Below are 72089 nucleotides of genomic sequence, written 5' to 3' on the forward strand. Positions count from 1 at the left end.
AACAAATATTACAGGTCTCAAGTTTAAAATAAGAAACATTTATTGAACAGTAAAACATACTAAAACAAGATGGAAAGTTGAGGTAGAACAGGTAGAATATTATTATTATTATTATACATTCAAATAAAAAAAAGAGTTCAGTGCTCTTAAATCTTCCAGTAATGTCTTTATAAAATAAACAAATATTTAAGCTGAAGCATAAATAAAACAACAACTACTGTACACAGTAGGATTCAACAGCTTTGTTCAACTTAACCACATACTTTCAAATGAAAAAAAGTGCCAGGGAAAAATAAATCCGCAAACCCACGCGCGTATCGGCCAATGCCGATACAAGTAAAAAACCTCAAATATCGGCCCGATATATCAGCCGGCCGATGTATCGGTCTATCCTTAGTGTAGTGTTGAGCCAATAAAACCTTAAAACTTGTGCATCTAGTAACTGAAATATACAATCCGTTCAGAGGAGACGATTAGAAACAACTCTGGTCCAAGCAAATATGTTAAAAGTCCTTTAAAACTTACATACATGGCGACATAACCGGGCGTTGAAATGTTTAGCTGCAGGAATCGAAGGGAAACGAAGACAGGTGAATTCAGAAGGTGTTAAGGATAGGAGTTTAGCAATTCAGTTAATAAGTTAGTAAGGAGGCAAGGGTGTGGCCGACTAGAAGGTGCTTGTGATTGGGAAATGCAAGTAGATTTAGGGGGAAAGCTTGTTGTTCCCCAGGAAATAGTTTATACCAGGCAGAGGCCTGACTTAGTGTTGTGGTCAGTGAGTCAAGGGATAGTTTATTTCATTGAGCTGACAGTTCCTTGGGAAGACTCAGTGGAATAAGCCTATGAAAGAAAAAAGCTTAGATATGCAGACTTAGGAGCAGAAGCTGAGCAGTGAGGATGGAAGACTAGGATTTGTCCAGTGGAAGTGGGGTGTAGGGGATTCATAGCAAGATCAGCTGTCTCACTCCTGGGGGAACTCGGAGTGCGGGGACAGAGTTTGAGGAAGACAGTGAAGGAAATGTCAGATGAAGCAATTAAATGCAGCCAGTTTATCTATTACAGAAGAAATAATGTCAGCTGGGGGCAGCAGGGGGAACTACTAAGCAGGGCACATAACTCCTTGAGATCAGGTGGAGAGATCCACTTCCTCTCAGGAGGAAATCCAGGAAGAGGAAGGTTATTTAAGTGTGGGAGTGGCCTATTTGAATCCATTTTGTTTGAGACCATGCTGCAAGGTGAGTGTGTTTGCTGATCCTGTAAGTTTATTTAGCTCCTTTAACTTTAGCTTATATTGTAGTTATGCTATGTAGCGTGTGAAATAGAGTATGGTGAATGTGCTAGGAAAGGTAGTATCAGCCCTGCTTCTACCTAGAGCTCGCATGTACGGAGCCTGGGTTTGTTGAAGGTGGCAGTGCTGTTTGGGCTGAGAAAGCCATGTGTAAGTAAGGTATAGGAGGTTATTGGGTTGGTGCGGGGAGCAGTGAGACCTGGCATTAGGGGAGTGTCTCTGGGACGCCAGAGATCACTGTCTAGCCTCCTGGAGGTGTCGTGGGACCAACTAGACGAAACACTGGTGAAAGGAGGTTCCCACCCGATGACCCCAAAGACATGTTAGTTATCACTGCTCACTGGTCTGTATAGTTAAGCCTTGCCATAACGGGTCCATGTCATTGGTTCGACAGCCCATTGGTTCGACATCCCATTAGTCTGACTGTCCGCGGTGCTGAACGGCTCACAGCGGGCGTATGGTGCGCCGCGACCGGCTTGAGGCGGAGCAGGCTCACGGCTTATGTGTTTTCACTTTCTTTTTCATTTTAACCCACACCATGATCTTTTCCTGACCCTAACCAAGTGGTTTTTGTGCCTAAACCTAACCAGATCTTAACCACAGGGCATCATGATGATTTCGGAACGGACTTCAGAACAATGAGTTTAATATGGTCGGAACAATGGGCTGTCGAACCAATGTGCAGTTCCCTGCCATAACAGCTTATCATAGGGCTTAGGAGGTTATTTACTGAGTGCTGATCCTTTTCTAGAGCACACACTTCTTGTGTTTATTTGAATGAAAAGCCAACACACACACGTGGTTATTTTTAGCCAACACACACACGTGGTAGGGTTTAGGAAAAAAGAACAGGGTTTGGTTTTACAATCTTACAGGAAGTGAACACAGGCCTCCTTGGTGAAAGTCGGTGGTTGTTGGAGCCATCCCCCACCCCTTCCACGCTGGGTGCCGTTGCACAATAATGTTGACCAGCTGCGTATCATGCAGACGTGAAAGGACAGCTTCTTTTCACCACTGTCTGACAGCGTGAGTTTCTGAACAAGTGCTGCTATTTCACGACTTCTGAGTGAAACAGGGTTGACTCAGCCAATGTAACTTCACTTTGCTAAACCAAAGCTACATAACATTACAAGTATGTTCTGTGTGTTCATGTTCAATAACAGCCGTCTAAAAAAATCTGTCAGTGACACATTTGGTTCCTGTTCTCAGTGATCGATTTATTAAATCTTCATCATAAAGACATAAATTCATGTGTTCACTAACATCAAATAAAGAAATGTAAAACTCAAAAACAGAAACTATATTTCTCTGACAGGAAGCAGACTGATCACACTTAGTACTACACTGACGCAGGACATTTAACAGGACAGCTACACACTTCTTATTACCTTCACACACAGGTGTCACTACAGTAGCTTCAACACAACTAATAAACACAAACTAATAAACATCATCATCTCATATCAGTAAACATGTTTTAGATTTAAAGACTCTACACACATCATTATTATTATTACTATCATCAATATTATTGTTATGATCAATAAATGAGATTAACAATCATGTTTATAACAAATCTACATTCATCATTTATCTGTGTCCAGTCTGAACAGTTACACAGTTTGTCCTACAGGGGACGCTACAGGAGACATCATGGACACATTGAATTATTTTGTCCTCAGTCCAGTCTGTGACGGCCATCTTTGTAGGTCACGCCTCAGTGGGAGACTCGTCGTCGTCTCCGTAAACGACGCCCTTCAGGTAGGCTCGTTTAAACTCCTCAAACACCATGTCTTCTGGTTCGCTGGACACCCGGAGACACAGAGACATGAAGACACAGAGACATGGAGACTTGAAGACACAAAGACATGGAGACATGGAGACAAGAGACACATCTGACCTGAGATCAGCTGTGTCTCTGAACTGAGATCAACTATGACTCTGACCTGAGATCAGCTGTGACTCTGATCAGATATCAGCTGTGTGTCTCTGACCTGATATCAGCTGTGACTCTGATCAGAGATCAGCTGTGACTCTGACCTGAGATCAGCTGTGTGTCTGACCTGAGATCAGCTGTGACTCTGAGCAGAGATCAGCTGTGACTCTGACCTGAGATCAGCTGTGTGTCTCTGACCTGATATCAGCTGTGACTCTGATCAGAGATCAGCTATGTGTCTGACCTGAGATCAGCTGTGACTCTGATCAGAGATCAGCTGTGACCGTGACCAGAGATCATCTGTGACTCTGACCTGAGATCAGCTGTGTGTCTGACCAGAGATCAGCTGTGACTCTGACCTGAGATCAGCTGTGACGCTGACCTGAGATCAGCTGTGTGTCTGACCTGAGATCAGCTGTGACCGTGACCTGAGATCAGCTGTGACTCTGACCTGAGATCAGCTGTGTGTCTGACCTGAGATCAGCTGTGAAGCTGACCAGAGATCAGCTGTGACTCTGACCTGAAATTAGCTGTGTGTCTGACCTGAGATCAGCTGTGTGTCTGACCTGAGATCAGCTGTGTGCTGACCTGAGATCATCTGTGACGCTGACCTGAGATCAGCTGTGACGCTGACCTGAGATCAGCTGTGTGTCTGACCTGAGATCAGCTGTGTGTCTGACCTGAGATCAGCTGTGTGTCTGACCTGAGATCAGCTGTGACCGTGACCAGGGATCAGCTGTGACTCTGACCTGAGATCAGCTGTGTGTCTGACCTGAGATCAGCTGTGTGCTGACCTGAGATCATCTGTGACGCTGACCTGAGATCAGCTGTGACGCTGACCTGAGATCAGCTGTGTGTCTGACCTGAGATCAGCTGTGTGTCTGACCTGAGATCAGCTGTGTGTCTGACCTGAGATCAGCTGTGACCGTGACCAGGGATCAGCTGTGACTCTGACCTGAGATCAGTTGTGTGTTTGACCTGAGATCAGCTGTGAAGCTGACCAGAGATCAACTGTGACTCTGACCTGAGATCAGCTGTGTGTCTGACCTGAGATTAGCTGTGTGTCTGACCTGAGATCAGCTGTGTGCTGACCTGAGATCATCTGTGACGCTGACCTGAGATCAGCTGTGTGTCTGACCTGAGATCAGCTGTGACCGTGACCAGAGATCAGCTGTGACCGTGACCAGAGATCAGCTGTGTGTCTGACCTGAGATCAGCTGTGACTCTGATCTGACCTGGGATCAGTCTGAGTTTCTCCAGGTGAGACACAGACAGGAAGTCAAAATAAGAGATGAATGATCTCACCTCTCTTTGGCTGCCATCACAGTTCAGACAGGAAACAAAAAAAAGAAAAAGTTATTATTTTCCTGAAAAAATAAATTAAAGATGGAGAAAATAATTTAAAGTTTGAAGTTTGAAAGTTGGAATTTAAAGTCTGTTTGTGTTGATCTGAAAAATCTGACTGTTGACGGTGTATTATTTATTAAATCTCCTCCTTAAGGACTTATACATGCTAACACACAAGCTAACATGCTAACATACCACTCATACTAAGATACATTCTGAAATACTGTACATGCTAACATACATGCTAAGAACCATGCTAACATACATGTAAAGATATGGGCTAAAATACACTAATATATTACACATGCTAACAAACATGCTAAGATACGGGCTAAAATACACTTCAATATACTACACATACTAAGATACGGACTAAATTACATGCTAATATACTGTACATGCTAAGATATAAGCGAATATACAGATTAAGATACATGCTAATATAAAGTACATTCTAACATCCATGCTAATATACGGCTAGACTACCTGCTAATATACTGTACATGCTAACATACATGCTAAGGTATGGGCTAAAATACATCCGAATATACTGTACATGCAAACATACAAGCTAATATATGGACTAAGATACATGCTAATATACTGTACATGCTTACATACATGCCAAGATATGGGCTAAAATACATGCTAATATACTGTACATGCTTACATACATGCAAGATATGGGATAAAATACATTCTAAAATATTATAAATGCTTACATACATGCTAAGATACAGGCTAACATTCATCCTGAGATACGGGCTAAAACACACTCTAACATACTGTACATGCTAACATACATGCTAATATATGGGCTTAGACACATTCTAATATACTCTACATGCTGCCATACATGCTAACATACGGTACATGTTAACATACATGCTAATATACTGTACATGCTAACATACATGCTAAGAACCATGCTAACTTACATGCTTATATACTGTATATGCTAACATAGATGCTAAGGTACAAATAAAATACATGCTAATATACTGTTCATGCTAACATACATGCTAATATACTGTACATGCTAACATACATGATAATATACTGTACATGCTAACATACATGCTAATATATGGGCTAAGACGGATTCTAATATACTGTACATGTTAACATACATGCTAAGAACCATGCTAACTTACATGCTTATATACTGTATATGCTAACATAGATGCTAAGGTACAAATAAAATACATGCTAATATACTGTGCATGCTAACATACATGCTAATATACAGTACATGCTAACATACATGCTAATATACTGTAAATGCTAACATACATCCTAATATATGGGCTAAGACGGATTCTAATATACTGTACATGCTAACATACATGCTAATATACTGTACATGCTAACATACATCCTAATATATGGGCTAAGACGGATTCTAAAATACTGTACATGCTAACATACATCCTAATATATGGGCTAAGACGGATTCTAATATACTGTACATGCTAACATACATGCTAAGAACCATGCTAATATCCATGCTAATATACTGCATATGCTAACTTACATGCTAAGGTACGAAATAAAATACATGCTGATATACTCTACATGCTAACGTACATGCTAAGAACCATTTTAACATACATGCAAAGGTAGGAATACAATACATGCTAATATACTGTATATGCTAACATACATGCTTATATATCATACTTGCTAACATACACGCTAAGATGCGGGCTAAGACACATTCTAATATACTGTACATGCTAACATATATGCTAATATACTGTACAAGCTAACATACATGCAAAGAACCATGCTAACATTCATGCTAAGATGTGGGCTAAGATGCATTCTACTATACTGTATATGCTAACATACATGCTTAGGTATGAATAAAATACATGCTAACACAGAGAGAAGACACAAAGAGCAGTCACGTAAAGTCGGTTTAACAACTGACCTGCCGCTCATTAACATATTCAATCTAATTATATATGGTACTGATCTGTACACCCATGCGGGGCGGGGTCAGGCAAGATGGGTGGAGTCAGTGTAAGGGGGCGGGGTCATATGATGATTATAGATCACATACGTGTGTGTGTGTGTGTGTGTGTGTTAATCTGTATCAATCAGCAGGACGTTAATCTGACAAACAGATCGCTGCTGTCAGCAATACTACAAACTGCTTATCACACACACAGGAGGAGGAGGAGGAGGAAGAGGAGGAGGACCAGGAGGATGAAGAGGATCAGGGGCGTACCTGGTTCAGGTTTGGGGTTCATCAGTTTAAATGGCAGCTCCAGAGACACTTCACTTGATCCCACCGTCCTGTCAACACAAACACACGATGCCTTCAGGAACAATCCGATTTTACACTCATTAAAATGTCACAGTGAACAGTGGCGTGTGTGTTTTGGTCATGTGATAAACAGGAAGTTTAACTGAGGCTTCCTGAAGGACAGGTGAGCCGTGTTCCCAGCATGCCAAGTGGCTCAGACTCACCCTGAGGCGATCATCCTCAGCACCACCTTATAGGACACCAACATTCCCTGGACCTCCTTCAGCACCTCCTGCTTCACTCTGAGACAGAGACACACAGTGACAGTCAGTCCTCTAGTTGGTGTCAGAGACACGTGGACATCATGTGGACATCGTGTGGGTGTCTCTCAGTGTCCTACATGCTGGAAGAAGCCAGGTTGGTGTCCTCATGTTTGAGGCGTCCGTCCAAAGCGAGTCCTCTGCGATCTTTGTTGTGAGCCAGCAGAGGATACAGAGTGTACTCCTTCTTCAGGGTGGTACCTGAGGGGGCGGAGTCACTGCACACGCACGCACGCACGCACACACACACACACACACACGCACACACACACACACACACACACACACACACACAGATACACACACACACACACATTAAAGTGACATTGTGCATTGTGTAACATTTTTAGTTGTTTATTGGCAAAAATTGATGTCTGCATTCATAAATATGTCATCACTGGTGTTTCATTACCTCCACCAATAATCTGACGTATTCTCGTAAAAGGAGAATTTCAGATTTGTTTGTACATTGTATGGGTAAATCGTCTTCCATAACATTTGGCCATCTTGAGAATACCTACGCCAGCGAGGGACATACAGCCCAGCCTTAGGCATTTTCATTGAGAGCCAGGCCAGCACTGCGTGACTGAGGAGCCGAAGGAGAGGAGCAAGAGGCGCTTCACTACGACCCCGGCACTACTGCAGCATAACACAGTCCCACTCTTTGAGCATAATGCAGGATCATGCACATGCAGCATCACAGGAAACGGAATCCTCTTCGTCAAGAAAGCGCAAAGGGAATCAAAAAGGCAACGTGAGCGGCGAATTCAAAAAACGAGGGTGAACAGAGAAAGGTGAGGAGAGATGAGGTGTGTGAGGTTGAGCCACTTGTCAGTTGTCAAAAGACAAGACGTGATTGGTTTGTTTGGATTTACACCCGTCCCAACAGTCCTATGCTGTAAACACAGCCAGCATGGTGAGGAGGGGGTTTGTCACCTGGCGTCATGTGTGTCTGTGTAGCAGCCTGAATGAATACTCCATGAAGTATTGGACAACATGGTTGCATCAATGTTATCATAGCTTTTTGGTACACAGAGGCTACCGTAGTTGCAATACGCATTTGAAACAGTGAGGCGCTAGAGCGCGCTATGTGTGTGAATGCAATATATGATTTCAACGTTAGATGGGAGACATTCCTGCACACTGAGGTTTTAAACCTTCTTCAGACAGGATGTCAAAATAAAAGCCTGACAGGAAGCACCTGTGTGTGTTGGACTCACCTGGTCTCTTCTTTGGCCACTGATTTGACGTACTTGTCGTTGGAATAAAGAACAACGTTGGTCACCTGTTCGACTAAACAGGAAATGACACATTATTAATCTGATCATCTCTACCTGAACAGAGGAAGAAGAAAGTTACTTTCATAAATCAACAGGTGTGTTGACTCAAGCGGCGCTGTGATTGGCTGGAACATAAAACGACCAGAGAGAAAAGACATAATCTGCCCCGCCCCCAGAGTGACACGTCCACGACCCCAAATCCAGGAGACTGTGGACTCAGGTATGTTAGAGATGACAGATATGTTAGAGACGACAGGTGTGTTAGAGATGACAGGTGCGTTAGAGACAACAGGTGTGTTAGAGACAACAGATGTGTTAGAGACAACAGGTGCGTTAGAGACAACAGGTGTGTTAGAAGCAACAGGTATGAGGTCACCTGATGGACACAGGTGTGTTAGAGATGACACTTGTGTTAGAGACAACAGGTATGAGGTCACCTGATGGACACAGGTGTGTTAGAGACACAGGTGTGTTAGAAACAACAGGTATGAGGTCACCCAATGGACACAGGTGTGTTAGAGACGACAGGTCTGTTAGAGACGACAGGTATGAGGTCACCCGATGGACACAGGTGTGTTAGAGACACAGGTGTGTTAGAGACAACAGGTATGAGGTCACCTGATGGACACAGGTGTGTTAGAGACGACAGGTCTGTTAGAGACGACAGGTATGAGGTCACCCGATGGACACAGGTGTGTTAGAGACACAGGTGTGTTAGAGACAACAGGTATGAGGTCACCTGATGGACACAGGTGTGTTAGAGACACAGGTGTGTTAGAGACAACAGGTATGAGGTCACCTGACACGCTGATGTCTTTGATGTTCCTGCTGGACGAGTTGTTGATTTCTGCGTTGACTCTGACGGGTTCACCATGGTAGAACGTCTGTGGACAGACAGGTGGAGGGACAGGTCAGAGAAATACAGACAGGTGGAGGGACAGGTCAGAGACAGATGGACAGATATAGAGGCAGGTGACGGACGGACGGACGGACGGACAGAAGGATGGACAGACAGACAGACAGACAGACAGACCTCTTTGGGCATGCTCAGTTTGACATGCAGCGGTTTCTCAGACATCAGGAACTCAAAGGTTGTCTCTGCTGTGGGGATGACTTTGCTGTCCTCTGGACTGTACTGGATCTTACGGATGGTGAGATGAACTGAACTCCTGTAAACACAATGTCAGGTCATCTCACTGATGATGATGATGATGAGGATGATGATCATCATCCACATCATTTTTACGTACTAAAGTTTGTTTTGGAGTTCCACAGGGTTCTGAGCTTGGACCGGCTCTGTTCACTTTATATCTGCTTCCCTAACGCCTGGTTCACACTACACATCAGTTGACTATGGAGTCACAAAACCGTGCCGTGACTTGGCTGACAGAAATGACAGACTCCATATTGGTCCACACCAATCATCACCGGTCGTCTTTCACGATGTGTGTGATGTCATCAGATTATTCACGTCCTATTATTATTATTATTATCTCAGTCACTGTGTCTGTTCATGTTCCAGCTGAACTGTTACTGTGGTAATATAAAAACTGTCACCAGATGGGCGGAGCTACATCTGAAGTACCAAATGAAAACTATGACAGTCACTGAATCCTCCACAGGAAGTTCCTGCAAATGTTTCACAATAAAAGCCTTTTTAGAAAATGGCTGAAATGATAAGGGGCTTTTAATTTGAAACAGAAACAGGAAGTGTTGAGTGTGAGAATGATAAATGGTGTGGTGTGTTTGAGATGCAGCTGGTAGCCTCTGCAGCTGTGCTGAGTAGAGGCCCAGACACTATCTGTGAGTTTGATTCCTTTATATCCTCCATTATGAAGAAAGAACTTTCTTTGCTAGCTTGATGCTAATGGCAGTACTCAGCGGGTTGATAAAGTGCCTCTGCTGTTTCCTTTTTACTCTGTGTGCTAACGTCCCTACAGGAAATATCTAAAAGGCTGGGCTGTTGTTGTCCTACAGATCCTATTGGTCAAAGTGACGGCTGTGACTGGAGAAGTCGTGGAAGACAAAAAGGAAATCAAACATGCTAGACTTTCTGTCAGAACGTTGTGAGGGGTCCCAGACATGGCGTCGGTTGTCGTCTACTATGACACACTACACCAGATGAAACCATGGATTATCGCACACTACACTCACGATCTCACGATCACGATTCACGATCCGAGCAGCACCGTACCATGCTGCGTCGGGTTGTAACCAGGCTGATATCATGTAGTGTGAACCAGGCATTAGTTAACATCATTAGAAACCACTCTGTAAGCTTCCACTGTTACAAAGATGATACATATTTATATCTATTGATCAGAAGGAACCGATCAATAACTAAACTTCACATGTCTCAGGCTGCGTTCACACCTATCCTGTTTGGTTTGGTTCAGTCAAACTCAGGTTGGATTGTGCAGGTGTGAACACACCAGAATGAGACTCGGTCCAGAGGACTGGATCATAACCAGTCTCTAAAGACACGATCCACAGGACTGGATCCTGGATCCAGGACTCTGTGGATCGTGTTCTAACAGGAACATGAAGAACGTTCTGCGACTCACTGTTTGTTGATCTTCTCGTCCTGGGTCTCACCACAGAAAGCTTTCACCTCAAACTCCACTGCACATTTCTGTCAGAGACACAGAGACACCGTCAAACATCCGCCCTCTGATGTCCTTGTGGTATTTTAAAGACATGAAGGTGACGTGATGACATCATTACCTTTCCCACGTCAGATGGTCCGGGCTGCAGAGCGACGGAACACGGCAAGTTGTCTGGAAACTAAACAAAGACACTGAATCATCAGGACAGGACAGGAGGACAGACCCACCTGGAGACAATCACTACATCATAAATAAAGTTTCAACTGGCAGCCATCTTGTTTTTACATGGATTAGTGTGTTGTGGTCTGACTACCACTAAATGGGACAGAAAGTGTCCACGAGGGAGGACAACAGGTCTGAGTGAAGCAGGGTGAAGTATAAGGAGTGGCAGACACAAAATGTGACGTCCTCATCCGAGGACACAGGGACTCAGGATGTCCTCCTGAACACCTTGCCTTGAAGGTTTCCTGTCCAACCAGCTCTAAGACACCACTGCAGACCCATGATGTGTCTTGATGTCTCAGTGTCTCACCTCGAAGAAGAAGGGGAAGGCGTTGTCCCCCAGCTTCCGCAGCAGCTTCTGCTGGATCTTGGTGTGAGTCAGCTTGTCTTTGTCCTGCAGCTCGGGGTAAACCTGCCGCGTTACCACGAACAGGTCCCTCCTGAAGGCCACGCCCATCACATCCATGTCCTGACGGCCGTAACGAAACGTACAGGACAGCATCACGAACACTAAGGACACAAACAGATGTCACATTAACAGTAAAGACATTTTACAGGGATACGTCTTCATGTTCAGCTTTAGTTTATTCAGAGATGAAAAAGTTATTTGAGTCCGATCAGAAACACAACGATGTAAAAATGTTCTGGTACCAGAAGATCTAAACTGTGAAGACGTGGGAATAACCTGCTGGATCCAGAAAATCTGAGACTGTGTGTATGTCTTTCCCTAAAATCACACTTTAGACAGTTCTTTAATGACGTTGTTGGGACTCTGTGAACCACAGATGATTCGTCATGTGTTGAGATCTAGACTGGACATGGGGAGGTTTGTCTGGGTCTTTCCGTCTGAAATGGTGGCTGACGCCGCATCTTCTCTGTTCCTCAAACAAATGACAGAGTTCGGCCCCTGTCCCAGTTTTCAAACTTGATTGGGCACTACTGTCACAGTGACATGTGACCCTGTGATGTCATGAACCTGGAACCAATGCTCCTTCCAGCCTTCCTCTGCCTGCTAACAAAAGCAGCACACCAAAAAGAGACTCTTCCTTTCATCCATTGAAGGATTGGTAATGTAACAACTGGGCATAGCTTTATCACAGCTGTGCAGGCTGAGCAAGACCTCAACTCTGTCGATTGTGATTTAATGCTGTTATTGAGCCATTGTTGTGATTATTGCAGTTAGGTCATGGGTTTGTTGTGATTTGATTTGATTTGATTTGAAAATCTTTAATGTCCCCAAAGGACAATTTGGTTTGCAACAGAAGTTAAAACATGCATATCTCACATGACAACAACACCATAAATCTTACATAACAATATAAAACAATACAGATAAACACCCAGTCATCACAGTTTCACAGCTATATAGTTCCCAACAAGCTGGCCTACAGCTTACTTACAAAGCTACTGGCAGATGGAACAAAGGATGTAAGGCACCTGCTTGATTTGGCCCTACAGGAGAAAGTAGACCTTCTCTTAGATGGACGAAGCTGAAACTCTGCATGAAGAGGATGGAGAGGGCTCACCAGAATGACCTTTGCCCTCTGAGTGGCTCTAGCTCGATACACACATTCAAGATCATTCAGGCTAATGTTAGGTTGCTAATGCCGTTCTCAGACAGAGTCTTGCATGTAACTAAACTTCCACTGCACTAATCCAGACTCTTTACAAGACATACCACATACTTCCTCCTGTCCTCACAGGTCTAACTGTTACCAACATATTCATCATTTTCCTGTCCAATAAAAACTGCTCTGTGTCGTAACAGGAAGTGAAGCTACAGTTTTATTTGATGACCTCCTCCCATTTTTACTTCCTCTTTTGGCTGTGGACTTTTTCCCAGGACAGGAAGCCATGTTGAGGACAGTCTCTGGATTTTGTCTTCTCTGTCATCAGTCTGAGTTCATGTTGTGTTTTCAGCTGACTGACTTCATTCATTAGACATTTTCACATATGGATATGTTTCTGTCCATCAGGGACAGAGACACTGTCTCACTGAGCATGTTCATGATACAGACCTCTGACTGGGTCTGATTCTGGTTGGAGAACTCTGAGTGTTTGAATGCAGAGTATCAATCTGACAGTCACCTGTCGCTGGTTTGACCTTTACCTACCTTTCTTTCCTTTGAGCTGCACCGGGTCGATCACAATAACTCCATCTGAAACACACAGGGGGAAGCTGTTAGCCTAGCTTAGCATAAATGCTGAAATCGGGGGAAACTCTTAGCCTAGCTTAGCACAAAGACTGAGATCAGGGGGAAATTGTTAGCCTAACTTAGCATAAAGACTGGAGGCAGGGAGAAACTGTTAGCTTAGCTTAGCACAAAGACTGGAGGCAGGGGGAAACTGTTAGCTTAGCTTAGCACAAAGACTGGAGGCAGGGGGAAACTGTCTTCCGGGCCGCTGCTCTGCTGGCGACCTGGGCCGTAGTGCTGCGGCTGCATATTGCGCTTTTTGCATTTATTTATGTTTCTACGTTATTTCTGTTTTACACCACGCTGGGAGACAATGTGGCCGTTGCCTAGCAGCTGGATCTTCAACCAGACAGCTGGGCAGCTTGTCACCACAGCGACTGATGGTGGGTGAACTTTTGGGGGTGATCTTGTCCCCATCATCCCCACAGGTGGAATGTCACCTTGTGTACTCTAGGGAGGCGGTGCTTGCTCTGTGGGACAAAAGCAAAGCACCCCCGGACCACCTGCCAGAGTACATTAAAGCGAAGCCAGCGGCGAAATCACAGCAGAGAAAGAGGGTCAGGAGAGGGGGCGTCAAACAGCGGCTCCGCAGATGCGGTAACAGACCACCGCTGCCCTCAATTATATTAAGCAACGTAAGGTCGCTGCGCTGTAAAATGGACAAGCACCGGGTAAACAGAAGATTTTGCCATCAACAAACAGAATCAAGCGTTATCACACTGACAGAGACATGGCTCCAGAGCTGGAGGGCTTCTTCTGCGTCTGTACGGACAGAAATGATTCATCAGGGAAATCAAGAGGTGGGGGGTTAATTGTCTATGTAAGTAATAACTGGTGCAAGCAATATACAGTAAAGCACTATTCGGACGGGATTAGTTTTACATAGGCACGTGGGGTAATGTCACTTTACCACAGGACGTCAGTAATATTAATGGCCGATTTGCACGGGATAAGAAATATCAGTAAAACTACTACAAGTGGGAGGGGTAAATCCATTCACGCTCCGCTGTGCCCTCCTGCCGTCATGTGCGTATGATAGGACCGTCAAAAGCACCAGGAAATTGAGTTCGAATATTTTCGAATTAATTTAGTAGCGTTCGAATAATATTAGAATTTGTTATTATTATTATTGATTTATTTATTTTACAAAAAAACCCACAAAAAATAAGATGCTTATTGCTGGCGCAGTATGAACGTGACGTTCGGATGAAAACACCCGTTCTGACCTCACTGAAGTGCCAGGTATGATCAACTTCTGTCTCGCTATCTGAGCAATGTTTGGATACTTCAGTGCGTAGTTTTCCACCACACGAGTGGATCCTGGCCGGCTCGTAGTGGTGTCTCATTCTGGTAACGTTTCATCTCTTCTTCAAAAAGTGTAGGCAGGGAGGCAGCAGGTGCAACACTCTCCCTGTATGTCTCCCCGAACAGGTCACACATCGCGGACAGCGCAGTGGGTGGTGTTGGTGCAGTGGGCTCCTCCGTCGGCGCCTCTCCCTCCGTCGCTGCGTCCCTCTCTGGCCCGGCTCGTGCGCGAGCCATCTCCGCCCGAATGGGATTCGCGGTGATATACAACATTATTGATAGTATTAATTGATTATTAATGATATTCGAATTATCAAATTTAGGTTCGAACTTATAAAAAAATAAATAGCCTATATTCGAATATATTTCTAACTTCAATTTTTTTTTTTTTTGACAGCCCTAACACACGTTTACTGCTGGTCTATTCGCACGGGATTAGTATTGCTTGAGGTAATTGTCCGGGACCCTTTTACAGAAGGTAAAAGTCGCGGTAATGATTACTGACATCGTGCGGTAATGATTACTGACATGGCACATTCGGACGGGACTAAAATCTCTGGTAATTATTACTTTGCCCCTCGTCCCTATGTAAAACTAATCCCGTCCGAATAGGGCTTAAGACAGAGTCTGTGCAGTCCTGATCTGGAGCTTCTATGTGTATCTATGCGTCCCTTTTACCTCCCTAGAGCTGCTAATCTTATATCCGAATGTGTTCACTCCCAACTCCAGCGTTCTCTGGGGGCCCGGTTTTTGTACTCGGGGATATGAACCATTGTAAACTGGAGCCAGCGCTACCGGGGTTTCAACAATATGTAAAGGGTGTCAGCAGAAACTCAAAAACACTGGATAAATGCTTTGGTCACATAGTTGATGCCTTCAGGTCATTTACCCTTCCTCCCATCGCTAACTCAGATCACTCAAGGATGCATCTTATGCCCACTTATAAATCAGTGCTGAAGTCAACTAAGCCCTGACGTGATGCTGACGTGGACTGAGGACAGCATTGGAACACTGAGGAGCTGCCTCCTCAGCACTGACTGGAGCATGTTTCATAGTTTAGAGCTTGATGAGCTTCATTGCTCTGACACTGAACAAAGCTTTAGAGCCATGGATAACAGGAGGTTATGGGACTGCATGAACATAACTAATATGACCCCATGTAAGAAACAGCGAGCAACCTTAGATGATTCAGGCAGGGCAAATGAACTAAATGACTTCTTCCTCAGGTTTGAGGATCAGGACTTCTCCTTGAAGGGGAGGGAGATTTCAGACACTATGAATCCTACGGGGAAATGTGACCTCTTAATTTCACCTCAGCAGGTGCAGAATGTCTTTAGCAAAGCTTGCAAAAGAAAATCAACAGGTCCCGACAGCCTGCCTGCCTTTTTGTTAAAAAGTTGTGCTGTGGAATTATCTGTTGCCTGATGTCCCATTTTACAACGGTCACTCAACAGTCACACACAACCTGTGGCTGCCGGATGTCTTAAATTACTCACTGTTGTTTGTTGTTGTTATCATTGTTTATGCTTTGTATTGACTGGCACTTTTTTCTTGATCGCTACTTGAGAGTGAGTGTGTGTTTTTGTGCCTCTATGCTGCTGCAACCTAATTTGCCCTTTGGGACATTAATAATAAAACTGAACTGAACTGAACTGAACAGTGCCAGGTCTGTGGAGAAAATCTGTCATTGTTCCCGTCCCCAAGGCTTCATGTCCAGCTGTGAATAATGACTACAGACCTGTCTCATTAACATCTGTTGTGATGAAATGTTTTGAAAGGATCATTGTCAGTATTGTCAGTAAATCTGAGGTTGATGGTTGTGTAGATCCTCTACAGTTTGCCTACACACAGGGTCGTAGCACTGAGGATGCAGCTATTTCTGTCACTCACTTAATTAATAAGCATCAAGAGGATCCCAAAACATATGCTAGAGTGTTATTTGCAGATTTTAGTTCAGCTTTTAACACAGTCCAACCTACCTGATCATTCATAAGTTAATCAGCATGAAGGTGAATTCTTTTATTATTAATCAAATGGTTTTATTCTTTCTTAACGAATACGACCCAACGAGCCAGAGTGAACAGCTCCCTCTCAGCAGTGACACAGTGGAGCACAGGTGTGCCTCAGGGCTGTGTCACTTCTCCTGTACTCTTTACACTGTACACCAATGAATGTAGGAGTTCACATCCCAACAATCATGTCATCAGATTTTCAGATGACATCATCATCTTGAGCCTGTTAGATGTGAATGCTTGCCCCTCTGTGTATTTAAGACGAAACAAAGTAAAGAGATGATCTTCCGTCGATCATGTTAACATTCTACAATGCCGGATATGGTGTGACAGTGTGGTTCGGCTCCCTTACGGTCCAGTGTGAGGCCAGACTTCAAGAAATGGTGACAACTGCCATGAAGTTAATGGGGAAACATGACCAACTCCAGTCTCTCCAGTCACTTTATGAGGGTCCCCTCTCCCTACTAGGGTAGTGGGGGGGCTACTGCTGTGGATCCACTACCCCAGACCTCTCCTGGGACAGTAAAGTCAATGTCTCTGGGTTGTGGACAAAACAAGACATTCATGTTCATGACATTCATGTTGAACTTTGGGAGGCACTGATGATTAATGGAGACAATGATGGAAGGATAAATGCAGACAATGATGGATGGATTAATGGAGACAATGATGGATGGATTAATGGAGACAATGATGGATGGATTAATGGAGACAATGATGGATGGATTAATGGAGACAATGATGGATGGATTAATGGAGAAAATGATGGATGGATTAATGGAGACAATGATGGAAGGATAAATGCAGACAATGATGGATGGATTAATGGAGACAATGATGGATGGATTAATGCAGACAATGATGGATGGATTAATGGAGACAATGATGGATGGATTAATGGAGACAATGATGGATGGATTAATGGAGACAATGATGGATGGATTAATGGAGACAATGATGGACGGATTAATGTAGACATTGATGGATGGATTAATGGAGAAAATGATGGATGGATTAATGGAGACAATGATGGAAGGATAAATGCAGACAATGATGGATGGATTAATGGAGACAATGATGGATGGATTAATGGAGACAATGATGGATGGATTAATGCAGACAATGATGGATGGATTAATGGAGACAATGATGGACGGATTAATGTAGACATTGATGGATGGATTAATGGAGAAAATGATGGATGGATTAATGGAGACAATGATGGAAGGATAAATGCAGACAATGATGGATGGATTAATGGAGACAATGATGGATGGATTAATGCAGACAATGATGGATGGATTAATGGAGACAATGATGGATGGATTAATGGAGACAATGATGGATGGATTAATGCAGACAATGATGGATGGATTAATGGAGACAATGATGGATGGATTAATGGAGACAATGATGGACGGATTAATGTAGACATTGATGGATGGATTAATGGAGAAAATGATGGATGGATTAATGGAGACAATGATGGAAGGATAAATGCAGACAATGATGGATGGATTAATGGAGACAATGATGGATGGATTAATGCAGACAATGATGGATGGATTAATGGAGACAATGATGGATGGATTAATGGAGACAATGATGGACGGATTAATGTAGACAATGATGGATGGATTAATGGAGACAATGATGGACGGATTAATGGAGACAATGATGGAAGGATTAATGGAGACAATGATGGATGGATTAATGGAGACAATGATGGACGGATTAATGGAGACAATGATGGATGGATTAATGGAGACAATGATGGATGGATTAATGGAGACAATGATGGACGGATTAATGGAGACAATGATGGACGGATTAATGCAGACAATGATGGATGGATTAATGGAGACAATGATGGATGGATTAATGGAGACAATGATGGATGGATTAATGGAGACAATGATGGACGGATTAATGTAGACATTGATGGATGGATTAATGGAGAAAATGATGGATGGATTAATGGAGACAATGATGGAAGGATAAATGCAGACAATGATGGATGGATTAATGGAGACAATGATGGATGGATTAATGGAGACAATGATGGATGGATTAATGCAGACAATGATGGATGGATTAATGGAGACAATGATGGACGGATTAATGTAGACATTGATGGATGGATTAATGGAGAAAATGATGGATGGATTAATGGAGACAATGATGGAAGGATAAATGCAGACAATGATGGATGGATTAATGGAGACAATGATGGATGGATTAATGCAGACAATGATGGATGGATTAATGGAGACAATGATGGATGGATTAATGGAGACAATGATGGATGGATTAATGCAGACAATGATGGATGGATTAATGGAGACAATGATGGATGGATTAATGGAGACAATGATGGACGGATTAATGTAGACATTGATGGATGGATTAATGGAGAAAATGATGGATGGATTAATGGAGACAATGATGGAAGGATAAATGCAGACAATGATGGATGGATTAATGGAGACAATGATGGATGGATTAATGCAGACAATGATGGATGGATTAATGGAGACAATGATGGATGGATTAATGGAGACAATGATGGACGGATTAATGTAGACAATGATGGATGGATTAATGGAGACAATGATGGACGGATTAATGGAGACAATGATGGAAGGATTAATGGAGACAATGATGGATGGATTAATGGAGACAATGATGGACGGATTAATGGAGACAATGATGGATGGATTAATGGAGACAATGATGGATGGATTAATGGAGACAATGTTGGACGGATTAATGGAGACAATGATGGACGGATTAATGGAGACAATGATGGACGGATTAATGCAGACAATGATGGACGGATTAATGCAGACAATGATGGACGGATTAATGGAGACAATGATGGATGGATTAATGGAGACAATGATGGAAGGATTAATGGAGACAATGATGGACGGATTAATGGAGACAATGATGGACGGATTAATGGAGACAATGATGGATGGATTAATGGAGACAATGATGGACGGATTAATGGAGACGATGTTGGACGGATTAATGGAGACAATGATGGATGGATTAATGGAGACAATGATGGATGGATTAATGGAGACAATGTTGGACGGATTAATGGAGACAATGATGGACGGATTAATGCAGACAATGATGGATGGATTAATGGAGACAATGATGGATGGATTAATGGAGACAATGATGGATGGATTAATGGAGACAATGATGGATGGATTAATGGAGACAATGATGGACGGATTAATGTAGACATTGATGGATGGATTAATGGAGAAAATGATGGATGGATTAATGGAGACAATGATGGAAGGATAAATGCAGACAATGATGGATGGATTAATGGAGACAATGATGGATGGATTAATGGAGACAATGATGGATGGATTAATGCAGACAATGATGGATGGATTAATGGAGACAATGATGGACGGATTAATGTAGACATTGATGGATGGATTAATGGAGAAAATGATGGATGGATTAATGGAGACAATGATGGAAGGATAAATGCAGACAATGATGGATGGATTAATGGAGACAATGATGGATGGATTAATGCAGACAATGATGGATGGATTAATGGAGACAATGATGGATGGATTAATGCAGACAATGATGGATGGATTAATGGAGACAATGATGGATGGATTAATGGAGACAATGATGGACGGATTAATGTAGACATTGATGGATGGATTAATGGAGAAAATGATGGATGGATTAATGGAGACAATGATGGAAGGATAAATGCAGACAATGATGGATGGATTAATGGAGACAATGATGGATGGATTAATGCAGACAATGATGGATGGATTAATGGAGACAATGATGGATGGATTAATGGAGACAATGATGGACGGATTAATGTAGACAATGATGGATGGATTAATGGAGACAATGATGGACGGATTAATGGAGACAATGATGGAAGGATTAATGGAGACAATGATGGATGGATTAATGGAGACAATGATGGACGGATTAATGGAGACAATGATGGATGGATTAATGGAGACAATGATGGATGGATTAATGGAGACAATGATGGACGGATTAATGGAGACAATGATGGACGGATTAATGGAGACAATGATGGACGGATTAATGCAGACAATGATGGACGGATTAATGCAGACAATGATGGACGGATTAATGGAGACAATGATGGATGGATTAATGGAGACAATGATGGAAGGATTAATGGAGACAATGATGGACGGATTAATGGAGACAATGATGGACGGATTAATGGAGACAATGATGGATGGATTAATGGAGACAATGATGGACGGATTAATGGAGACGATGTTGGACGGATTAATGGAGACAATGATGGATGGATTAATGGAGACAATGATGGACGGATTAATGGAGACAATGATGGACGGATTAATGGAGACAATGATGGACGGATTAATGGAGACAATGATGGACGGATTAATGGAGACAATGATGGACGGATTAATGGAGACAATGATGGATGGATTAATGAAGACAATGATGGACGGATTAATGGACACAATGATGGATGGATGAATGTAGACAATGATGGACGGATTAATGGAGACAATGATGGACGGATTAATGTAGACAATGATGGATGGATTAATGGAGACAATGATGGATGGATTAATGGAGACAATGATGGACGGATTAATGAAGACAATGATGGACGGATTAATGGAGACAATGATTGGCGGATTAATGGAGAAAATGATTGACGGATTAATGTAGACAATGATGGACGGATTAATGCAGACAATGATGGATGGATTAATATAGACAATGATGGATGGATTAATGGAGACAATGATGGACGGATTAATGCAGACAATGATGGACGGATTAATGGAGACAATGATAGATGGATTAATGGAGACAATGATGGACGGATTAATGCAGACAATGATGGATGGATTAATATAGACAATGATGGATGGATTAATGGAGACAATGATGGACGGATTAATGGAGACAATGATGGACGGATTAATGGAGACAATGATAGATGGATTAATGTAGACAATGATGGACGGATTAATGTAGACAATGATGGATGGATTAATGTAGACAATTATGGATGGATTAATATAGACAATGATGGACGGATTAATGTAGACAATGATGGACGGATTAATGCAGACAATGATGGATGGATTAATATAGACAATGATGGATGGATTAATGGAGACAATGATGGACGGATTAATGGAATGAAATGAATGAATGAAATGAAATTTATTTTTGAACATGAGAATCAACAAGGAAGCATTTTTCACATGACATTTCTCACAGAAAATAAATAAATTAAAGGTCTCTACATGTTCAAAAAAGGAGAAGGAAGAAGCTAACTTATGTTTACCTTCCCCTTTTATACATCTTAATTTTCTAACACAGCTACTGTTTATTTTATCAAAGTACCGCCATTTGTCCAAATGAGAAACTCTTGATTCATCTGAGGTAGTTAGTTCTGGAAATAAAAAACAATATATACTGAAAATATAATACAAGAGAATATTTGAAAAAAAGGAAAAAAATGCAGACTTTATGGCTAAACAATTCAGTACAACCTCTTAAAGTGGAAATGAAACATTTGGCCCACCTTCACCTCAATTGTTATAGTTTTCTAATGTGAGAATTTTAAACTGTCTTTTGAATTGAGCAATGTGTTTACTTTCTTTGATCGTTACAGGTAAATTATTCCACAACCTCACCCCATTGACAGATATGCACATGCTTTTGAGTGTGGTACGCACCTTGGATTGTAAGAGATTCCCTCTCCTTCTTAAATTATAACCACTTTCTCTTTCTTTAAACCATTTTTGTATGTTATTAGGGAGTAAGTTGTTTTTGGCTTTGTAAATAATTTGTGTGGTCTTGAAATCCACTATATCCATAAATTTTAATGTTTGTAATTTTAAAAATAAATCATTTGTTTGTGCATTATAGCCAACATTGCTAACTATTCTTATTGCCTTTTTCTGCATGGTGTATATTGTCTTTAGGGTGGATTTGTAGGTATTACCCCACACCTCAGCACAATAGGACAAATAAGGAAGAAAAAGTGAGCAGTATAGAATGTACATTGTTTTCTGATTCAGTTTGTGTTTGACTTTACAAAGTATACCATTAGTCTTTGCCAATTTAGAGCAAATGTGTTTGACTTGCGGTTTCCAGCTGAGATTGTGATCAATTATTACTCCCAGGAAGGAATTTTCATAAACTCTTTCTAATCTGGTGTTATCACACAGTACTTCAATGGTTAAGTCTTCTGGAATTTTGCGTTTCCCAAAAATCATATATTTGGTTTTCTTTGTATTGAGAGATAATTTATTTGTATCAAACCACAGTTTTAGCTTGGCTAGCTCTTCAGAGATGATCTTTAACAGCTGTTGGAGGTTCTCTCCTTTACAAAAGATATTTGTGTCATCTGCAAAAATCACAAATTTCAAAATATTAGAAGTATTAATAATATCATTTATGTATAATATAAATAATTTTGGTCCCATTATTGATCCTTGTGGTACACCGCAAGTTATATTTAGGAGCATTGACTTTTCCTCTCCCATCTGCACAAACTGTTGTCTATGTTCTAAATAACTTTTTATCCAACTGAGCCCTACACCCCTAATCCCATATCTTTCCAGTTTTTGAAGCAAAATATGATGATTAATTGTGTCAAAGGCCTTTTTAAGGTCAAGAAATACCCCTATGGCGAACTTCTTGTCATCAGTGCTGGTAGTTAGTTCTTCCACAAGGTCAATTAGAGCCAAAGATGTAGATCGATTTGGTCTAAAACCATATTGACTATCAGTTAAGATCTCATGCTTATCAATAAAACTGTCCAATCTGGTGGCAAATATCTTCTCCAAGATTTTAGAAAATTGGGGAAGCAATGAAATTGGCCTGTAGTTAGTATAAAGATTCTGCTCACCAGCTTTAAAGATGGGAATGACTTTAGCTATTTTCATCTTAATGGGAAAGGTGCCCAGTTTCAGTGAGAGATTGCAGATATGTGCAATGGGATCTGCTATAGCTACAATTACTTGTTTAATTAAGAATAGATCAATATCATCACAATCCCTTGATGTCTTGTTCTTAAAATTATTAACAATGTCAATTATTTCGGTTTTATCTGTATCTCTCAGAAAAATAGTAGCTGAGTTTGTTTCTTCAAAAATTTGTGAGACACCTCGCCCTTGTGGAGGGATTATCTCATCGGCCAGCTTGGTCCCGACATTTACAAAGAATCTGTTGAAGCCTGCCACCACTTCATCACTGTTTTTAATTATCTTACCATTATCAAGAAATTCATTTGGAAATCCAACACTTGTTTTTTTTCTTCTAATAATTGAATTTAAAATATTCCAGGTGCCCTTTATGTTATTTTTATTGGTTTCCAACAATTTACTATAATAATCTTTCTTACATTTTCTTAGGATATCCGACAATGATGGACGGATTAATGGAGACAATGATGGACGGATTAATGCAGACAATGATGGACGGATTAATGTAGACAATGATGGATGGATTAATGGAGACAATGATGGACGGATTAATGTAGACAATGATGGATGGATTAATATAGACAATTATGGATGGATTAATATAGACAATGATGGATGGATTAATGTAGACAGTGATGGACGGATTAATGCAGACAATGATGGATGGATTAATATAGACAATGATGGACGGATTAATGGAGACAATGATGGACGGATTAATGGAGACAATGATGGACGGATTAATGTAGACAGTGATGGACGGATTAATATAGACAATGACGGACGGATTAATGGAGACAATGATGGACGGATTAATGGAGACAATGATGGACGGATTAATGGAGACAATGATGGATGGATTAATGTAGACAATGATGGACAGATTAATGTAGACAATGATGGATGGATTAATGGAGACAATGATCAATGGATTAATAGAGACAATGATGGACGGATTAATGTAGACAATGATGGATGGATTAATGGAGACAATGATGGACGGATTAATGGAGACAATGATGGATGGATTAATATAGACAATTATGGACGGATTAATGTAGACAATGATGGATGGATTAATATAGACAATTATGGACGGATTAATGTAGACAATGATGGATGGATTAATATAGACAATGATGGATGGATTAATGTAGACAGTGATGGACGGATTAATGCAGACAATGATGGATGGATTAATATAGACAATGATGGACGGATTAATGTAGACAATGATGGATGGATTAATATAGACAATTATGGACGGATTAATGTAGACAATGATGGATGGATTAATATAGACAATTATGGACGGATTAATGTAGACAATGATGGATGGATTAATATAGACAATTATGGATGGATTAATATAGACAATGATGGATGGATTAATGTAGACAGTGATGGACGGATTAATGCAGACAATGATGGATGGATTAATATAGACAATGATGGACGGATTAATGTAGACAATGATGGATGGATTAATATAGACAATTATGGATGGATTAATATAGACAATGATGGATGGATTAATGTAGACAGTGATGGACGGATTAATGCAGACAATGATGGATGGATTAATATAGACAATGATGGACGGATTAATGGAGACAATGATGGACGGATTAATGGAGACAATGATGGACGGATTAATGGAGACAATGATGGATGGATTAATGTAGACAATGATGGACAGATTAATGTAGACAATGATGGATGGATTAATGGAGACAATGATCAATGGATTAATAGAGACAATGATGGACGGATTAATGTAGACAATGATGGATGGATTAATGGAGACAATGATGGACGGATTAATGGAGACAATGATGGACGGATTAATGTAGACAATGATGGATGGATTAATGGAGACAATGATGGACTGATTAATGGAGACAATGATGGATGGATTAATATAGACAATTATGGATGGATTAATGTAGACAGTGATGGACGGATTAATGCAGACAATGATGGATGGATTAATGGAGACAATGATGGACGGATTAATGGAGACAATGATGGACGGATTAATGCAGACAATGATGGACGGATTAATGTAGACAATGATGGATGGATTAATGGAGACAATGATGGACGGATTAATGTAGACAATGATGGATGGATTAATATAGACAATTATGGATGGATTAATATAGACAATGATGGATGGATTAATGTAGACAGTGATGGACGGATTAATGCAGACAATGATGGATGGATTAATATAGACAATGATGGACGGATTAATGGAGACAATGATGGACGGATTAATGGAGACAATGATGGACGGATTAATGTAGACAGTGATGGACGGATTAATATAGACAATGACGGACGGATTAATGGAGACAATGATGGACGGATTAATGGAGACAATGATGGACGGATTAATGGAGACAATGATGGATGGATTAATGTAGACAATGATGGACAGATTAATGTAGACAATGATGGATGGATTAATGGAGACAATGATCAATGGATTAATAGAGACAATGATGGACGGATTAATGTAGACAATGATGGATGGATTAATGGAGACAATGATGGACGGATTAATGGAGACAATGATGGATGGATTAATATAGACAATTATGGACGGATTAATGTAGACAATGATGGATGGATTAATATAGACAATTATGGACGGATTAATGTAGACAATGATGGATGGATTAATATAGACAATTATGGATGGATTAATATAGACAATGATGGATGGATTAATGTAGACAGTGATGGACGGATTAATGCAGACAATGATGGATGGATTAATATAGACAATGATGGACGGATTAATGTAGACAATGATGGATGGATTAATATAGACAATTATGGATGGATTAATATAGACAATGATGGATGGATTAATGTAGACAGTGATGGACGGATTAATGCAGACAATGATGGATGGATTAATATAGACAATGATGGACGGATTAATGGAGACAATGATGGACGGATTAATGGAGACAATGATGGACGGATTAATGGAGACAATGATGGATGGATTAATGTAGACAATGATGGACAGATTAATGGAGACAATGATGGACGGATTAATGGAGACAATGATCAATGGATTAATAGAGACAATAATGGACGGATTAATGTAGACAATGATGGATGGATTAATGGAGACAATGATGGATGGATTAATGGAGACAATGATGGACGGATTAATGCAGACAATGATGGACTGATTAATGGAGACAATGATGGATGGATTAATATAGACAATTATGGATGGATTAATGTAGACAGTGATGGACGGATTAATGCAGACAATGATGGATGGATTAATGGAGACAATGATGGACGGATTAATGGAGACAATGATGGACGGATTAATGCAGACAATGATGGACGGATTAATGTAGACAATGATGGATGGATTAATGGAGACAATGATGGACGGATTAATGTAGACAATGATGGATGGATTAATATAGACAATTATGGATGGATTAATATAGACAATGATGGATGGATTAATGTAGACAGTGATGGACGGATTAATGCAGACAATGATGGATGGATTAATATAGACAATGATGGATGGATTAATGGAGACAATGATGGACGGATTAATGGAGACAATGATGGACGGATTAATGTAGACAGTGATGGATGGATTAATATAGACAATGACGGACGGATTAATGGAGACAATGATGGACGGATTAATGGAGACAATGATGGACGGATTAATGGAGACAATGATGGATGGATTAATGTAGACAATGATGGACAGATTAATGTAGACAATGATGGATGGATTAATGGAGACAATGATCAATGGATTAATAGAGACAATGATGGACGGATTAATGTAGACAATGATGGATGGATTAATGGAGACAATGATGGACGGATTAATGGAGACAATGATGGACGGATTAATGCAGACAATGATGGACGGATTAATGTAGACAATGATGGATGGATTAATGGAGACAATGATGGACTGATTAATGGAGACAATGATGGACTGATTAATGGAGACAATGATGGATGGATTAATGTAGACAATGATGGATGGATTAATGGAGACAATGATGGACTGATTAATGGAGACAATGATGGACGGATTAATGGAGACAATGATGGACGGATTAATGAAGACAATGATGGATGGATTAATGGAGACAATGATGGACTGATTAATCGAGACAATGATGGATGGATTAATGGAGACAATGATGGACGGATTAATGGAGACAATGATGGACGGATTAATGGAGACAATGATGGACAGATTAATGGAGACAATGATGGACGGATTAATAGAGACAATGATGGATGGATTAATGGAGACAATGATGGATGGATTAATGGAGACAATGATGGACGGATTAATATAGACAATGATGGATGGATTAATGGAGACAATGATGGACAGAATAATGGAGACAATGATGGACAGAATAATGGAGACAATGATGGACGGATTAATGGAGACAATGATGGATGGATTAATGGAGACAATGATGGACGGATTAATGGAGACAATGATGGACAGAATAATGGAGACAATGATGGATGGATTAATGGAGACAATGATGCGTGGATTAATGTAGATAATGATAGATGGATTAACGTACACAATAATGGACAGATTAATGGAGACAATTGTGGACGGATGATGGACAATAAGACAGCGAGACATAAACCTGATGTCTGTCTTTGGAAGACATATTTTAGGTTGTACTCACCGACTGGATCCACAAAATCACAGTGATCCACAAAGTCTCTCTTGCCCATGTAGACGGACACCTGGAGGACAGAGCATCCACATGACGTTCAAAGTGAGACAGTAACACAGGACAGAGCTGACAACCTCAGGTCTCTACAGAACAATTGTTGGTGCAAAACTTACCGACTTGTCCCGAGACACTTTCTTAAAGACGATGTGTTTAGGACTCATATTGATGGACAGACAGACGTCTCAACCTGCAGGACAGGACTCACACATGAAATATCTTCAACCTCCTTAGACCAAAATGTCCAAGTGTCCCCAGATGAGACAATAAGTTCCCAATGTCCTTAAATGAGATGATAATAAAGTCACAGTGTCTTCAAATGAGACAGTAATAAAGTCCAAGTGTCCTCAAATGAGACAGTAATAAAGTCCCAATGTCCTCAAATTAGACAAAAGTAAAGTCCCAAGTGTCCTCAAACGAGACGACAATAAAGTCCCAACGTCCTCAAACCAGACGATAATAAAGTCGCAATGTCCTCAAACCAGACGATAATAAAGTCCCAACGTCCTCAAACCAGACGACGATAAAGTCGCAACGTCCTCAAACCAGACGATAATAAAGTCGCAACGTCCTCAAACCAGACGATAATAAAGTCCCAACGTCCTCAAACCAGACAACGATAAAGTCGCAATGTCCTCAAACCAGACGATAATAAAGTCCCAACGTCCTCAAACCAGACGATAATAAAGTCCCAACGTCCTCAAACCAGACGACGATAAAGTCCCAACGTCCTCAAACCAGACGATAATAAAGTCCCAACGTCCTCAAACCAGACGACGATAAAGTCCCAACGTCCTCAAACCAGACGATAATAAAGTCCCAACGTCCTCAAACCAGACGACGATAAAGTCTCAACGTCCTGAAACCAGACGATAATAAAGTCCCAACGTCCTCAAACCAGACGATAATAAAGTCGCAATGTCCTCAAACCAGACGATAATAAAGTCCCAACGTCCTCAAACCAGACGACGATAAAGTCTCAACATCCTCAAATCAGACGACGATAAAGTCTCAACGTCCTCAAACCAGACGACGATAAAGTCTCAATGTCCTCAAACCAGACGACGATAAAGTCTCAACATCCTCAAATCAGACGACGATAAAGTCTCAACATCCTCAAATCAGACGACGATAAAGTCCCAACGTCCTCAAACCAGACGACGATAAAGTCTCAACATCCTCAAACCAGACGATAATAAAGTCCCAACGTCCTCAAACCAGACGATACTAAAGTCCCAACGTCCTCAAACCAGACGACAATAAAGTCCCAACGTCCTCAAAATAGACGATAATAAAGTCCCAACGTCCTCAAAATGAGATGACAGTAAAGTCCAAATGTCCTCAAATGAGACAATGTTAAAGTCCAAATGTCCTCAAATGAGACGATAATTAATGTCAATGTCAATTTTATTCATATAGCACAATTCATTTCAAGTAAACTCAAAGTGCTTTACATTAAAAAAAAACAAAATATTACACAACATTAAAATCCAGAAAAACATCAACACAATTATATAGCGACAGTGGTAATTGTAATAAGTGTAGCTTATTTGCTGCGTTGGAGGCGAGGCTTAGTGAATTAGAAGCGCGGCTCCACACCATGGAAAACCATTCAGTAGCTGCGGTAGTTAGCCAGCCCCCTGTAGCCGGTGCGGAGCCACATAGCATAGCCTTAGCCTCTGCTAACTGTCCTCCGGCAACTCCCGTTCAGCCGGGAGGCTGGGTTAAGGTTCATGAGAGGCGCAGCTCCAAGCCGAAGCCCACGGCTCACCACCGGCCTGTTCACGTTTCCAACCGCTTTTCCCCACTCAGCGACACACCGATAATAATTTGTTATAGTGTACCATGCTCCTGGCCCGTATTCTGAATTTGTATCTGAATTCTCAGAGTTTTTATCCAGTTTAGTTCTTAAATCAGATAAAGTTATTATTGTAGGCAATTTTAACATTCATGTTGACGTTGATAATGGCTCCCTGGCTACCGCGTTTATCTCATTAATAGACTCCATTGGCTTCAGTCAGGGTGTACATGAACCCACTCACTGTTTTAACCATACCCTCGATCTAGTTCTGACGTATGGAATTGAATTTGATAACCTAAAAGTCTTTCCACAGAATCCCTCGCTATTGTATCATTATCTGATTACTTTTGATTTCTTTTTACTCGATTACACGCCACTCAGCAACAGTTACTCTACTAGATGTTTATCAGATAGTGCTGTCGCAAAATTTAAGGAAAAGATTACTCCGTCATTAAATTCAATTCGAAGTCCCTCAGTAACAGAGGTTTCCTGTACTGACTTTGATCATTTTGTCGATAGTGCCGTAGGCTCGCTGCGAACAACACTTGACTCTGTAGCTCCTCTTAAAAAGAAGTTAAAAAAGCAAAGAAAGTTTGCTCCTCGGTATAACTCTCAAACCCGTAGGTTAAAACAAATATCACGAAAATTTGAAAGGAATTGGCGATTAACCAAACTGGAAGAATCTCGTTTAATCTGGACAGACAGTCTCAACACTTATAAGAGGGGCCTCCGCAATGCCAGAGCAAACTATTACTCAGCATTAATAGAAGACAATAAGAACAACCCCAGGTTTCTTTTCAGCACTGTAGCCAGGCTGACTGAGAGTCAAAGCTCTATTGAGCCTTGTATTCCTTTAGCCCTTAGCAGTAATGATTTTATGAGCTTTTTTTAATGACAAAATTCTAACTATTAGAGGCAAAATTCATGACCTCCTGTCCTCAGATAGTACCTATCTAACCTCAAACACAGCTGTAAGACCTAATATATATTTAGATTGCTTCTCCCCAATTTCTCTTCAAGAATTGACGGCAGTGATTTCTTCATCTAAATCATCAACGTGTCTCTTAGACCCCATCCCAACTAGGCTACTTAAGGAGGTCTTACCTTTAGTTAACACTCATATATTAGATATGATCAATATATCCTTATTAACAGGCTATGTACCACAGTCTTTTAAGGTAGCTGTAATTAAACCTCTCCTAAAAAAGCCCACCCTGGATCCAGAGGTGTTAGCCAACTATAGACCAATATCTAATCTTCCTTTAATGTCAAAGATCCTTGAGAAAGTAGTCGCAGACCAGCTGTGTGATTTTCTCCATGATAATAATTTATTTGAGGAATTTCAGTCAGGATTTAGAGTGCATCATAGCACTGAGACAGCACAAAGTTAAAATTACAAATGACCTTCTGATTGCTTCAGACAAAGGACTCGTCTCTGTACTTGTTTTATTAGATCTTAGTGCGGCGTTTGACACTATTGACCATCAAATTCTGCTGCAGAGACTGGATCACTTAATTGGCCTAAAAGGTTCTGCACTAAGCTGGTTTAAATCTTATTTATCTGATCGTTTTCAGTTTGTTGACGTTCATAATGAATCATCCTTACGTACTAAAGTTTGTTTTGGAGTTCCGCAAGGTTCTGTGCTCGGACCAATCCTATTTACTCTATATATGCTTCCTTTAGGTAACATCATTAGAAATCACTCTGTAAATTTCCATTGTTATGCAGATGATACTCAGTTGTATTTATCGATGAAGCCAGAAGAAAGTAATCAATTAACTAAACTCCAGAACTGCCTTAAAGACATAAAAACTTGGATGAGCACCAATTTCCTGATGTTAAATTCAGACAAAACTGAAGTTATTGTTCTTGGCCCCAAACAACTCAGAGACTCTTTATCTGATGACATAGTTTCTCTAGATGGCATTGCTCTGGCCTCTAGCACTACCGTAAGAAACCTCGGAGTAATATTTGATCAAGATTTGTCTTTTAATTCTCATTTAAAACAAACCTCACAGACTGCATTTTTTCATCTGCATAATATTGCGAAAATTAGGCCTATCCTGACCCGAAAAGATGCAGAAAAATTGGTCCACGCTTTTGTTACCTCAAGGCTGGATTACTGTAACTCTCTATTATCAGGTAGCTCTAGTAAGTCCTTAAAAACTCTCCAGCTAATTCAGAATGCAGCAGCACGTGTACTAACAGGAACTAAGAAACGAGATCATATTTCTCCTGTTTTAGCTTCTCTGCACTGGCTCCCTGTAAAATCCAGAATTGAATTTAAAATCCTACTGTTAACTTATAAAGCTCTAAATGGTCAAGCTCCGTCATATCTTAGAGAGCTCATAGTGCCATATTATCCCACCAGAACACTGCGCTCTGAGAACGCAGGGTTACTCGTGGTCCCTAAAGTCTCCAAAAGTAGATCAGGAGCCAGAGTCTTCAGCTATCAGGCTCCTCTCCTGTGGAATCATCTTCCTGTTACGGTCCGGGAGGCAGACACCGTCTCCACATTTAAGACTAGACTCAAGACTTTCCTCTTTGATAAAGCTTATTAGTTAGGCTTATAAGCTTGCTCTTGCTAACTCGGCTTCTTCTCCAGAGCCTTTGTGCTCCACTGTCTCTCAGATTAACTCATATCACAGCGGTGCCTGGACAGCGTGACGTGTGTGGTTGTGCTGCTGCCGTGGTCCTGCCAGATGCCTCCTGCTGCTGCTGCCATCATTAGTCATTAGTCATACTTCTACTGTTATTATACACATATGACTATTGTCACACATGTATACTGCCAGATATTAATACATACTTTCAACATATTGTACCACAGTAGCCAGAACTATAACTATAATATTATTACTTTCAATAATGTTGTTGTAACCTACTGTCATTACCGTCTGTCCTGCATCTGTCTCTCTCTCTCTCTCTCTCTCTCTCTCTGTCTCATTGTGTCATATGGATTACTGTTAATTTATTATGCTGATCTGTTCTGTACGACATCTATTGCACGTCTGTCCGTCCTGGAAGAGGGATCCCTCCTCAGTTGCTCTTCCTGAGGTTTCTACCGTTTTTTCCCCGTTAAAGGGTTTTTTTGGGGAGTTTTTCCTGATCAGCTGTGAGGGTCTTAAGGACAGAGGGATGTCGTATGCTGTAAAGCCCTGTGAGGCAAATTGTGATTTGTGATATTGGGCTTTATAAATAAAATTGATTGATTGATTGACTGATTGATATAGAAGCCCCTGCCCTGTCACATAGCCGCACATCAAATAAAGTCCCAACGTCCTCAAACCAGATGATTATAAGGTCCTAGTGTCCTCAACCGAGATGACAGTAAAGTCCCAATGTCCTCAAATGAGTACGTGCTAATTAACAGCGTCTCGTTAACCCTGTTGATAAATCGGTCTCATGTGTCTTCATATCAAACTACAAACACTATGAATCATAAATAAAGATTCAACCATAAAATCGAATCAGGTTTTGGACCTCGTCAACGTCTGTCTCAGGATCAGCTGCAGACTGACTTGGCAGAGATGGCAGCCATCTTGTTTTTAAATGGATTAGTGTATTGTGGTCTCACTGTCACTTGATGGGACAGAAAGTGTCCACGATGGAGGACAACAGGTCTGAGTGAAGCAGGGTGAAGTATAAGGAACATTAAACCCAGAATGCGACGTCCTCATCTGAGGACACAGGGTCTCAGTTTGAAATGACCTGATTATCGTCTGTTAAAAATCAGGTTTGATTTCATGTCTTGCTTTAATAATATTTTTCTGGTAAAATTAAAACTAATAAATTATTTTCACTTTCATTAACAAAGAAAACAAAAGAATCTGTTTTTCTGTTTCTGGCAAACAAACTGAAATAATATTTAAGAGTCAAACTGATTCACCAAGTAAAGAATTTAGAATAAAATCAATAAAATTTTCAAATGATAAAGTCACATTTCTTCTGTCTGCTTACAACATTTATAATAATGATAATCATAATAATAACGATGATCATAAAAATGATTATCAATTAAAAAAAGAATTAATAATAAAGGCATAAAGCAGAGACTGACCTGGGAGTAGAGATGTGAGTGTGTTGACAGCAGCAGCAGGTTTCAAACAGCTGATCAGCTCAATTTATAATTCTCTCACACACACACACACACACACACACACACACACACACACACACACACGCCGGGTCAGCAGGCGGATTATTATGGACAGAACACACACACCCATAATCTTCCACACAACAACACTCAACAAACACACCTGTCTGTAACACAGACCGTGGAACCGGGGGGGCCAGAGAGGCCATGGCCCAGGTAACTTTTGTACTCTGACATAGAAGGCTGCATTGGGATTGGGTCCCGCAGGTCCCCATTAAACAGTAGAAGAAGAAGAAAAAGAAGAAGAAGAAGATGTAGCCTAGCGACAGGATGTCAACACAGGAACTTGGTGCACATGCATGAGCGTTTCCACTCCATATTTATTCATAAATGGACGAATATGCCCTGAACCAGCTTTCATGCCAATTTGCTGCTTGCTCCACCTGTCTGTCTGTCTGTCTGTCTGTCTGTCAGCTCCATCTCTCATGAGACAAACATGAAAGAAGACGTGCAGTTTATTGTGTTTCACCGGTGACGAGCTGTCATTACGCGTGACTATTACGCACGTCTGCGCGCTCTTTATAACTCACTATGTGAACCTATGTTGCATAATAAAGATTTGCCCCCTCGTAATTTTTAACCGCCCCCTAAATAACTTCATCCTGGCGCCGGGCTTGCCTTAACCTCAATCACTGCGTGATCATATAAAGGTAGAAAAATAAATAAATACAGAGAACAGAATATGAAACAGCCTTTATTTCATTAAAAACTAAATGAAAACAACGAAATAGGAGCGCTATTCCTGACCAGTGCGTCAAAAGACATGCAGGCCAGGGAAACGAAACAAACAACCCCATGAATCTCTTTATTAATAGCCTATAAAATGACGTGTTTTCTCCTGTGGGACGGGAGAAGACACAAAATCAATGCATCTCTATTATTGTGCGGGCATCAATTCTCAGAGTTTTGCGGTTGGGGGCGGTAATGGTCAGAAATTCAGCGTTCTGGTTACTTTTCAGTAACTGCGCAGCTGCGCTTGTTTTGTTGTTGGGTGTGTGTGTGTGTGTGTGGGTGTGTGTGTGTGTGTGCGCGGCTCTGCACATCAGTCTGATATGAGTGCTGACTTGTGATGATAATGAATATGATGTTGATTTAGATTCAAGGCAGCAAGATGAGTTTTGGTTGTGGACTGGATGTACTTTGTTGTTTGCTATAGTTTCATCTGTGCGTTTATGTGTAAATAGGCTTGGCCTGTTGTGTGTGAATGTTAGAGTGGGATCAGAGGGGTTAATCTGAGCAAGCATGTGTTCGTGTTCATGCGTGTACTGTAGATGTGACTGTGTGGTGTCAGAATAAAAAAAAGTGCTCCGCAACGTTATTTAATACATCAGTAATATTGTCTGTTTCAATGCATATGGCCCCCCACCCCCTCCGCGTGACTTGAAATTACCTGTCTGAAACACACCTGTTTGTGTGACACACCTGTCACTAACACACCTGTCTGTAACACATGTCTGAAACACACCTGTCACTAACACACCTGTTTGTGTGACACACCTGTCACTAACACACCTGTCTGAAACACACCTGTTTGTGTGACACACCTGTCACTAACACACCTGTCTGTAACACACCTGTCACTAACACACCTGTCTGTAAAACCTGTCTGTAACACACCTGTATGTGTGACACACCTGTCACTAACACACCTGTCTGTAAAACCTGTCTGTAACACACCTGTTTGTGTGACACACCTGTCTGTAACACACCTGTCACTAACACACCTGTCTGTAAAACCTGTCTGTAACACACCTGTTTGTGTGACACACCTGTCACTAACACAGCTGTCTGTAAAACCTGTCTGTAACACACCTGTTTGTGTGACACACCTGTCTGAAACAAATCTGTCTGTAACGCACCTGTCACTAACACACCTGTCTGTAAAACCTGTCTGTAACACACCTGTCTGTAAAACCTGTCTGTAACACACCTGTCACTAACACACCTGTCTGTGAAACCTGTCTGTAACACACCTGTCTGTAACACACCTGTCACTAACACACCTGTTTGTGTGACACACCTCTCACCAACACACCTGTCTGTAAAACCTGTCTGTAACACACGTCTGAAACACACCTGTCACTAACACACCTGTCTGTAACACACGTCTGAAACACACCTGTCTGTAACACACCTGTCACTAACACACCTGTCTGAAACACACCTGTTTGTGTGACACACCTGTCTGTAAAACCTGTCTGTAACACACCTGTCACTAACACACCTGTCTGTAACACACCTGTCTCTAACACACCTGTTTGTGTGACACACCTCTCACTAACACACCTGTCTGTAAAACCTGTCTGCAACACACGTCTGAAACACACCTGTCACTAACACACCTGTCTGTAACACACCTGTCTGTAACACACCTGTCACTAACACAGCTGTCTGCAACACACATGCCTGTAACACACCTGTCTGAAACACACCTGTCACTATCACACCTGTTTGCGTGACACACGTCACTAACACACCTGTCTGTAAAACCTGTCTGTAACACACATGCCTGTAATAAACCTGTCTGTAAAACACATGCCTGTAACACACCTGTCACTAACACACCTGTTTGTGTGACACACCTGTCACTAACACACATGCCTGTAACACACCTGTCTGTAACAAACCTGTCTGTAACACACCTGTCACTAACACACTTGTCTGTAAAACACATGCCCGTAACACACCTGTCACTAACACACTTGTCTGTAAAACACATGCCTGTAACACACCTGTCATTAACACACTTGTCTGTAAAACACATGCCTGTAACACACCTGTCACTAACACGCCTGTCTGTAACACACCTGTCACTAACACACCTGTCACTAACACACCTGTTTGTGTGACACACCTGTCACTAACACACATGCCTGTAACACACCTGTTTGCGTGACGCACTTGTCACTAACACATCTGTCTGAAACAAACCTGTCTGAAATACACCTGTCACTAACACACCTGTCTGTAACACACATGCCTGTAACAAACCTGTCACTAACACACCTGTTTGTGTGACACACTTGTCACTAACACATCTGTCTGAAACAAACCTGTCTGAAACACACATGCCTGTAACACATCTGTCTGAAACACACCTGTCACTAACACACCTGTCTGTAAAACCTGTCTGTAACACACGTCTATAACACACATGTCTGTAACACACGTCTGTAACAGACATGTCTGAAACACACCTGTCACTAACACACCTGTCTGTAACACACCTGTTTGTGTGACACACCTGTCACTAACACACCTGTCTGTAACAAACCTGTCTGAAATACACCTGTCACTAACACATCTGTTTGCGTGACACACCTGTCTGTAACACACATGCTTGTAACACATCTGTCTGAAACACACCTGTCACTAGCACACCTGTTTGTGTGACACACCTGTCACTAACACACCTAGGGATGGGTACCGAACCCCAGTATTAAACGAGCCCCGGGGCTACATTCTTCAAGATCGCAGTGTTGATAAGGTCTGACCTTAACGGTTCTGCTATAGGTACTGCAGCAGTCACGTTTGTTTGTTTTTACAAGATAAACGTTATCTTGCACATTTATCTCACCAACTCCGTCAATTATCCGTCATTGTATCATAATTTTCGCTATCCTCCCTGAAGATGGGAGATCTGTGTCGCTCACCCTGGCTACCTGCTGTGTGTGAGTGGAGAGCAGGGGGGCAGGGCTGTTGTTCCAGTGACACGCACACGCACACACACACACACACACACACACACACACACACACACACACAAAGACAGCGCATACACCAACTCAAGCTTGTAGCCTACCTTTAAGATAGATAATGATGGCGGAGAGAGCCAAACGATCGAAAGTGTGGCTTTACATTACAAGAGTTGATGCAGACACAGCGCGTTGTCACAAGTGTGACAAATGTTTTGCGTGTAAGGGCGGCAACAATAGTAATTTGTCAAAACACCTTGCGAAAGTGCATCATATTCAGGCAGAAAGATGTACAGGGTTTGACTGCCCTAGCACAGCTACTTCATCTACGTCCAGTCCAGGTTTGTAACATTATGCCAGCAGCCAACACGTGGAGTTAATAACCATTAGCTATTTTGCGACCCTATTTACTAAATAGGGTTTCAGATTTGGGATTTTATTTGTGTATTTTTCAGATACTTCTAAATACATGAATATAAGCATAATTATAGCCTGGGCTGGGTGCGTGGGATTTCCCCCCCTCTGGTCTATATATCCATAGTGATTAATGTTACATCACCATATAAAATACCTCGAATACCTAGAATACCTAATATTTTTACTTGTAGGCTAGATTTGTTTATATATGCTACAGTGATTTGTTTTCCACAGAGCTCTATGGTGCGAGCATTTTACTGCATTTGCGACTGAAAATAGTTTTATGCAAGTAAAAGAAATCATTCAGGAGCATGCTGTGCGAGTACAGATTTCAACCAGCAGCAGAATCCTGTCGGTTCTGGTTTGAACGGGGGGTCACAGACACAGACAGGAATACATATTCCTGTCAATTACGGTGGCCATAGTGCTCCGCGGCCCATCGAAACCCATCCCTAAACACACCTGTCTGTAACACACCTATCTGAAACACACTTGTCACTAACACAACTGTCACTAACACATCTGTCTGCAACACACCTGTCACTAACACACCTGTCTTTACTTACAGTGGTGGAAAAAAGTTTTCGGACGCCCTTAAAATTTTACACAATCTCAAATATTACCATGAAATATTTGTGGAAAAATCTTTTTTGTGTTTCAAAAGGTGTGGCTGCATTAGACAGATACAAACAAATACAAATTATATTTTTTTGTTTATTGTTTACAAGAAAAACTAACAAAACTAAATTCTTGACAGTTTCAATATGTCAGTTCTCAACATTGTCGGTATCAAAGTCAACAAATAACAGAGAATGTGTTCAAAACTGAACAAAAAATAAATAAACCATCACATCATCAAATTAATATTTAGTAGTCCTGTCATTGGCACGTAGTAGAGCTCTAATCCTGGCTGGCATGTTCCCCACGAGCCTTTCACACTGTTGAGGGGTAATCTTGTCCCATTCTTCTTGAATTACTGCTTTTAATTCTTCTAAATTCTTTGGTTTATGCTTTGAAACAGACCTTTTGATAATCCACCACAGATTTTCAATGGGGCTCATGTCCGGGGATTGAGCTGGCCACTCTAAGACCTGGATACTGTGCTCCTGCAGCCAAGTTCTACTGGCCTTGGATGTGTGGCAAGGGCCATTATCTTGTTGAAACATCCAGTTTTTACCTCGATGGAACAGTGCACGCGCAGAAGGGAGCATGTGGGTTTCGAGAATGGTACAATACTTGGTAGAGTTCAATGTGCCATCACAGACAGTGAGATGACCAACACCAGCAGCACTCATGCATCCCCAAACCATGATACTGCCTCCACCATGCTTGACAGTACGTACTGTACATGCTGGAGATAATGCTTCGCCGGGCCTTCTGCGTACCCTCACATTAGTAGGAGGAAGATAAAGCTGGAAACTGGACTCATCTGACCACAAAATCTTCTTCCAATTCCTGGCTGTCCAGTTCTTGTGTGCCTGGGCCCAACGACGCCGGGCTAACCCCTGTCTCTCATTGATCAGGGGCTTCTTGATAGCCTTGTAGGACCTTAAGCCATGATCTAAAAGTCGGCCACGTACAGTGCGGGTGGAACACTGGACACCAGTTTGGTTTGACCACTGCTGCTGAAGCTCCTGTGATGTCATTCGGCGGTTTTGCCTGCACATGCGGATCAGGATGCGGTCATTTCTTGCTGAAGAAACCTTTGGATGCCCAGATATTGGTTTGTCTTCCAAGCTGTTGGTTCGTCTGTATTTCTGCAGAGTGTATCCAACTGCTGAAGGACTGCATCTGCACTTCCTGGCTATCTGGCGGCAGCTGTATCCTTCCTGGCTGAGAATCTTTATCTTCAGGTGTGTTTCCTGCGTTAGGTTCCTTGTTTTAGCCATTTTTGTATCTGAAGAACTTTCAAATGTGCTGGCTTTATGTAGACACGAAGCTTGGCAACAAAAATTGTGTCTTTTAATAAAAAGACCTTCATCACTGGTACCAAAATGACCCAATACTCAAAATTTCTGATGTATTTTTATGGAACCAATCAATTTTAAGTTTTTAATGGCTTTTTTAGGATTTATTTAGTATTTTGGCTGTGACTGTACTAAAAGAAATTGCACTTGAAGACCTAAGAGTGATTCTTAATGCAATATTTCACAAATGCATGGGGGGTCCGAAAACTTTTTTCCACCACTGTATATTATCTGGACCCAGGCTTTTTCCAACTTTAGAGTGTTTAAAAGATTTCACCACAGAGAGAACATCAAAAGGAGTATGACCAGAAAAGGAAAGTTTGTTTTTCAGATTTAAAATCTCATTACTAAAATCAAAGCAATCAAACCTAAGGTAAAACTTGTTGAACTCATGTGCCAATTGCTTATCAGAATTAAAACCAGTAAGAGCCACCTTTTTGTTGCCGTTGATCTCTGAACCAACTATAGTTTTTAAATCATTCCAAACTGGGCCCAATCTGTTGTTGGCAAGTTCTCTTTGCAGCTTCTCCTTGTAATTCAATTTTGCCTTTTTTATTTCATTCTTAATCTCCCTCTCTAATGTGTGTGACACACCTGTCTGTAACACACCTGTCTGAAACACATCTGTCACTAACACACCTGTCTTACACACCTGTCTGTAACACATCTGTCTGAAACACACCTGTCTGTAACACACTTGTCTGTAACACATCTGTCTGAAACACACCAGTCACTAACACACCTGTCTGTAAAACCTGTCACTAACACACCTGTCTGTAAAACCTGTCACTAACACACCTGTCTGTAACACATCTGTCTGAAACACACCTGTCTGTAACACACCTGTCTGTAACACACCTGTCTGTAAAACCTGTCACTAACACACCTGTCTGTAAAACATGCCTGTAACACACCTGCCACTAACACACCTGCCACTAACACACCTGTCTGAAACACACCTGTCACTAACAGCTGTCTGAAACACACTTGTCACTAACACACCTGTCTGAAACACACCTGTCACTAACACACCTGTCTGTAAAACATGCTTGCAACACATCTATCTGGAACACACCTGTCACTAACACACCTGTCACTAACACACCTGTCTGTAACACACCTGTCACTAACACACCTGTCTGTAAAACATGCCTGTAACACACCTGTCACTAACACACCTGCCACTAACACACCTGTCACTAACACACCTGTCTGTAAAACATGCCTGTAACACACCTGCCACTAACACACCTGTCTGAAACACACCTGTCACTAACAGCTGTCTGAAACACACTTGTCACTAACACACCTGTCTGAAACACACCTGTCACTAACACACCTGTCTGTAAAACATGCTTGCAACACATCTATCTGGAACACACCTGTCACTAACACACCTGTCTGTAACACACCTGTCACTAACACACCTGTCTGTAAAACATGCTTGCAACACATCTATCTGGAACACACCTGTCACTAACACACCTGTCACTAACACACCTGTCTGAAACACACCTGTCACTAACACACCTGTCTGTAAAACATGCTTGCAACACATCTATCTGGAACACACCTGTCACTAACACACCTGTCACTAACACACCTGTCTGAAACACACCTGTCACTAACAGCTGTCTGAAACACACTTGTCACTAACACACCTGTCTGAAACACACCTGTCACTAACACACCTGTCTGTAAAACATGCTTGCAACACATCTATCTGGAACACACCTGTCACTAACACACCTGTCACTAACACTCCTGTCTTTCAAATGAATGAATAAATGAAAATGTTTATTTCGGTCAGGTCATTTAAAAAAATACACAGTTTAATAGAAAATATCAGTATAACTAGAAAATAATCAAACCGAAAAGGCATACGCTGAAGCTAACGCTTATTTTCGCCTACCCTTCTGACATGATCAGCTTAGTCAGATTAAATCATTCTAAACATTAAACAGAAAATACCATATTACATAAATCTGTCTGAAACACACCTGTCTGTAACACACCTGTCACTAACACACCTGTCTGTAACACACCTGTCACTAACACACCTGTCTGTAACACACGTGTCTGAAACACACCTGTCACTAACACACCTGTCTGTAACACACCTGTCACTAACACACCTGTCTGTAAAACCTGTCTGTAACACACCTATCACTAACACACGTGTCTGAAACACACCTGTCACTAACACACCTGTCTGTAAAACCTGTCTGTAACACACCTGTCCGTAACACACCTGTCTGTAAGACATCTGTCTGAAACACACCTGTCACTAACACACCTGTTTTTGTAACACACCTGTCACTAACACACCTGTCTGTAAAACCTGTCTGTAACACACCTGTCACTAACACACCTGTTTGTGTGACACACCTGTCACTAACACACCTGTCTGTAACACATCTGTCTGAAACACACCTGTCTGTAACACACCTGTCACTAACACACCTGTTTGTGTGACACACCTGTCACTAACACATCTGTCCGTAACACACCTGTCACTAACACACCTGTCACTAACACACCTGTCACTAACACATCTGTCTGTAAAACCTGTCTGTAACACACCTGTCTGAAACACACCTGTCACTAACACACCTGTCACTAACACACCTGTCTGTAAAACATGCCTGTAACACACCTGTCACTAACACACCTGTTTGTGTGACACACCTGTCACTAACACACCTGTCTGTAACACATCTGTCTGAAACACACCTGTCTGTAACACACCTGTCACTAACACACCTGTTTGTGTGACACACCTGTCACTAACACATCTGTCCGTAACACACCTGTCTGTAACACACCTGTCACTAACACACCTGTCACTAACACACCTGTCACTAACACATCTGTTTGTAAAACCTGTCTGTAACACACCTGTCTGAAACACACCTGTCACTAACACACCTGTCACTAACACACCTGTCTGTAAAACATGCCTGTAACACACCTGTCACTAACACATCTGTTTGTGTTACACATCTGTTTGTGTGACACACCTGTCACTAACACACCTGTCTGTAACACATCTGTCTGAAACACATTTGTCACTAACACATCTGTTTGTGTTACACATCTGTTTGTGTGACACACCTGTCACTAACACACCTGTCTGTAACACGTTTGTCTGAAACACACCTGTCACTAACACACCTTTCTGTAACACACCTGTCGGTAACGCATCTGTCTGTAACAAACATGCCTTTAAAACACCTGTCTGTAACACACATGCCTGTTTTTGTGACACACTTGTCACTAACACACCTGGCTGTAACAGACCTGTTTGTAACACACCTGTCACTAACACACCTGTTTGTGTGACACACTTGTCACTAACACACCTGTCTGTAACACACCTATCTTTAAAACCTGTCACTAACACACCTGTCTGTAACACATCTGTCTGAAACACACCTGTCTGTAATACACCTGTCACTAACACACCTATCTTTAAAATCTGTCACTAACACACCTGTCTGTAACACATCTGTCTGAAATACACCTGTCACTAACACACCTGTCTGTAACACATCTGTCTGAAATACACCTGTCACTAACACACCTGCCTGTAACACACCTTTCGGTAACACACCTGCCTGTAACGCACCTGTCTGTAACGCATTCGTCTGTAACACACATGCCTTTAACACATCTGTCTGTAAAACCTGTCTGAAACACACCTGTCTGTAACACACATCTGTAACACACCTGTCTGTAACACACGTCTGCAACACACATGCCTGTTTGTGTGGCACACTTGTCACTGACACACCTGGCTGTAACAGACCTGTCATTACACACCTGTCACTAACACACCTGTTTGTAACACACCTGTCTGTAACACACCTGTCTGTAACACACCTGTCTGAAACACAACACATCTCTAAAAACATACGCACATCAGCCTCACTCGGGGCTGGTTCAGCCTGAGCCAGCCCTGACCAAAAACGTTTTCAAAGAGTAAACTCTTCAGTCTGCTCTGAAATGTGGAGACAGAGGAGCTGGATGAATTTTAATTGTCCTATTTTTATTACTTTTACTATTATTTCAGTCACTGTGTCTGTTCATGTGCCAGCTGAAATGTTGTTGTAGTCACCTAAAAGTGTCACCAGATGGCAGGAGCTACATTTGAAGTATCGTACTAAACATTCTAGCTACTGAATCCTCCACAACCAAGTTACTGGAAATGTTTCACAATAAAAGCCTATTTAGAAAATGGAGGGATCCTCTCAGCCGAGGTTATAAGGGGCTTTTAATCTGAAACAAATTCAGGAAGTGTTGAGTGTGAAATGACAGTGCGATATGTTAACTTTATAAAGACAATGGGAGCAGATAAAAACTAAATATATAAACACACAGAGGGGTTAATAAATAACGGAGCGTCTATAATGTAGTTTGTTTCAAATGAAGCTGGGAGCCGCTGCAGTTGTGGTGAGTAAAAGCCCTGCCGCTATTTGTTAATGTTATTACTTTATGTCCGACCGTGAGGATGTACCATTGTTTGCTAGCTTGATGCTAATGACAGTAACGTTAACTCAGCGGGTTGACAAAGTGCCTCTGCTGTTTCACACCATCATTTCCCCCTTTTACTCTGTGTGGTAACATCCCTAGAGGAAATATTAAAAACACTGGGGTGTTGTTGTCATACAGTTGTCTACGGCAGCAGATCGTTCTGTGTTTCTACTGGTCAAAGTGACAGCTGTGATGGGAGTAATCGTGAACGACAAAAAGAAAATCAAACATGCTAGACTTTGTTAGACAGAAAGTACATTGTACTCTTTATTCTATTTGTTTTTTAAAATAAAACTTGGTTAAATGATTTCAGTGTGTGTAAATGTACTTTTTGAACATTTTGAGCACATGTTGATCTGTTCTGTACGACATCTATTGCACGTCTGTCCGTCCTGGAAGAGGGATCCCTCCTCAGTTGCTCTTCCTGAAGTTTCTACCATTTTTTTCCCGTTAAAGGGTTTTTTGGGGAGTTTTTCCTGATCAGCTGTGAGGGTCATAAGGACAGAGGGATGTCGTATGCTGTAAAGCCCTGTGAGGCAAACTGTGATTTGTGATATTGGGCTTTATAAATAAAATTGATTTAAACAATACTGCCATAATTTTGGTCACAATAACTGTGATATGAAATTTTCATACCATTACACCTCTACCATTGACATGTCTGACCTTACACTGAGTGTACAGACACAGATCTCACTGTGGTCAGACAGGGACCAGATGGCTTGTGGAAGCAACCCTGGTACCCCGTATGTGCACAGTACCCCCAAAAGACTCCCCATGGAACAGGGTCGTAAGCCTTCTCCAAGTCTACAAACACATATAGACTGGACAGACAAACTCACACGACCCCTCCAGCAGCCCTGCGACGGTAAAGAGCTGCTCCACTGTTCCACCACCAGGACGGAGTCACTATCGCTCCTCCTGAAACTCAGGTTTGACAGTCAGTCAGAACCTCCTGTCCAGCACGCTGGAGTGAACTCTCCCAGAGAGGCTGAGCAGTGTGATACCTTGATAACTGGAGCACACCCTCCGGTCCCCTTTTTGAAAAATGGGAACCACCACCCTGGTCTGCCACTCCACAGGCACTGCACCTGACCTCCACATGACACTGACAAGGCCTGTCAACCAAGACAGTCAATTCAATTCAATTCAATTCAATTCAAACAACTTTATTAATCCCACAAGGGGCAATTAGTTATGAGCAGCAGGTTGTTGTGATACATGTAGCCTACATGGCACACAATAAATAATAAGTACATCAGACAACATCATACAAAAGAGCCTATGATAGCCTGGAAAAAAAAAAAAAAAAAGATTTTGTTTCACACACAGGTAGGATAGCGGCGTCCTGAAGACAACAGAGAGAATTCAGTTGCAAGAACATGAGTCGGGGAGGCTAAAATGCACTCTGCTTTTCGGGGGATTTGCTGGTTGCAGAAGGAACTTAAGCCTCTTAATTTCACTCCGATAATCTTAGAGCAGGACTTAACAGTACTGGTCAGGATGTTTCTGTCTTTAACTGAAAAACAATGAAACCAGCAAATAAAAGAAAAACACACAAGGCTCTCAATAAATGCTTGATAAGTCCAACAATGTTTGGGTTTACCAGGTATGTCCTGCAGCCTCCCCCGCCAACTGATCCAACTCACCACCAGGTGGTGATCAGCTGACAGCTCTACTCCTCTCTTCACCCGAGTGTCTGAGACATACAGCCGCAGATCTGAAGATATTACCATAAAGTCGATCATTGACCTTTGACTACAGTGTTCTGGTACCAGGTACACTTAGGAACCTCTCGTGCTCGAACATGGTGTTCATTATGGCCGAGTCATGACTGACACAGAAGTCCAATAACAAAACACCATCTCCGTCATTGCCCACATGACTGTCGAAGTCCCCCAGTCGAGTCCCCAGCCAGCACCGCTTCCAGGACACCTCCCAATGACTCCATGAAGGCCAGGTACTCCAAACTGCTGTTAAGTACATAACAACCAACACCAGACAAGAGACCTGCTCTTAGCAACTCAGTCACATCGAGGCGACATAGCTTCGACACAACTCTGTCATAGCTCCAACACAACTCCAACACAGCTTCTACACAGCTCCAACACAGCTTCTACACAGCTTCAACACATTTTCTACACAGCTTCTACACAGCTTCTACACAGCTTTTACACAGCTTTTACACAGCTTCTTCACAGCTTCTACACAGCTTCCACACAGCTTCTACACATTTTCTACACAGTTTCAACACAGCTTCTACACAGCTTCTACACATCTTCTACACAGCTCCAACACAGCTTCTACACAGCTTCTACACAGCTTCTACACATTTTCTACACAGCTTCTACACAGCTTCTACACAGCTTCCACACAGCTTCTACACAGCTTCCACACAGCTTCTACACAGCTTCTACACAGCTTCCACACAGCTTCTACACAGCTTCTACACAGCTTCCACACAGCTTCCACACAGCTTCTACACAGCTTCTACACAGCTTCCACACAGCTTCTACACAGCTTCTACACAGGTTCTACACAGCTTCCACACAGCTTCTACACAGCTTCTACACACCTTCCACACAGCTCCAACACAGCTTCTACACAGCTTCCACACAGCTTCCACACAGCTTCTACACACCTTCCACACAGCTCCAACACAGCTTCTACACAGCTTCCACACAGCTTCCACACAGCTTCTACACAGCTTCCACACAGCTTCCACACAGCTTCTACACAGCTTCCACACAGCTTCTACACAGCTTCCACACAGCTTCTACACACCTTCCACACAGCTCCAACACAGCTTCTACACAGCTTCTACACAGCTTCTACACAGCTTCCACACAGCTTCTACACACCTTCCACACAGCTCCAACACAGCTTCCACACAGCTTCTACACACCTTCCACACAGCTCCAACACAGCTTCCACACAGCTTCCACACAGCTTCTACACAGCTTCCACACAGCTTCCACACAGCTTCCACACAGCTTCCACACACCTTCCACACAGCTCCAACACAGCTTCTACACAGCTTCTACACAGCTTCTACACAGCTTCCACACAGCTTCTACACAGCTTCCACACAGCTTCTACACAGCTTCCACACAGCTTCTACACAGCTTCTACACAGCTTCCACACAGCTTCTACACAGCTTCCACACAGCTTCTACACAGCTTCTACACAGCTTCCACACAGCTTCTACACAGCTTCCACACAGCTTCCACACAGCTTCTACACAGCTTCCACACAGCTTCCACACAGCTTCCACACAGCTTCTACACAGCTTCCACACAGCTTCCACACAGCTTCTACACAGCTTCCACACAGCTTCTACACAGCTTCTACACAGCTTCCACACAGCTTCTACACAGCTTCTACACAGCTTCCACACAGCTTCTACACAGCTTCTACACAGCTTCCACACAGCTTCTACACAGCTTCTACACAGCTTCCACACAGCTTCTACACAGCTTCTACACAGCTTCCACACAGCTTCTACACAGCTTCTACACACCTTCCACACAGCTCAAACACAGCTTCTACACAGCTTCCACACAGCTTCCACACAGCTCAAACACAGCTTCTACACAGCTTCCACACAGCTTCCACACAGCTTCCACACAGCTTCTACACAGCTCCCACACAGCTCCAACACAGCTTCCACACAGCTTCCACACAGCTTCCACACAGCTTCCACACAGCTTCTACACAGCTTCTACACAGCTTCTACACAGCTTCTACACAGCTTCTACACATTTTCTACACAGCTTCTACACATTTTCCACACAGCTTCTACACAGCTTCTACACATTTTCTACACAGCTTCTACACAGCTTCTACACATTTTCTACACAGCTTCTACACATTTTCCACACAGCTTCTACACAGCTTCTACACATTTTCTACACAGCTTCTACACAGCTTCCACACAGCTTCTACACAGCTTCTACACAGCTTCTACACATTTTCTACACAGCTTCTACACAGCTTCTACACAGCTCCAACACAGCTTCAACAAAGCTCCAACACAGCTTCCACACAGCTTCTACACAGCTTCTACACATTTTCTACACAGCTTCTACACAGCTTCTACACAGCTTCCACACAGCTTCTACACAGCTTCTACACATTTTCTACACAGCTTCCACACAGCTTCTACACAACTTCTACACATTTTCTACACAGCTTCTACACAGCTTCTACACAGCTTCCACACAGCTTCTACACATTTTCTACACAGTTTCAACACAGCTTCTACACAGCTTCTACACATCTTCTACACAGCTCCAACACAGCTTCTACACAGCTTCTACACAGCTTCTACACATTTTCTACACAGCTTCTACACAGCTTCTACACAGCTTCTACACATCTTCTACACAGCTCCAACACAGGTTCCACACAGCTTCTACACAGCTTCCACACAGCTTCCACACAGCTTCTACACAGCTTCTACACATCTTCTACACATCTTCTACACAGCTCCAACACAGCTTCGACACAGCTCCAACACAGCTTCCACACAGCTTCCACACAGCTTCCACACAGCTTCCACACAACTTCCACACAGCTTCAACACAGCTTCCACACAGCTTCCACACAGCTTCCACACAGCTTCCACACAGCTTCAACACAGCTTCCACACAGCTTCCACACAGCTTCAACACAGCTTCCACACAGCTTCCACACAGCTTCCACACAGCTCCTACACAGCTTCCACACAGCTTCTACACAGCTTCTACACAGCTTCTACACAGCTTCAACACAGCTCCAACACAGCTTCTACACAGCTTCAACACAGCTCCAACACAGCTTCAACACAGCTTCCACACAGCTTCCACACAGCTTCCACACAGCTTCTACACAGGTTCTACACAGCTTCCACACAGCTTCTACACAGCTTCTACACACCTTCCACACAGCTCCAACACAGCTTCTACACAGCTTCCACACAGCTTCCACACAGCTTCTACACACCTTCCACACAGCTCCAACACAGCTTCTACACAGCTTCCACACAGCTTCCACACAGCTTCTACACAGCTTCCACACAGCTTCCACACAGCTTCTACACAGCTTCCACACAGCTTCTACACAGCTTCCACACAGCTTCTACACACCTTCCACACAGCTCCAACACAGCTTCTACACAGCTTCTACACAGCTTCTACACAGCTTCCACACAGCTTCTACACACCTTCCACACAGCTCCAACACAGCTTCCACACAGCTTCTACACACCTTCCACACAGCTCCAACACAGCTTCCACACAGCTTCCACACAGCTTCTACACAGCTTCCACACAGCTTCCACACAGCTTCCACACAGCTTCTACACACCTTCCACACAGCTCCAACACAGCTTCTACACAGCTTCTACACAGCTTCTACACAGCTTCCACACAGCTTCTACACAGCTTCCACACAGCTTCTACACAGCTTCCACACAGCTTCTACACAGCTTCTACACAGCTTCCACACAGCTTCTACACATCTTCCACACAGCTTCTACACAGCTTCTACACAGCTTCTACACAGCTTCCACACAGCTTCTACACAGCTTCCACACAGCTTCTACACAGCTTCTACACAGCTTCCACACAGCTTCTACACAGCTTCTACACAGCTTCCACACAGCTTCTACACAGCTTCCACACAGCTTCCACACAGCTTCCACACAGCTTCCACACAGCTTCCACACAGCTCCTACACAGCTTCCACACAGCTTCTACACAGCTTCTACACAGCTTCTACACAGCTTCAACACAGCTCCAACACAGCTTCTACACAGCTTCAACACAGCTCCAACACAGCTTCAACACAGCTTCCACACAGCTTCCACACAGCTTCCACACAGCTTCTACACAGGTTCTACACAGCTTCCACACAGCTTCTACACAGCTTCTACACACCTTCCACACAGCTCCAACACAGCTTCTACACAGCTTCCACACAGCTTCTACACACCTTCCACACAGCTCCAACACAGCTTCTACACAGCTTCCACACAGCTTCCACACAGCTTCCACACAGCTTCTACACAGCTTCCACACAGCTTCTACACAGCTTCCACACAGCTTCTACACACCTTCCACACAGCTCCAACACAGCTTCTACACAGCTTCTACACAGCTTCTACACAGCTTCCACACAGCTTCTACACACCTTCCACACAGCTCCAACACAGCTTCCACACAGCTTCTACACACCTTCCACACAGCTCCAACACAGCTTCCACACAGCTTCCACACAGCTTCTACACAGCTTCCACACAGCTTCCACACAGCTTCCACACAGCTTCTACACACCTTCCACACAGCTCCAACACAGCTTCTACACAGCTTCTACACAGCTTCTACACAGCTTCCACGCAGCTTCTACACAGCTTCCACACAGCTTCTACACAGCTTCCACACAGCTTCTACACAGCTTCTACACAGCTTCCACACAGCTTCTACACAGCTTCCACACAGCTTCTACACAGCTTCTACACAGCTTCCACACAGCTTCTACACAGCTTCTACACAGCTTCTACACATCTTCTACACAGCTCCAACACAGGTTCCACACAGCTTCTACACAGCTTCCACACAGCTTCCACACAGCTTCTACACAGCTTCTACACATCTTCTACACATCTTCTACACAGCTCCAACACAGCTTCGACACAGCTCCAACACAGCTTCCACACAGCTTCTACACAGCTTCTACACATCTTCTACACATCTTCTACACAGCTCCAACACAGCTTCGACACAGCTCCAACACAGCTTCCACACAGCTTCCACACAGCTTCCACACAACTTCCACACAGCTTCAACACAGGTTCCACACAGCTTCCACACAGCTTCCACACAGCTTCCACACAGCTTCAACACAGCTTCCACACAGCTTCCACACAGCTTCCACACAGCTTCAACACAGCTTCCACACAGCTTCCACACAGCTCCTACACAGCTTCCACACAGCTTCTACACAGCTTCTACACAGCTTCTACACAGCTTCAACACAGCTCCAACACAGCTTCTACACAGCTTCAACACAGCTCCAACACAGCTTCAACACAGCTTCCACACAGCTTCCACACAGCTTCCACACAGCTTCTACACAGGTTCTACACAGCTTCCACACAGCTTCTACACAGCTTCTACACACCTTCCACACAGCTCCAACACAGCTTCTACACAGCTTCCACACAGCTTCCACACAGCTTCTACACACCTTCCACACAGCTCCAACACAGCTTCTACACAGCTTCCACACAGCTTCCACACAGCTTCTACACAGCTTCCACACAGCTTCCACACAGCTTCTACACAGCTTCCACACAGCTTCTACACAGCTTCCACACAGCTTCTACACACCTTCCACACAGCTCCAACACAGCTTCTACACAGCTTCTACACAGCTTCTACACAGCTTCCACACAGCTTCTACACATCTTCCACACAGCTCCAACACAGCTTCCACACAGCTTCTACACACCTTCCACACAGCTCCAACACAGCTTCCACACAGCTTCCACACAGCTTCTACACAGCTTCCACACAGCTTCCACACAGCTTCCACACAGCTTCTACACACCTTCCACACAGCTCCAACACAGCTTCTACACAGCTTCTACACAGCTTCTACACAGCTTCCACACAGCTTCTACACAGCTTCCACACAGCTTCTACACAGCTTCCACACAGCTTCTACACAGCTTCTACACAGCTTCCACACAGCTTCTACACATCTTCCACACAGCTTCTACACAGCTTCTACACAGCTTCTACACAGCTTCCACACAGCTTCTACACAGCTTCCACACAGCTTCTACACAGCTTCTACACAGCTTCCACACAGCTTCTACACAGCTTCTACACAGCTTCCACACAGCTTCTACACAGCTTCCACACAGCTTCCACACAGCTTCCACACAGCTTCCACACAGCTTCCACACAGCTCCTACACAGCTTCCACACAGCTTCTACACAGCTTCTACACAGCTTCTACACAGCTTCAACACAGCTCCAACACAGCTTCTACACAGCTTCAACACAGCTCCAACACAGCTTCAACACAGCTCCAACACAGCTTCCACACAGCTTCCACACAGCTTCTACACAGGTTCTACACAGCTTCCACACAGCTTCTACACAGCTTCTACACACCTTCCACACAGCTCCAACACAGCTTCTACACAGCTTCCACACAGCTTCCACACAGCTTCCACACAGCTTCTACACAGCTTCCACACAGCTTCTACACAGCTTCCACACAGCTTCTACACACCTTCCACACAGCTCCAACACAGCTTCTACACAGCTTCTACAAAGCTTCTACACAGCTTCCACACAGCTTCTACACACCTTCCACACAGCTCCAACACAGCTTCCACACAGCTTCTACACACCTTCCACACAGCTCCAACACAGCTTCCACACAGCTTCCACACAGCTTCTACACAGCTTCCACACAGCTTCCACACAGCTTCCACACAGCTTCTACACACCTTCCACACAGCTCCAACACAGCTTCTACACAGCTTCTACACAGCTTCTACACAGCTTCCACACAGCTTCTACACAGCTTCCACACAGCTTCTACACAGCTTCCACACAGCTTCTACACAGCTTCTACACAGCTTCCACACAGCTTCTACACAGCTTCCACACAGCTTCTACACAGCTTCTACACAGCTTCCACACAGCTTCTACACAGCTTCCACACAGCTTCTACACAGCTTCTACACAGCTTCCACACAGCTTCTACACAGCTTCTACACAGCTTCCACACAGCTTCTACACAGCTTCCACACAGCTTCTACACAGCTTCTACACAGCTTCCACACAGCTTCTACACAGCTTCTACACAGCTTCTACACACCTTCCACACAGCTCCAACACAGCTTCTACACAGCTTCCACACAGCTTCCACACAGCTTCCACACAGCTTCCACACAGCTCCCACACAGCTCCAACACAGCTTCCACACAGCTTCCACACAGCTTCCACACAGCTTCTACACAGCTTCTACACATTTTCTACACAGCTTCTACACAGCTTCTACACATTTTCTACACAGCTTCTACACATTTTCCACACAGCTTCTACACAGCTTCTACACATTTTCTACACAGCTTCTACACAGCTTCTACACATTTTCTACACAGCTTCTACACATTTTCCACACAGCTTCTACACAGCTTCTACACATTTTCTACACAGCTTCTACACAGCTTCCACACAGCTTCTACACAGCTTCTACACAGCTTCTACACATTTTCTACACAGCTTCTACACAGCTTCTACACAGCTCCAACACAGCTTCAACAAAGCTCCAACACAGCTTCCACACAGCTTCTACACAGCTTCTACACATTTTCTACACAGCTTCTACACAGCTTCTACACAGCTTCCACACAGCTTCTACACAGCTTCTACACATTTTCTACACAGCTTCCACACAGCTTCTACACAACTTCTACACATTTTCTACACAGCTTCTACACAGCTTCCACACAGCTTCTACACAGCTTCCACACAGCTTCTACACAGCTTCCACACAGCTTCCACACAGCTTCCACACAGCTTCTACACAGCTTCCACACAGCTTCCACACAGCTTCTACACAGCTTCCACACAGCTTCTACACAGCTTCTACACAGCTTCCACACAGCTTCTACACAGCTTCTACACAGCTTCCACACAGCTTCTACACAGCTTCTACACAGCTTCCACACAGCTTCTACACAGCTTCTACACAGCTTCCACACAGCTTCTACACAGCTTCTACACAGCTTCCACACAGCTTCTACACAGCTTCTACACACCTTCCACACAGCTCAAACACAGCTTCTACACAGCTTCCACACAGCTTCCACACAGCTCAAACACAGCTTCTACACAGCTTCCACACAGCTTCCACACAGCTTCCACACAGCTTCTACACAGCTCCCACACAGCTCCAACACAGCTTCCACACAGCTTCCACACAGCTTCCACACAGCTTCCACACAGCTTCTACACAGCTTCTACACAGCTTCTACACAGCTTCTACACAGCTTCTACACATTTTCTACACAGCTTCTACACATTTTCCACACAGCTTCTACACAGCTTCTACACATTTTCTACACAGCTTCTACACAGCTTCTACACATTTTCTACACAGCTTCTACACATTTTCCACACAGCTTCTACACAGCTTCTACACATTTTCTACACAGCTTCTACACAGCTTCCACACAGCTTCTACACAGCTTCTACACAGCTTCTACACATTTTCTACACAGCTTCTACACAGCTTCTACACAGCTCCAACACAGCTTCAACAAAGCTCCAACACAGCTTCCACACAGCTTCTACACAGCTTCTACACATTTTCTACACAGCTTCTACACAGCTTCTACACAGCTTCCACACAGCTTCTACACAGCTTCTACACATTTTCTACACAGCTTCCACACAGCTTCTACACAACTTCTACACATTTTCTACACAGCTTCTACACAGCTTCTACACAGCTTCCACACAGCTTCTACACATTTTCTACACAGTTTCAACACAGCTTCTACACAGCTTCTACACATCTTCTACACAGCTCCAACACAGCTTCTACACAGCTTCTACACAGCTTCTACACATTTTCTACACAGCTTCTACACAGCTTCTACACAGCTTCTACACATCTTCTACACAGCTCCAACACAGGTTCCACACAGCTTCTACACAGCTTCCACACAGCTTCCACACAGCTTCTACACAGCTTCTACACATCTTCTACACATCTTCTACACAGCTCCAACACAGCTTCGACACAGCTCCAACACAGCTTCCACACAGCTTCCACACAGCTTCCACACAGCTTCCACACAACTTCCACACAGCTTCAACACAGCTTCCACACAGCTTCCACACAGCTTCCACACAGCTTCCACACAGCTTCAACACAGCTTCCACACAGCTTCCACACAGCTTCAACACAGCTTCCACACAGCTTCCACACAGCTTCCACACAGCTCCTACACAGCTTCCACACAGCTTCTACACAGCTTCTACACAGCTTCTACACAGCTTCAACACAGCTCCAACACAGCTTCTACACAGCTTCAACACAGCTCCAACACAGCTTCAACACAGCTTCCACACAGCTTCCACACAGCTTCCACACAGCTTCTACACAGGTTCTACACAGCTTCCACACAGCTTCTACACAGCTTCTACACACCTTCCACACAGCTCCAACACAGCTTCTACACAGCTTCCACACAGCTTCCACACAGCTTCTACACACCTTCCACACAGCTCCAACACAGCTTCTACACAGCTTCCACACAGCTTCCACACAGCTTCTACACAGCTTCCACACAGCTTCCACACAGCTTCTACACAGCTTCCACACAGCTTCTACACAGCTTCCACACAGCTTCTACACACCTTCCACACAGCTCCAACACAGCTTCTACACAGCTTCTACACAGCTTCTACACAGCTTCCACACAGCTTCTACACACCTTCCACACAGCTCCAACACAGCTTCCACACAGCTTCTACACACCTTCCACACAGCTCCAACACAGCTTCCACACAGCTTCCACACAGCTTCTACACAGCTTCCACACAGCTTCCACACAGCTTCCACACAGCTTCTACACACCTTCCACACAGCTCCAACACAGCTTCTACACAGCTTCTACACAGCTTCTACACAGCTTCCACACAGCTTCTACACAGCTTCCACACAGCTTCTACACAGCTTCCACACAGCTTCTACACAGCTTCTACACAGCTTCCACACAGCTTCTACACATCTTCCACACAGCTTCTACACAGCTTCTACACAGCTTCTACACAGCTTCCACACAGCTTCTACACAGCTTCCACACAGCTTCTACACAGCTTCTACACAGCTTCCACACAGCTTCTACACAGCTTCTACACAGCTTCCACACAGCTTCTACACAGCTTCCACACAGCTTCCACACAGCTTCCACACAGCTTCCACACAGCTTCCACACAGCTCCTACACAGCTTCCACACAGCTTCTACACAGCTTCTACACAGCTTCTACACAGCTTCAACACAGCTCCAACACAGCTTCTACACAGCTTCAACACAGCTCCAACACAGCTTCAACACAGCTTCCACACAGCTTCCACACAGCTTCCACACAGCTTCTACACAGGTTCTACACAGCTTCCACACAGCTTCTACACAGCTTCTACACACCTTCCACACAGCTCCAACACAGCTTCTACACAGCTTCCACACAGCTTCTACACACCTTCCACACAGCTCCAACACAGCTTCTACACAGCTTCCACACAGCTTCCACACAGCTTCCACACAGCTTCTACACAGCTTCCACACAGCTTCTACACAGCTTCCACACAGCTTCTACACACCTTCCACACAGCTCCAACACAGCTTCTACACAGCTTCTACACAGCTTCTACACAGCTTCCACACAGCTTCTACACACCTTCCACACAGCTCCAACACAGCTTCCACACAGCTTCTACACACCTTCCACACAGCTCCAACACAGCTTCCACACAGCTTCCACACAGCTTCTACACAGCTTCCACACAGCTTCCACACAGCTTCCACACAGCTTCTACACACCTTCCACACAGCTCCAACACAGCTTCTACACAGCTTCTACACAGCTTCTACACAGCTTCCACGCAGCTTCTACACAGCTTCCACACAGCTTCTACACAGCTTCCACACAGCTTCTACACAGCTTCTACACAGCTTCCACACAGCTTCTACACAGCTTCCACACAGCTTCTACACAGCTTCTACACAGCTTCCACACAGCTTCTACACAGCTTCTACACAGCTTCTACACATCTTCTACACAGCTCCAACACAGGTTCCACACAGCTTCTACACAGCTTCCACACAGCTTCCACACAGCTTCTACACAGCTTCTACACATCTTCTACACATCTTCTACACAGCTCCAACACAGCTTCGACACAGCTCCAACACAGCTTCCACACAGCTTCTACACAGCTTCTACACATCTTCTACACATCTTCTACACAGCTCCAACACAGCTTCGACACAGCTCCAACACAGCTTCCACACAGCTTCCACACAGCTTCCACACAACTTCCACACAGCTTCAACACAGGTTCCACACAGCTTCCACACAGCTTCCACACAGCTTCCACACAGCTTCAACACAGCTTCCACACAGCTTCCACACAGCTTCCACACAGCTTCAACACAGCTTCCACACAGCTTCCACACAGCTCCTACACAGCTTCCACACAGCTTCTACACAGCTTCTACACAGCTTCTACACAGCTTCAACACAGCTCCAACACAGCTTCTACACAGCTTCAACACAGCTCCAACACAGCTTCAACACAGCTTCCACACAGCTTCCACACAGCTTCCACACAGCTTCTACACAGGTTCTACACAGCTTCCACACAGCTTCTACACAGCTTCTACACACCTTCCACACAGCTCCAACACAGCTTCTACACAGCTTCCACACAGCTTCCACACAGCTTCTACACACCTTCCACACAGCTCCAACACAGCTTCTACACAGCTTCCACACAGCTTCCACACAGCTTCTACACAGCTTCCACACAGCTTCCACACAGCTTCTACACAGCTTCCACACAGCTTCTACACAGCTTCCACACAGCTTCTACACACCTTCCACACAGCTCCAACACAGCTTCTACACAGCTTCTACACAGCTTCTACACAGCTTCCACACAGCTTCTACACATCTTCCACACAGCTCCAACACAGCTTCCACACAGCTTCTACACACCTTCCACACAGCTCCAACACAGCTTCCACACAGCTTCCACACAGCTTCTACACAGCTTCCACACAGCTTCCACACAGCTTCCACACAGCTTCTACACACCTTCCACACAGCTCCAACACAGCTTCTACACAGCTTCTACACAGCTTCTACACAGCTTCCACACAGCTTCTACACAGCTTCCACACAGCTTCTACACAGCTTCCACACAGCTTCTACACAGCTTCTACACAGCTTCCACACAGCTTCTACACATCTTCCACACAGCTTCTACACAGCTTCTACACAGCTTCTACACAGCTTCCACACAGCTTCTACACAGCTTCCACACAGCTTCTACACAGCTTCTACACAGCTTCCACACAGCTTCTACACAGCTTCTACACAGCTTCCACACAGCTTCTACACAGCTTCCACACAGCTTCCACACAGCTTCCACACAGCTTCCACACAGCTTCCACACAGCTCCTACACAGCTTCCACACAGCTTCTACACAGCTTCTACACAGCTTCTACACAGCTTCAACACAGCTCCAACACAGCTTCTACACAGCTTCAACACAGCTCCAACACAGCTTCAACACAGCTCCAACACAGCTTCCACACAGCTTCCACACAGCTTCTACACAGGTTCTACACAGCTTCCACACAGCTTCTACACAGCTTCTACACACCTTCCACACAGCTCCAACACAGCTTCTACACAGCTTCCACACAGCTTCCACACAGCTTCCACACAGCTTCTACACAGCTTCCACACAGCTTCTACACAGCTTCCACACAGCTTCTACACACCTTCCACACAGCTCCAACACAGCTTCTACACAGCTTCTACAAAGCTTCTACACAGCTTCCACACAGCTTCTACACACCTTCCACACAGCTCCAACACAGCTTCCACACAGCTTCTACACACCTTCCACACAGCTCCAACACAGCTTCCACACAGCTTCCACACAGCTTCTACACAGCTTCCACACAGCTTCCACACAGCTTCCACACAGCTTCTACACACCTTCCACACAGCTCCAACACAGCTTCTACACAGCTTCTACACAGCTTCTACACAGCTTCCACACAGCTTCTACACAGCTTCCACACAGCTTCTACACAGCTTCCACACAGCTTCTACACAGCTTCTACACAGCTTCCACACAGCTTCTACACAGCTTCCACACAGCTTCTACACAGCTTCTACACAGCTTCCACACAGCTTCTACACAGCTTCCACACAGCTTCTACACAGCTTCTACACAGCTTCCACACAGCTTCTACACAGCTTCTACACAGCTTCCACACAGCTTCTACACAGCTTCCACACAGCTTCTACACAGCTTCTACACAGCTTCCACACAGCTTCTACACAGCTTCTACACAGCTTCTACACACCTTCCACACAGCTCCAACACAGCTTCTACACAGCTTCCACACAGCTTCCACACAGCTTCCACACAGCTTCCACACAGCTCCCACACAGCTCCAACACAGCTTCCACACAGCTTCCACACAGCTTCCACACAGCTTCTACACAGCTTCTACACATTTTCTACACAGCTTCTACACAGCTTCTACACATTTTCTACACAGCTTCTACACATTTTCCACACAGCTTCTACACAGCTTCTACACATTTTCTACACAGCTTCTACACAGCTTCTACACATTTTCTACACAGCTTCTACACATTTTCCACACAGCTTCTACACAGCTTCTACACATTTTCTACACAGCTTCTACACAGCTTCCACACAGCTTCTACACAGCTTCTACACAGCTTCTACACATTTTCTACACAGCTTCTACACAGCTTCTACACAGCTCCAACACAGCTTCAACAAAGCTCCAACACAGCTTCCACACAGCTTCTACACAGCTTCTACACATTTTCTACACAGCTTCTACACAGCTTCTACACAGCTTCCACACAGCTTCTACACAGCTTCTACACATTTTCTACACAGCTTCCACACAGCTTCTACACAACTTCTACACATTTTCTACACAGCTTCTACACAGCTTCCACACAGCTTCTACACAGCTTCCACACAGCTTCTACACATTTTCTACACAGTTTCAACACAGCTTCTACACAGCTTCTACACATCTTCTACACAGCTCCAACACAGCTTCTACACAGCTTCTACACAGCTTCTACAAATTTTCTACACAGCTTCTACACATCTTCTACACAGCTCCAACACAGGTTCCACACAGCTTCTACACAGCTTCCACACAGCTTCCACACAGCTTCTACACAGCTTCTACACATCTTCTACACATCTTCTACACAGCTCCAACACAGCTTCTACACAGCTCCAACACAGCTTCCACACAGCTTCCACACAGCTTCCACACAGCTTCCACACAGCTTCCACACAGCTCCTACACAGCTTCCACACAGCTTCTACACAGCTTCTACACAGCTTCTACACAGCTTAAACACAGCTCCAACACAGCTTCTACACAGCTTCTACACAGCTTTAACACAGCTTCAACACAGCTCCAACACAGCTTCCACACAGCTTCCACACAGCTTCCACACAGCTTCAACACAGCTTCCACACAGCTTCAACACAGCTTCCACACAGCTTCTACACAGCTTCAACACAGCTTCCACACAGCTTCCACACAGCTTCAACACAGCTTCCACACAGCTTCTACACAGCTTCAACACAGCTTCAACACAGCTCCAACACAGCTTCAACACAGCTTCCACACAGCTTCCACACAGCTCCAACACAGCTTCCACACAGCTTCCACACAGCTTCAACACAGCTTCCACACAGCTTCTACACAGCTTCTACACAGCTTCTACACAGCTTCCACACAGCTTCAACATAGCTTCCACAGCTTCTACACAGCTTCCACACAGCTTCTACACAGCTTCTACACAGCTTCCACACAGCTTCAACACAGCTTCCACAGCTTCCACACAGCTTCCACAGCTTCTACACAGCTTCCACACAGCTTCTACACAGCTTCTACACAGCTTCTACACAGCTTCTACACAGCTTCCACAGCTTCCACACAGCTTCAACACAGCTTCTACACAGCTTCTACACAGCTTCCACACAGCTTCAACACAGCTCCAACACAGCTTCCACAGCTTCTACACAGCTTCAACACAGCTTCTACACAGCTTCAACACAGCTTTAACACAGCTTCTACACAGCTTCTACACAGCTTCCACACAGCTTTAACACAGCTTCTACACAGCTTCTACACAGCTTCTACACAGCTTCCACACAGCTTCTACACATCTTCTACACAGCTCCAACACAGCTTCCACACAGCTTCTACACAGCTTCTACACAGCTTCAACACAGCTTCTACACAGCTCCAACACAGCTTCCACACAGCTTCTACACAGCTTCTACACAGCTCCAACACAGCTTCTACACAGCTCCAACACAGCTTCCACACAGCTTCTACACAGCTTCAACACAGCTTCCACACAGCTTCAACACAGCTTCAACACAGCCTCCACACAGCTTCCACACAGCTTCAACACAGCTCCAACACAGCTTCTACACAGCTTCAACACAGCTTCCACAGCTTCTACACAGCTTCTACACAGCTTCAACACAGCTCCAACACAGCTTCTACACATCTTCTACACAGCTCCAACACAGCTTCCACACAGCTTCTACACAGCTTCTACACAGCTCCAACACAGCTTCTACACAGCTTCTACACAGCTTCAACACAGCTTCTACACAGCTTCTACACAGCTTCTACACAGCTTCTACACATCTTCTACACAGCTCCAACACAGGTTCCACACAGCTTCTACACAGCTTCCACACAGCTTCCACACAGCTTCTACACAGCTTCTACACATCTTCTACACAGCTCCAACACAGCTTCGACACAGCTCCAACACAGCTTCCACACAGCTTCCACACAGCTTCCACACAGCTTCCACACAACTTCCACACAGCTTCAACACAGCTTCCACACAGCTTCCACACAGCTTCCACACAGCTTCCACACAGCTTCCACACAGCTCCTACACAGCTTCCACACAGCTTCTACACAGCTTCTACACAGCTTCTACACAGCTTCAACACAGCTCCAACACAGCTTCTACACAGCTTCAACACAGCTCCAACACAGCTTCAACACAGCTTCCACACAGCTTCCACACAGCTTCCACACAGCTTCTACACAGGTTCTACACAGCTTCCACACAGCTTCTACACAGCTTCTACACACCTTCCACACAGCTCCAACACAGCTTCTACACAGCTTCCACACAGCTTCCACACAGCTTCTACACACCTTCCACACAGCTCCAACACAGCTTCTACACAGCTTCCACACAGCTTCCACACAGCTTCTACACAGCTTCCACACAGCTTCCACACAGCTTCTACACAGCTTCCACACAGCTTCTACACAGCTTCCACACAGCTTCTACACACCTTCCACACAGCTCCAACACAGCTTCTACACAGCTTCTACACAGCTTCTACACAGCTTCCACACAGCTTCTACACACCTTCCACACAGCTCCAACACAGCTTCCACACAGCTTCTACACACCTTCCACACAGCTCCAACACAGCTTCCACACAGCTTCCACACAGCTTCTACACAGCTTCCACACAGCTTCCACACAGCTTCCACACAGCTTCTACACACCTTCCACACAGCTCCAACACAGCTTCTACACAGCTTCTACACAGCTTCTACACAGCTTCCACACAGCTTCTACACAGCTTCCACACAGCTTCTACACAGCTTCCACACAGCTTCTACACAGCTTCTACACAGCTTCCACACAGCTTCTACACATCTTCCACACAGCTTCTACACAGCTTCTACACAGCTTCTACACAGCTTCCACACAGCTTCTACACAGCTTCCACACAGCTTCTACACAGCTTCTACACAGCTTCCACACAGCTTCTACACAGCTTCTACACAGCTTCCACACAGCTTCTACACAGCTTCCACACAGCTTCCACACAGCTTCCACACAGCTTCCACACAGCTCCTACACAGCTTCCACACAGCTTCTACACAGCTTCTACACAGCTTCTACACAGCTTCAACACAGCTCCAACACAGCTTCTACACAGCTTCAACACAGCTCCAACACAGCTTCAACACAGCTCCAACACAGCTTCCACACAGCTTCCACACAGCTTCTACACAGGTTCTACACAGCTTCCACACAGCTTCTACACAGCTTCTACACACCTTCCACACAGCTCCAACACAGCTTCTACACAGCTTCCACACAGCTTCCACACAGCTTCCACACAGCTTCTACACAGCTTCCACACAGCTTCTACACAGCTTCCACACAGCTTCTACACACCTTCCACACAGCTCCAACACAGCTTCTACACAGCTTCTACAAAGCTTCTACACAGCTTCCACACAGCTTCTACACACCTTCCACACAGCTCCAACACAGCTTCCACACAGCTTCTACACACCTTCCACACAGCTCCAACACAGCTTCCACACAGCTTCCACACAGCTTCTACACAGCTTCCACACAGCTTCCACACAGCTTCCACACAGCTTCCACACACCTTCCACACAGCTCCAACACAGCTTCTACACAGCTTCTACACAGCTTCTACACAGCTTCCACACAGCTTCTACACAGCTTCCACACAGCTTCTACACAGCTTCCACACAGCTTCTACACAGCTTCTACACAGCTTCCACACAGCTTCTACACAGCTTCCACACAGCTTCTACACAGCTTCTACACAGCTTCCACACAGCTTCTACACAGCTTCCACACAGCTTCTACACAGCTTCTACACAGCTTCCACACAGCTTCTACACAGCTTCTACACAGCTTCCACACAGCTTCTACACAGCTTCCACACAGCTTCTACACAGCTTCTACACAGCTTCCACACAGCTCCAACACAGCTTCTACACAGCTTCCACACAGCTTCCACACAGCTTCCACACAGCTTCCACACAGCTTCTACACAGCTTCTACACATTTTCTACACAGCTTCTACACAGCTTCTACACATTTTCTACACAGCTTCTACACATTTTCCACACAGCTTCTACACAGCTTCTACACATTTTCTACACAGCTTCTACACAGCTTCTACACATTTTCTACACAGCTTCTACACATTTTCCACACAGCTTCTACACAGCTTCTACACATTTTCTACACAGCTTCTACACAGCTTCCACACAGCTTCTACACAGCTTCTACACAGCTTCTACACATTTTCTACACAGCTTCTACACAGCTTCTACACAGCTCCAACACAGCTTCAACAAAGCTCCAACACAGCTTCCACACAGCTTCTACACAGCTTCTACACATTTTCTACACAGCTTCTACACAGCTTCTACACAGCTTCCACACAGCTTCTACACAGCTTCTACACATTTTCTACACAGCTTCCACACAGCTTCTACACAACTTCTACACATTTTCTACACAGCTTCTACACAGCTTCCACACAGCTTCTACACAGCTTCCACACAGCTTCTACACATTTTCTACACAGTTTCAACACAGCTTCTACACAGCTTCTACACATCTTCTACACAGCTCCAACACAGCTTCTACACAGCTTCTACACAGCTTCTACAAATTTTCTACACAGCTTCTACACAGCTTCTACACATCTTCTACACAGCTCCAACACAGGTTCCACACAGCTTCTACACAGCTTCCACACAGCTTCCACACAGCTTCTACACAGCTTCTACACATCTTCTACACATCTTCTACACAGCTCCAACACAGCTTCTACACAGCTCCAACACAGCTTCCACACAGCTTCCACACAGCTTCCACACAGCTTCCACACAGCTTCCACACAGCTCCTACACAGCTTCCACACAGCTTCTACACAGCTTCTACACAGCTTCTACACAGCTTAAACACAGCTCCAACACAGCTTCTACACAGCTTCTACACAGCTTTAACACAGCTTCAACACAGCTCCAACACAGCTTCCACACAGCTTCCACACAGCTTCCACACAGCTTCAACACAGCTTCCACACAGCTTCAACACAGCTTCCACACAGCTTCTACACAGCTTCAACACAGCTTCCACACAGCTTCCACACAGCTTCAACACAGCTTCCACACAGCTTCTACACAGCTTCAACACAGCTTCAACACAGCTCCAACACAGCTTCAACACAGCTTCCACACAGCTTCCACACAGCTCCAACACAGCTTCCACACAGCTTCCACACAGCTTCAACACAGCTTCCACACAGCTTCTACACAGCTTCTACACAGCTTCTACACAGCTTCCACACAGCTTCAACATAGCTTCCACAGCTTCTACACAGCTTCCACACAGCTTCTACACAGCTTCTACACAGCTTCCACACAGCTTCAACACAGCTTCCACAGCTTCCACACAGCTTCCACAGCTTCTACACAGCTTCCACACAGCTTCTACACAGCTTCTACACAGCTTCTACACAGCTTCTACACAGCTTCCACAGCTTCCACACAGCTTCAACACAGCTTCTACACAGCTTCTACACAGCTTCCACACAGCTTCAACACAGCTCCAACACAGCTTCCACAGCTTCTACACAGCTTCAACACAGCTTCTACACAGCTTCAACACAGCTTTAACACAGCTTCTACACAGCTTCTACACAGCTTCCACACAGCTTTAACACAGCTTCTACACAGCTTCTACACAGCTTCTACACAGCTTCCACACAGCTTCTACACATCTTCTACACAGCTCCAACACAGCTTCCACACAGCTTCTACACAGCTTCTACACAGCTTCAACACAGCTTCTACACAGCTCCAACACAGCTTCCACACAGCTTCTACACAGCTTCTACACAGCTCCAACACAGCTTCTACACAGCTCCAACACAGCTTCCACACAGCTTCTACACAGCTTCAACACAGCTTCCACACAGCTTCAACACAGCTTCAACACAGCCTCCACACAGCTTCCACACAGCTTCAACACAGCTCCAACACAGCTTCTACACAGCTTCAACACAGCTTCCACAGCTTCTACACAGCTTCTACACAGCTTCAACACAGCTCCAACACAGCTTCTACACATCTTCTACACAGCTCCAACACAGCTTCCACACAGCTTCTACACAGCTTCTACACAGCTCCAACACAGCTTCTACACAGCTTCTACACAGCTTCAACACAGCTTCTACACAGCTTCTACACAGCTTCTACACAGCTTCTACACATCTTCTACACAGCTCCAACACAGGTTCCACACAGCTTCTACACAGCTTCCACACAGCTTCCACACAGCTTCTACACAGCTTCTACACATCTTCTACACATCTTCTACACAGCTCCAACACAGCTTCGACACAGCTCCAACACAGCTTCCACACAGCTTCCACACAGCTTCCACACAGCTTCCACACAACTTCCACACAGCTTCAACACAGCTTCCACACAGCTTCCACACAGCTTCCACACAGCTTCCACACAGCTTCCACACAGCTTCCACACAGCTCCTACACAGCTTCCACACAGCTTCTACACAGCTTCTACACAGCTTCTACACAGCTTCAACACAGCTCCAACACAGCTTCTACACAGCTTCAACACAGCTCCAACACAGCTTCAACACAGCTTCCACACAGCTTCCACACAGCTTCCACACAGCTTCTACACAGGTTCTACACAGCTTCCACACAGCTTCTACACAGCTTCTACACACCTTCCACACAGCTCCAACACAGCTTCTACACAGCTTCCACACAGCTTCCACACAGCTTCTACACACCTTCCACACAGCTCCAACACAGCTTCTACACAGCTTCCACACAGCTTCCACACAGCTTCTACACAGCTTCCACACAGCTTCCACACAGCTTCTACACAGCTTCCACACAGCTTCTACACAGCTTCCACACAGCTTCTACACACCTTCCACACAGCTCCAACACAGCTTCTACACAGCTTCTACACAGCTTCTACACAGCTTCCACACAGCTTCTACACACCTTCCACACAGCTCCAACACAGCTTCCACACAGCTTCTACACACCTTCCACACAGCTCCAACACAGCTTCCACACAGCTTCCACACAGCTTCTACACAGCTTCCACACAGCTTCCACACAGCTTCCACACAGCTTCTACACACCTTCCACACAGCTCCAACACAGCTTCTACACAGCTTCTACACAGCTTCTACACAGCTTCCACACAGCTTCTACACAGCTTCCACACAGCTTCTACACAGCTTCCACACAGCTTCTACACAGCTTCTACACAGCTTCCACACAGCTTCTACACATCTTCCACACAGCTTCTACACAGCTTCTACACAGCTTCTACACAGCTTCCACACAGCTTCTACACAGCTTCCACACAGCTTCTACACAGCTTCTACACAGCTTCCACACAGCTTCTACACAGCTTCTACACAGCTTCCACACAGCTTCTACACAGCTTCCACACAGCTTCCACACAGCTTCCACACAGCTTCCACACAGATTCCACACAGCTCCTACACAGCTTCCACACAGCTTCTACACAGCTTCTACACAGCTTCTACACAGCTTCAACACAGCTCCAACACAGCTTCTACACAGCTTCAACACAGCTCCAACACAGCTTCAACACAGCTTCCACACAGCTTCCACACAGCTTCCACACAGCTTCTACACAGGTTCTACACAGCTTCCACACAGCTTCTACACAGCTTCTACACACCTTCCACACAGCTCCAACACAGCTTCTACACAGCTTCCACACAGCTTCCACACAGCTTCTACACACCTTCCACACAGCTCCAACACAGCTTCTACACAGCTTCCACACAGCTTCCACACAGCTTCTACACAGCTTCCACACAGCTTCTACACAGCTTCCACACAGCTTCTACACACCTTCCACACAGCTCCAACACAGCTTCTACACAGCTTCTACACAGCTTCCACACAGCTTCTACACACCTTCCACACAGCTCCAACACAGCTTCCACACAGCTTCTACACACCTTCCACACAGCTCCAACACAGATTCCACACAGCTTCCACACAGCTTCCACACAGCTTCCACACAGCTTCCACACAGCTTCTACACAGGTTCTACACAGCTTCCACACAGCTTCTACACAGCTTCTACACACCTTCCACACAGCTCCAACACAGCTTCTACACAGCTTCCACACAGCTTCCACACAGCTTCCACACAGCTTCTACACAGCTTCCACACAGCTTCTACACAGCTTCTACACAGCTTCCACACAGCTTCTACACACCTTCCACACAGCTCCAACACAGCTTCTACACAGCTTCTACAAAGCTTCTACACAGCTTCCACACAGCTTCTACACACCTTCCACACAGCTCCAACACAGCTTCCACACAGCTTCTACACACCTTCCACACAGCTCCAACACAGCTTCCACACAGCTTCCACACAGCTTCTACACAGCTTCCACACAGCTTCCACACAGCTTCCACACAGCTTCTACACACCTTCCACACAGCTCCAACACAGCTTCTACACAGCTTCTACACAGCTTCTACACAGCTTCCACACAGCTTCTACACAGCTTCCACACAGCTTCTACACAGCTTCCACACAGCTTCTACACAGCTTCTACACAGCTTCCACACAGCTTCTACACAGCTTCCACACAGCTTCTACACAGCTTCTACACAGCTTCCACACAGCTTCTACACAGCTTCTACACAGCTTCTACACAGCTTCCACACAGCTTCTACACAGCTTCTACACAGCTTCCACACAGCTTCTACACAGCTTCCACACAGCTTCTACACAGCTTCTACACAGCTTCCACACAGCTTCTACACAGCTTCTACACAGCTTCTACACACCTTCCACACAGCTCCAACACAGCTTCTACACAGCTTCCACACAGCTTCCACACAGCTTCCACACAGCTTCCACACAGCTCCCACACAGCTCCAACACAGCTTCCACACAGCTTCCACACAGCTTCCACACAGCTTCTACACAGCTTCTACACATTTTCTACACAGCTTCTACACAGCTTCTACACATTTTCTACACAGCTTCTACACATTTTCCACACAGCTTCTACACAGCTTCTACACATTTTCTACACAGCTTCTACACAGCTTCTACACATTTTCTACACAGCTTCTACACATTTTCCACACAGCTTCTACACAGCTTCTACACATTTTCTACACAGCTTCTACACAGCTTCCACACAGCTTCTACACAGCTTCTACACAGCTTCTACACATTTTCTACACAGCTTCTACACAGCTTCTACACAGCTCCAACACAGCTTCAACAAAGCTCCAACACAGCTTCCACACAGCTTCTACACAGCTTCTACACATTTTCTACACAGCTTCTACACAGCTTCTACACAGCTTCCACACAGCTTCTACACAGCTTCTACACATTTTCTACACAGCTTCCACACAGCTTCTACACAACTTCTACACATTTTCTACACAGCTTCTACACAGCTTCCACACAGCTTCTACACAGCTTCCACACAGCTTCTACACATTTTCTACACAGTTTCAACACAGCTTCTACACAGCTTCTACACATCTTCTACACAGCTCCAACACAGCTTCTACACAGCTTCTACACAGCTTCTACAAATTTTCTACACAGCTTCTACACAGCTTCTACACATCTTCTACACAGCTCCAACACAGGTTCCACACAGCTTCTACACAGCTTCCACACAGCTTCCACACAGCTTCTACACAGCTTCTACACATCTTCTACACATCTTCTACACAGCTCCAACACAGCTTCTACACAGCTCCAACACAGCTTCCACACAGCTTCCACACAGCTTCCACACAGCTTCCACACAGCTTCCACACAGCTCCTACACAGCTTCCACACAGCTTCTACACAGCTTCTACACAGCTTCTACACAGCTTAAACACAGCTCCAACACAGCTTCTACACAGCTTCTACACAGCTTTAACACAGCTTCAACACAGCTCCAACACAGCTTCCACACAGCTTCCACACAGCTTCCACACAGCTTCAACACAGCTTCCACACAGCTTCAACACAGCTTCCACACAGCTTCTACACAGCTTCAACACAGCTTCCACACAGCTTCCACACAGCTTCAACACAGCTTCCACACAGCTTCTACACAGCTTCAACACAGCTTCAACACAGCTCCAACACAGCTTCAACACAGCTTCCACACAGCTTCCACACAGCTCCAACACAGCTTCCACACAGCTTCCACACAGCTTCAACACAGCTTCCACACAGCTTCTACACAGCTTCTACACAGCTTCTACACAGCTTCAACACAGCTTCAACATAGCTTCCACAGCTTCTACACAGCTTCCACACAGCTTCTACACAGCTTCTACACAGCTTCCACACAGCTTCAACACAGCTTCCACACAGCTTCCACAGCTTCTACACAGCTTCCACACAGCTTCTACACAGCTTCTACACAGCTTCTACACAGCTTCTACACAGCTTCCACAGCTTCCACACAGCTTCAACACAGCTTCTACACAGCTTCTACACAGCTTCCACACAGCTTCAACACAGCTCCAACACAGCTTCCACAGCTTCTACACAGCTTCAACACAGCTTCTACACAGCTTCAACACAGCTTTAACACAGCTTCTACACAGCTTCTACACAGCTTCCACACAGCTTTAACACAGCTTCTACACAGCTTCTACACAGCTTCTACACAGCTTCCACACAGCTTCTACACATCTTCTACACAGCTCCAACACAGCTTCCACACAGCTTCTACACAGCTTCTACACAGCTTCAACACAGCTTCTACACAGCTCCAACACAGCTTCCACACAGCTTCTACACAGCTTCTACACAGCTCCAACACAGCTTCTACACAGCTCCAACACAGCTTCCACACAGCTTCTACACAGCTTCAACACAGCTTCCACACAGCTTCAACACAGCTTCAACACAGCCTCCACACAGCTTCCACACAGCTTCAACACAGCTCCAACACAGCTTCTACACAGCTTCAACACAGCTTCCACAGCTTCTACACAGCTTCTACACAGCTTCAACACAGCTCCAACACAGCTTCTACACATCTTCTACACAGCTCCAACACAGCTTCCACACAGCTTCTACACAGCTTCTACACAGCTCCAACACAGCTTCTACACAGCTTCTACACAGCTTCAACACAGCTTCTACACAGCTTCTACACAGCTTCTACACAGCT

General features: G+C 44.1%; 1 protein-coding gene across 6 annotated transcripts; it reads right to left on the reverse strand.

Moving 5' to 3' along the window:
- Positions 1–2469: 2469 nt before the first annotated feature.
- LOC117259264 (S-arrestin-like) lies at positions 2470–34884 on the reverse strand. 6 transcript variants are annotated; one of them, XM_078167451.1, is made up of 14 exons: positions 34416–34884; positions 28670–28743; positions 28506–28566; positions 13365–13409; positions 11561–11760; positions 11147–11206; positions 10987–11054; positions 9456–9591; positions 9222–9306; positions 8363–8435; positions 7223–7360; positions 7047–7124; positions 6805–6872; positions 2470–3092 (listed from the first exon to the last, which is right to left on the reverse strand). In XM_078167451.1, the coding sequence occupies exons 2-14, from the start codon at positions 28715–28717 to the stop codon at positions 3046–3048; spliced, it is 1107 nt and encodes a 368-aa protein (XP_078023577.1). In that variant the 5' UTR covers positions 28718–28743; positions 34416–34884; the 3' UTR covers positions 2470–3045. The 6 variants fall into 6 exon arrangements, with proteins under 6 accessions (XP_078023577.1, XP_078023581.1, XP_078023576.1 ...); XM_078167455.1 differs by lacking the exon at positions 34416–34884 and adding an exon at positions 4530–4539 and having other exon boundaries at positions 28670–29561; XM_078167450.1 differs by lacking the exon at positions 34416–34884 and having other exon boundaries at positions 28670–29561.
- Between the last annotated feature and the right edge of the window lie 37205 nt (positions 34885–72089).

Source organism: Epinephelus lanceolatus, chromosome 4 (assembly GCF_041903045.1).
Source record: "Epinephelus lanceolatus isolate andai-2023 chromosome 4, ASM4190304v1, whole genome shotgun sequence".
Lineage (NCBI taxonomy): Eukaryota > Metazoa > Chordata > Actinopteri > Perciformes > Serranidae > Epinephelus > Epinephelus lanceolatus.

What these genes read in the sequence shown, in the direction of transcription:
- LOC117259264 (XM_078167455.1), bottom strand. Translation starts at nt 28,717, where the DNA reads ATGAGTCCTAAACACATCGTCTTTAAGAAAGTGTCTCGGGACAAGTCG. An exon ending in AAGTGTCTCGGGACAAGTCG is followed by an intron (nt 28,567 to 28,669) that starts GTAAGTTTTGCA and finishes TCTGTCCTCCAG; the next exon opens with GTGTCCGTCTACATGGGCAA. An exon ending in CTGAGGATGATCGCCTCAGG is followed by an intron (nt 6,873 to 7,046) that starts GTGAGTCTGAGC and finishes TTGTGTTGACAG; the next exon opens with GACGGTGGGATCAAGTGAAG.